This window comes from Neltuma alba, unplaced genomic scaffold, assembly GCF_004799145.2.
Source record: "Neltuma alba isolate B1F8T4 unplaced genomic scaffold, ASM479914v2 tig00010560_pilon, whole genome shotgun sequence".
Taxonomy (NCBI): Eukaryota; Viridiplantae; Streptophyta; class Magnoliopsida; order Fabales; family Fabaceae; genus Neltuma; species Neltuma alba.
In genome coordinates, this window is record NW_021635427.1 from 294,981 (window position 1) to 359,829 (window position 64,849).

Genomic DNA, 64,849 nt, shown 5'->3' on the forward strand with positions numbered 1-64,849 from the left:
AGAAATCAGAAGCTCCTTTCCCTCCCAAAGTTGGCACCAATAACCCAAGATTATACCATGAACGTTGCGGCCAAAAGCATTTTTCAAGAGCCATCAGGAGCGACGTCGTTTCGCAATAAGTGTGTCCCCATGATTTAAATGAAACGGTGCGCAGCGGGTGATGAGCTATTGGTGCTCATCACCCGCTGAGCATAGAAACTGCTCCCATGGGACACTTTAAAGGATATGTGAAATGCTAATCTTTCTTTTTAATTTTGCTCTTATTAATCACGTTATATTACTGTATTAATAATCTATCACACACCCATTTTTCCTGCTCATTCCCTCTTTCTCACTCACACCCTCTTTATAACTAGGTATATTTTTTAAAAAATAAAATATATTTTTATACACATGTATTACTTTTAATTAATTTTGATAAAATCTTTTTGCCTACATAATTTGATTTTTTTATATCTTATATATATATATATATATATATATATAAGGGGAAGAAATAAGATAAAAGGAAAACTTTTTTTGTTATCGAGTACTCGATAACAAAATATGTGAAATGTTGGCACAAAACTCTTAGATATTCAGTTGAACTCAATAAATAAATAAGCCGGAGTCTTATAACTCAACTAATATTAAGCACTTTTCTAAGACTTCAGTGTATAGTGAGTATGTAAGTTATGACGAAAATATTCCATAAATAAATATAATTAGCAATCACTTTATAAAAGAGCAAAGGATGAAGGTGTATCTAGTACTCTGAAACTTTTTTTTAGGTGCATCCAACACATTGGAGTATTTTGTGGTACATTTAATATCCTAGAATATTTTTTAGATGCATCTAGCATCTTTAAGTTTTTTTTTTTTGCCTTAATACTGGATGCACCAAAAATATTTTAAGGTGTCAAACGTACTTAAAAAAATACTTCAAAATACTAGATGTATTACAAAATATTTTAGAATACTTGATGGACTCTCGAGATACTAGGTACATCTTAACTCAAGAGCAAAAATACTCATAAATTTTTATCATAGTGCACTAGACATCATATGTTTTTTGGGGGTGCAAAAGCACATATGAACATTAAAAATAGAGATGTAAGTACTAAAATACCCCAACTCAAAGAAAAACATCACATGCACATACATGGTGAATGTATCTTATAAAAACTGTTTTTATGTATTTGCTAGGTACTCTAATCAAGTTTGAAGGTATAGTGCCCAGATTGAATTTTAATGAGCAGATTCACCTGAACCAAAATTAAGAATTCAAACCTTCGTTAGCGGATTGCTGGTTAAAAAAAAAAAAAAAACCTTTGTTAACGGATAAAATCACCTTGGAAAAACTACTACCAGTTAAATTCAGGGGTGCTCTATCTGCTAAGCATAACCTAACGATACTGAAAGTTTGGACCACGATTTGTAACATTAATAAAAGCTATTTAAATTTAATTTAAAAGGTCTAAATATAAAGTTTTAGTTTACGATTTTTTATATAATGATAATTAGAAAATTGTTTTTGTTTTAGATTTTATATCTATCAACTCAAAAATTATTTAAAAATATTAAAATATATAAACAGTAAGTTTAAGAGTAAAATACATTGGCTATCCTTCTATTTTACCTAAATTACAGAGATATCATCTTTATTTGAAAAATTTATATAAACCTCTCTTGAAATTAAAATGTATGTCACACAAACCTCATTATATATTTGAAATTCTATTTCTACCCGTCCAACTATTAATTGATCATTAAATTTAACTTTCAAACTTTTATTTTAACCAAAATATCCCTCTATCATAAACATTTATATTCATAAAAATAATTATAATACATGTATTTTTAAACTTTTTAATATGTTATAAATTTATTAATTTTGATTACATCATAGAATTATATAATTTTAAATCTTCATGACATATTGAAACTTATTTATTTTGGTTTCTTTTAAACGGTTGGAAGATATTTTAAATGCATATTTTTTCATCATATAAAATAAATTATGTGAGTTGGGGACATTATATAAATTATATAAATTTAAAATTTAAAATTTTTAAGTAAAAATTTTGTTGCAAACATTTATAACTTATTTGATCGATTATAAATTTATTTAAAAAATTAATCAAATCGTCGTTTAATTTCTTATATTTACATTAACTAAACTACTTATTTTTTTTGTCCTAATATGATAAAAACATTAAACAAATAACTATTTACAAAAATAAAGAATAAAATTAAGGTAAAGGACAAAATCTTAAATTCTTCAAACTATCTTTAGCCAATATTTATAAATTTAGCATTATGATAGTAAATTAGTAAATAAAAAAATATTTCAACATATTTTTAATTAAAAAAAAGTATTTTTTAGAATATTTATAATAGAGTTAACAATTTGGATTTAAATGTATGTTTTGAAAATAAAGAAAATATCTGTATAATTAGAAAAAAAATGTAAGAGATATTAAAATGTTTTACTCTAAATTTAAACCATACATTTTTTTGGGGTTAAAAAACCATACATATTTTTTAATAATCGAAAAAGTAAATTAGCAAATAAAAAAGTATTTCAACTTATTTTTAATTAAAAAACGTTTTTTAGAATATTTTTAAACAAAGTTAACAATTTGGATGTAAATATATGTTTTTAAAATTAAGAAAAAAGTATGTGTAATCAGGACGAAATGTAAGAGATGTTAGAATATTTTATTCTAAATTTAAACCATACAATTTTTTTGGTAAAAAAAACCATGCATATTTTTGGATACATTGGAAAAGTAAACCATATTGCCTTCGGTTCTTGATATAAGATCTCATTTCACTTTTATTTTGGTCATAAATATAATATCCCAATTTAGTTTATCTATCATATTTATTTATTTTTTTCTAAGATAGTCTTTCTAATAATAGTAGTTCTAGTCAATAAATTTGATTAGCAATGATATTTTAGGAAAAACAACACCTATTTATTACAAATAACTAACTTAATATATTTTCTTGATCTATTTAAATTAGTCAACTAATTTTTTTAAATATAAAATAAGAGGTAGTACATATTTAGTTTGAAACTCATTATAAGGCTCCATACACAACCTGACAAAGAAAAAGTGGTCCATAAGTAATGAGCTTATTTCTAGATTCTAGATTTCTCACGTCAAATAATAACTCTTACAAATTTTTTCTTGTTTTGGGTTACTCTTCCATTCTTAATTATTCAACTAGGCACCAACCTAGCAGTGTAGCATTAAAATGTTTTAAATGATTTTGAATTTTATGTATTGAAGTTGTAAGTACGGTGAGTAAACTTCATGATGATAAAGTGTACTTGATCTTTTAATGCGTACTTATCACATGAGAGCAATAAATTTTATTGAACATGAGGAAAAATTATTTTTTAAAACTTTATTTATTAACATTATGATTAGGATACCAGACTTAATGAGTGTAAAGTACCCATTAATTAGTATTAAAGCTCCAATACCCCAATTGAAGTGCAGAGTAGAATCTCTCCATCGAACCCTCTCTCCATTGTACCTCCATTTAGTAAAAATGGTGTCGTTCAGTCATGTTAAAAAATATTGGGCCACTTTTTATTTTTCCCTTTTCAAATCCAATTTAGCACTTCTACAATGGGGTTGAGCAAAGCTTATGCTTCTCCTTGACAAAGTTGCAAGAAGCAACCAAGAATTGGGACTCTAAAGCCATTAACAACATTGGTTGGTTTCAGTAATGTGCATGTAGGCATCATCAACGAAAGAACAAAAGTTGTTGTGAAAAGAGGAAACCCACAATCCAAACAAGGAAACAATGAGTTTCAAACAGAGATTCAAATGCTACTTGGTTTTTCTCATTATTGGATACTGCAATGAGAATGACAAGATTATCTTGATCTTTGAATACAAAGGCTCTATGCCAAAAATCGTCCTCTTCTCTCATGGAAACAAAGGCTCGAGATCTACACAAGTAATGTGAGATTGTAAAAAGGTTGAATTAAATTGAAAACTGAGAAGGCCAATATTTTTTTAATGTAAACAAATGAAGCCATTTTTACTAAATGGAGACACAATGGAGAGAAGGTTCAATGGAGAGATTCTGCTCCGATTGAAGTGACACAAGGGCACAACGCTAGCCAAGCTCTTGGATAATCTCACTTAGGTACCTATCAATTGGTATCAGAGTTCTAATAACCTATTAGGCATCCCATTCTACTCAATGTGGGACTTGGTATCCCTCCATGGGTAGCTCTATCTAAAACTGACAAGAGCTGGCTCTAATACTAATTGATGAATACCTAACTAAGATAAGGAACTCTATCTCAATAAATTTGATAATTGATTAAGATATGATGTTCTATGTGAATTTTTAAAAAGGCTAAACAGACCATACTTGTTTTTAAGGAGAAAAAATGGAGCTTCTAATTATCTATCCTTTTTTTTTTTTTATCATTCTCCTTGTCACTTGTATACATGATCATTTTCACATTTTTTTCTTCAAATGTCAATCAATCGTGAAACATATTGATATTGTTGAGAACAAATCGTAACTAATTTGGTGTACATTTTTATGAACAGATTGTTAGAAACAAAGATTTAACTAAACCACCTTCTCTTTTATTATCCAATATCTTATCATTTTTGTGTTTTTCGTATCTTTGTTTTTGACTATTACATGTGGTTGTCATTTTTAATATTAATATTATAACATGGTGTTATGGATGTTGAGGCACGATGCTTGAAGGGATAAAATCTTGCATCTAATAAAAAAGGGAACAAGAATATCCCAATATAACACCTACAAATCATAAAACAGTCTTGTGAATATTAAAAGTCAAAACAATCGAAGAATGTATTGTTGGTAGACTGTTTTACTTGTACAATTTCTTGTTATTTTGAACTCTTACTTTGGTTAGGTTGATGGTCATAGTTTTATTTCCTGTTTAACCCCAAAAAATAATCTCAGAACACAATTATTGTTAAAACATATGCCGGACACATTTTTGACATATAGATGGAAAGTACCAAAACCCCATGTCCATATCAAACCCAGCCATGGTAAAATAGAAATCAAAACAAAGTGGGTGAAGTGAAAGATAAAAGTTAATATAAGGGATTTTTTATGATGATTTTAATATCTTCTACAAAAAGAATAAACCACAGCTTATATTGATGCGCTTGAAAGCTGAAGCTCATCTTTCCCAAATTCTTTCCTATTCTACATATAAAGCCAATGCCTCTCCACTAATGTCAGAAGCCCCAGTATCCCCAAATATGTTAATGTTTCATTGTTTCCATTGCCCAGCATGCCTTCTCCCTTCATCAGGTCTGCTTTAGTCATTTAATGTGCTAAAGAGGATTTGCCCCCCACTATGTTATTAGACTTGGTGCAGTACCCTTCCCCATTCGCTTATCATCACACTCACTAGGGGATTTTGGAATAATTTCTCCATTGACAACTTTGGTTGGAATATAGTTGCCTTTTTCTTAATGACATCCCACGATCCCTTCTTAGAGGATTTAATAAAAATCTTCATTCTCATCTTTTAAGATGTGAAGTTTTCATCATCGAAATCGTGACTTGGTAATAGAATTTCTTACGCAACATGCTATCACCATATCCTATCATTTGATAGACTGTTGAGATGGTTAAGTCCTTGACCAAGAGAACTGATTTGATACTTAATGTTAGAATGGCAGTTTACCCAATAGGGAAGTGAATTGGGTGATAATTAAAAATTTAAAATTTGCTCAAAATAAACAAATTAAACAAATAAGGAGTTAGAGCAATATCATCAAAGGAGTAAGATATGGAGAGAACACAAGCAAGTTATGTTGGTTTAATTAATCACTTAACCTCCATTCAGTCCTAGAGCATCTCTAAGAATTTTCTATGGAGCCTAAAAACAGCTCTCTTTTCTTTTGTGTAGCAAATAAACAGCTTTAAATCCCCCAGTACAATAAAACATCAACATTTAAATTGAAAGCCATTGTGCTTTTCCCAAAACGTGAAAAATAAATGTTTGAATTTTTATGAAGAGATATATATATTTAGTACCTGACGGTATTTTAAATAAAATTATTTTTAATAAAAAATATCTGTGCATAGAAAAAAAAATCATAGCATTGATATCTAAAGTTGTAAATCAAATAGGTATTACAGGCCAAGTAACCAACAAGAAAAGTAAGGAAAGAGAATTGTTGAAAATAATCTAACTAATAAAAATCTAAAATAAAAAATAGAGTTTTAATAAAAGAAATTGAGATTCTGAAATTCTAAAACTTTTAAATTCAAATTAATATAATGAATTTAATTTAATTTCAAATTAAATAATAAATAATATCAAAACACGAAATATTCAATTTTAAATTGAAACTAATAATTATATTTATAAATGTATAATTAATAAGAATAATTAATTATAAATTTTTTAATTATAAGTTAATTATATTCTTTGTTAGTCTATTTCTTAGAGTTTTTTTTTAATTAGAATTCATTATTGTAATTAGAATTTTAGAATTCTAAAAATAAATAAAAAATAATAGTACTTTCAGTCCTAAATATAAATATTAGTAAATGAGTTTTTTTTAATTCTAAGTATAAAACCCCAACATGTTTTACTTTTTAAATTTATAATTATTTTTCAAACTCCAGTATAGTATTCATCAAAAAGTAGCTTTCAATACAAATAATTATAAAAGTGTCTTAAAAAAATCAACACAAAAGAAGTGTCAACAACTAATTAAACTATTTTGTAATATTTATAAAATAATTAATTAGCTCTCATATTTCAAAATGAAGGTAATACTGTTGAATTAGTTGCACACATGTTTGGAGAAACACCTCAAATTTTTTTCCCCAAAAAAAAAATCAACTAGATCAATTCTTATGATGTAACAAAAAGAAAACTACTTAAAAAAAAAAGAAGAGAATTTGACATCACTTCGTAGGAGGTTGGCAGGTTCATACAATCACTCAAAAAAAAATATTTTTATGTAAATAGAGATAAAATTTTCTTCATGAACTTACTTTATATATTATAAAATTATTTTTAAAAAATATAATTCAAAATTTTAATTATATAATGAATTGTGGTGCTCGTTCATAGAAAACAAGATTTTTCCTGTATAAGGCATATGTGGTAAAATTACTTTCAAAAAAATATAATTCAAAAATTTAATTATATAATAAATTGTGGTGCTCATTCATAGCAAACAAGATTTTTCCTATACAAGGCAAATGATAAATAATAGCTAAGTAAACTTTTTTTAAACAGAAAATTTATTAATTTGAATAATATCTTGCGGAAGAATTCATAAATAAAATGAAACTTACATTTGGGGACAATAAAATTACAAAATTTAGGAAAAATATTAATAATTTAAACTAGTCGAAATGTTTAATGATAATATTGTTATGAATAAAAAAAATATTCTTTTAACATAAATGTTGATTTTCTTACTATTTTGTCCCCGAACTCATATAAAATTTACATGCACAAATTACATAAGAAGCATTTAAAATTACCACTGCCATTTTCTGAGAGCTACAAGCATTTTTAGGATTATGACAATTACACTGTAAGAAAATAAAAATTGAAAAATATTTTATTACCATTAGTCATCCGTAATTTTTAATAATAACATTTTAAAGTTTTTTAGACTTTTTAATATTGAAACGGAATTACACACGTTATTTAGAATACACATACAAATTACAAAACTAATTTAAAAAGTTGTATTTTTCGTGTGCATATTAATATATTGATATACTAGTTTCTGTGCTTGGTATAAGAACTTGTTGAGGTTTAATTTGACTCTAAATATAAAATTTCAATTTACTTTATCATCAATATTTATTTATTTTGCTTCTAAATAATTCCTATGATAATTGCATAAGTTAAAGAGTTCAATTAAGGGGTAGTTTTAATATCCATGATTGATAATGCTATTTTAGATAAGAAAATATCTATTTGTTATAAATCTTTAATTTAATTAATTTTTTTAATATTTATAAATTATTTATCTAAATCTCATATCAAGCCTAGAGGCATTAATTTTGGTAATTCTTGTAATAGACTTGTGTCGCACGGTTCTTGTTCTGAAGATTAGGGAGGGTACGGGAATTTTCTTCTGTTCTCTCTCTCTCTCTCTCTCTCTCTCTCTCACACACACACACATCTCGCCCTCTTAGGCTCAGGGCCTTCTTGTTGAAACCACGCGGACTATTTGCCAGTCTTATCGCCTGAGAACACCAGAAAAAGAGACAGAGAAGAAAGCAGAAAGGAAGATAGAAGAAGAAGCTTAATGAAAATGGGATCAATAAGCACATTCAAACACCAATCTCTCTTCTCCTTCCCAAAGAAACTCTTCCCCTTCGCTCTCTACGCTCTTCTTCCCATTTCCCTCTTTAGTTTATACTTCTACCCTCTTTGTCTTCCTCCTTCTTCAGATTCTCATCTTCCTCAATCCACCGTCACCATCACACCTCAGTTCTCTTCCTTCTCTCCTCCTCCTCCTTCTTCTTCAGTATCGTCTTCAGCAGGTACGTGACAGATTGTTCATATGTTTTGTTTCAAATCTCATTCAGTAACTTGGGGTTGTGAGATTTTACCGATTTTCCAGACTTTACGTGTCATGTTTTTTACCGTGTTGGAGATATTAAATTTGGGTGTTAGTTTAGTTGTGCGAGATGGTTTAATCTTCTTCTAAAAAAGGAAGGTTTAACACATACTCTCTCCTCATGAGTCCCCACAAATTTGGAGATGCATGTCGTCCTTTTTTTTTGACCAGGGAATGCTTGTCGTCCTTTATGGAAGAAATTAAGGAAGAACTTTGGAGGATTTGGATAAAATTAAATTATTGAGATTTAATATTTAAATAAATTTAAACTGTAGCTCTGACTCTCCGAGTTGTTTACTGTTGTTGTTGACTTGTATAAAAATAATAATTTTGCAATATAATCTCAACTTATCAATTTTCAATTTAGTATAAGGAGTAGAAAAAAGAGAAAGGACGAGGAAAGGATTGCGTACTGACTAGTGATGCTTGCGCCGTAATCTCCGTCCTCACCTCTGGCCGCCGTCGCGGCTGTCCGCCGTCCATGTTGGGAGCAGCGACGATGTCTGCACAAGCACCTCATACCGTCGTACACGTCGTTGAAGCTTCGCTACAAGGTCGCCCTTCGCGCTCTCATCGGTGCAAGCTTCGCTACAGTGTTTCTTGATTAGGGGTGGGAATAGGCCAGACGGCCTGTCAGGGGCCTGCAGCCTGGCCTGTTTTGGGCTCAGGCTCAGGCTTTTTTAGAAGCCTATTTCATTTAACAGGCCAGGCTCAGGCTCCATGAGAAGCCTGTAAAGCTTGTCAGGCGGCCTGGGCCTGTTATGTTTTTTCAGATATTATTTGGGTTATGGAAAATGTAAGTCTCGAACCCAGGACCTGTGAGTGAGTAAGAAGTTACTTCACCACTGTACCATTACGTTTTGTTGATACTTCATTTACATGATATATAATTTTAAACCCTGTTAAGTAAATTGGCAAAAAAAATTATTTACTCCGTAATTCCCTTAGGTTTTTTGTTTTCCCCTCAATCTTCATTTCAATTTTGGACCGTCGCTCTCGCTCTCACTCTCACCCTCACAGTCCCAGAGTCATGGTCTCACCTTTCAGATCGACTCTCCATCTCTGGTCTCCTTCTCCTACCTCAGTCTCAGAGTCAAACAGACAGGCGCTCGACTCCACGGTTTGTGCTCGTGCTCACCGGCGTCGCTCAGTTGCTTAGCATCGGCGTGAAGGACGCTCAGTCACGTAGTCGCCTACCTCTCTTCAATCTTCATGGCTTCTGCTTTTCGGTCTCCATATCCTCGGCCGCGTCGACTCCCAAGCCCAAGCCACAACATCGAAGGTGTCGAGTCATCCTCCTCCTCAGTCCTCACAGTCACAAGCCACAACTCGGAGGTCGGAGCTTGAACCATCACCGACGTCAACAACTCTTCCTCGTCAATCCTCATAACTCATCTAGCCAGGTAAGCCAAGCTATTCGAAGAACCCTAGTTTGAATCTAACAACCTTCGACCTCCGTTCATCGTTCGCTATTCGACTTCCAATCTGCTGGTGCTGGTACTCAATGCTCGGTGCTTTGCTGGTTTTTTAGTTATCCACTGCTGTGTTTCTTTTAGGGATATTTTAATTGAAATATTCTCTGCTCTGTCATTCTGTGTTTGCCTGGAAGGATGGTTCTTGTTCTGATAGTAGATGTTACTATTTGAAACATAAATTGCTTTTTGACGATCGAAACTTAAATTGCTTTAGTTCTTCAAGTGTTGAAACTTAAATTGCTATGGTTCTTCAAGAGTTCAAGTGCTGACGGATGTAATTTATCTATTCGAGGATGCCATTTATTATTTTGGTTTGAACTGGATAGGTTGTCTAGGAGTGTTATTGAAGTGCAATCTGTTGAATGATGCCCATATATGATGATTTGCATATCTTTTAGTCTCAGGTCTATGAATGACGTTGTTAAGTCTAAGATGATTTGCCTTAATTCATTTGCTAGTTTCGTAAATTTTTTTCAAAAACTGATTAGAACGCATCAATGGATTATGTTATTATTGATTGATTTTTTTAGCTGACCATTATAGGTTGTTTCGTCTAGAATCTATGGCTTATTTGACTGCATCTTCTCCTCAAAAAACTAGTTTTAAAGTCAGCCTATTATTATAATTTGAATATTAGATATTTAGATTGAGTTATTATAATTTTGAATTAATTTATGTATGTTTGAAATTTTCAAAACTTTCAGGCTTTTTAACAGGCTCCAGGCCAGGCTAGGCTTTTATACAGATCAGGCTTAGGCTAAACACAAGGCCTATCACAGGCCACAGGCCAGGCTCAGGCTGGTAGGCTTCAACACAGGCCTAGCCTGTTAAGGGTGAAGCCTGGCCTGGCCTGGCCTGTTTCCACCACCCCTATTCTTGATTCACTCTAGATAACAGGTCTTCAAGATCTTTGCTCAATGCCTTTTTTTTTTTTTTTTATCTATACTTTTTCTGTCATTTATGGCAATCCTGCATTGAGGTACCCTCCGGTTTCTTTTACCCAATCAATCGGTGCCACTACGTCGTCCTTCACTGCGATTTTTCACTTTCTTGGTTAATTGCAAGAAAGTCTGCCGAGGCGTACTTGGCTTTATTGCCTTTTTTATTTTTGGGCGGGGGATTGTTGTGTCTAGCAATAGCGAGCCCTTGTTTCATTTGTTTGGATTCTTGGTTTGTGTTGGTTCTACTGCGGGGCGTGCCTTGAAATATGTGGTTCTGGGGATGTTGTTGACCCCTGAATCAGAGAATCTTCATTCCATGAATTTGCTTCTATTTATGGCTCCATTGGCAGCATTGATCTTGCTTCGTGTACTCTATAGCTTATTTGGGAAATGCCAAGGCATCTGTGGCTGCTGTAGTTTCGGTTTTGATATTCAAAAGCCCGTGACAGTTATGGGAATACCATCATGGCCGTGATGCTTTACAGTGAGGCAAAGAAAATATCCAAAGTTACAACTCATTGACTATAAGTCTCAACTTCCTCCCTTGTGTTGGATTAGTTTTTTCTTTTATTTTATGGGACTTAACTTTGATTTGGTCAGATCTCTGAAAAGGGAGAAACTGAATTGAACCAAAATACGACAGTTGTATTTTATAGGAAGAAAAGGGGGGAAGGGAAGAAATAATCAGCTTGGATGAGCACGCAAACTGAAGTCAAGTTGATGAAGATGAGTTCAAGTGAAAAAAAAAAAAATCTTGTCATTGTGATTGGTTTAATTCACTTCACTCCACCCTGTTATTAATATTGCAAGTTTACACCATGATTAGTCTATTTGTTGTCAAACTGACTACTAGAGTTTATTGGTTAGTTAAGATCTTAGCCTAGTAGTTGGTTTAGGGTTTATTGAAGGGTCCGATCAGAATGTGTTTAGTTGTGTGGGATGGTTTAATCCTCAGCTAGGGACTTTAACATAGGTCCTCTCCTCATGAGTTACCAAGGGTTTTAGGGTTGTTTGTCATCCTTCAAGGAAGGATTTGGATACCCTAAAGAGGGTTCATTTTGTATTTTTGTTGATTAGTGACATTTCATTATCTTTGTTCTTCTTGCTTAACAGTTACTGAATTGCAGAAGAGGAAAGACCCAATGAGACTCCATGTGACTACTTCAATGGGAAATGGGTCCGTGATGGAAGAGGCCCTTTATACAACGGTACGACCTGCGGAATAATCAAGGAAGGCCAGAACTGTATCAGCCATGGAAGACCTGACATAGGCTATCTCTATTGGAGATGGAAACCCACACACTGCAATCTCCCCAGGTTCGAACCCCAATCTTTTCTTCAACTTCTCGAGCACAAGCACTTAGCTTTTGTGGGTGATTCCCTGGCTAGAAACCAATTAGAGTCACTTCTCTGTATGGTAGCCACAGTTTCCACCCCCAATCTGGTCTATAGCAATGGGGAAGAAAACAAATTTCGCAGATGGCATTTTGCTTCTCACAACATTACTGTGTCAGTGTATTGGTCTCCATTTCTGGTAAAAGGGATTGAGAAATCAAGCGGAAGACCGAATAACGAACTTTTCTTAGATCTTGTTGATGAGAGATGGGCAAGGGATCTTAATCAAATGGACTTGATAGTGCTTTCAATAGGTCACTGGTTTTTGCTTCCTGCAGTTTACTATGAGGGTGGCTCAGTGTCAGGCTGTCATTACTGTCCTGGTTTGAATCACACTGAAATTGAATTCTATGATATGTTGAGAAAGGCTTTAAGGACTGCCCTTAAGAACATAATTGAAAGAAGAACTGTTAATAGTGGTGATGATAGAGATGGAATCAAAGTGGTAGTGACAACATTTCCTCCTGCACATTTTGAAGGTGACTGGGATAAGGCTGGCGCATGTCCAAAGACTGAGCCATTCAAAGAGGAAGAGAAGGAGCTTGAAGGGATGGATGCTGATATGAGGAAGGTTGCGGTTAAAGAAGTGGAAGCTGCCAAGGCTAATTATAATGAGAAATTTGAAAGGGGTTTGAGATTGGAGGCATTGGATGTGACCAAACTGGCTTTGATGAGGCCAGATGGGCATCCAGGTCCTTACATGTATCCTTTTCCATTTGCTAATGGGGCTAAAGACAGAGTTCAGAATGATTGTGTTCATTGGTGCTTGCCTGGTCCTATAGACACTTGGAATGAGATTTTTCTGCAGATCATCAACAAGTGGAATGAGAATTAGCCATTTGTCTCATGACAATGAGAGATTGGCACCTAGTTTCACTATTATTTATGCATTCAAATTCTTGATGTGTTTCGAGTTCTACAGAATAATGAGTGAGCCATTTGTCTCATGACAACGACAGATTACCACCTAGTTTCACTATTATTTATGCGTTCAAATTCTTGATGTGTTTCGGGTTCTACAGAATACTGGTTATCTTCACTTAGTCTGTATCTTTGCTATAACCTCATTCTTGTATGATTGTTCTAGGATTTATTTTTATAAAATATTTTGGTGTTAGTAAATGTGTAATTGAAGTTCAAACTGTTCAGTTAATATTTGTAATTATTAGATATGTGTTATTTGAGGCTTCATATGGCTTGGGATTGAGTCCCTAAGCCTCTTATGTGTTATCTAATGGGTCGAACTAATTACTCCTCCGGTCCTTAATATAGGACCCAATTCTTGAGTTGGTTTTTGTCCTAAATATAAGACCCATTTATTACATTTATCAATTTTCTCTAAATTACCCCCATGGATACTCCTTCAACCCTAATCAAGTAGAAGAGGAAGAGTGGACATTAAAAAAGATGATTATGGTATTTTAAGAAAAATGTGTCATTTTTCTTATAATTAACTAACTTACTTAATTTCTTTAATCTAATCAAATTAGTTAAATGGGTCTTATATTAAGGACCGGAGGAGTACATAGGTTGTTTTGGACATGTTGTTACACGTTTAAATATTAGAAACAATATTTACCTTGAATTTGATGTTATGTTTAGATATTGCATGGAATATAAGAATATTGTGGTTTGGTACGGTGCCAGATGAAATTGTGGTATGGTATAAATTTTACAGTACACACTTATTGTATTCAATAAATAGAATAAAAAATAAATATTATGAAAAATAAATGAAAACATAATTTCAAAAATAAGATTTAACATATCTTATTATAAAATAAAACTAACAAGGTAGCGGGATATTTGGAGAAGAGGTAATGAAATAGGAGTACTCGAGTCCTCTATACAAAATATAATTTGCGAAAGAAATGGTTTTATATATTACCCCTAGTCATTAATATCAGAAATTGTTGGAAATTAAATTTGATTTTAAATATAAGATCTCAATTTGTTTTGTTTTAATATTTTTTCATTTTATCTTCAAATAATCTCTATGATTCTATCCACCAATAACAATCTCCATGATGATTATGTTTATTAAAAAATTTTCATCAAGAGTTAGTTTGATTGCACATGATTAATAAGAACATTTTAGAAAAGATAATATAGATTTATTACAAATAACTTACTTAACTAATTTTTTTAATATTTTTAAATTAGTTATTTCGTTTTTATATTAAGGATCTGAGCACCTATACTTCCTTTCAATTTTTAATTAGGTATATGTGTGTGTTTTCCTTTTAATTAAATCATTTAACTTTGCTTTTTTTAGTAATATTAACTTGTAACTTTGTTCTATTGGCATTTTCAGTTTTAGCGCAAGATTAACAATCTTAATAAAGCAAAATTAAGATTTAATTAAGAAAAAAACACATAAGTATCAAATTGAAAATGGAAAAAAAAGTACTTCCAAAATGGTTTTTCCTAAAATATAAAATGCTCTTAAAGGTCTGCAATTTTGATCATTTTTTATTTTATTTCTGGCCTTGTCAATTGCATGTTATCTTATTCCATTGGTTGTTTCTTATACCCCTCATTCTCTATTTCTTATTCACTTTCTCCTTATAAATAAAGATATTTTTCAAAAATAAAATGTGCTTATTTACATATTTATTATTTTTAACTATCCAACACATAATTTGATTATTTATATCTTATATATAAGACCTTTAGCCCAAAAAAAAAAAATTCTTATATATAGGACCAAGAGAAGTAAGATAAGGAGATAACTTGTTGGGAAAAAAATGGTTAAAAAATACATGTTGAATTTTAAAATGATAAATAAGTGATTTTGAGAGATTTTGACATATTAAAACTATTACAAAAATAGTTAGCACAATCTATTTATCTTTTAAAAATTTAACAGATATTTTTTGTCATTTTTCCAACATTTTAATCATATTGGCTCAACACAAAACTCCTGATATTTTTAATTAGAATAAAAATATGTATATACATAATTCAACTCAATAAATAAATAAGTTGGAGCGTTATAATTCACTTCCACTTAAACTTTTTTCAAGCATGAGGTTGTGAAATTCAACTCTAGGCAAAATATACGATGGGCTAGTTAGTTATCACAACAAAAACTCAATAAATAAATAAAATCAGTGGTCACTTTAGAAAAAATTTGAGGAAAAGAATTTTGAAATTATTACTTTTCATTTCTAACACCTAACACTTCAAAATAACAGAGAATGAAGTAAACACAAATCGAAATTTTGAAATTCAAGAAAAATAACAAAAATGTCCTTTTATGAATAACAATTCATCTAAAAATAACAAGTCTGAATTTGATATTAACAACACGTTTTTTTCTTGATACATATCATATGAAATAACATATAAATCAATTAAAAAATAACAATTTATTGAGAAGTAATAGTCCCAATTATGAAATTACAAGTCTTGATTTGAAATTAATATGTTTTTTCCTGGTGAATAACATGTCAAATAATATGTGAATCAATTAAAAAAAGACAACAATTCATCTGAAAATTATAAATCCTGACTGTGAAATTATAAGTCTTGATTTAGGATTAACAACATATTTTTTTTAAAGGAATTAATAAAGGGACATTTTTATCATTTCTCTTAAATTTCAAAATTCTAATTTGGATTTTTTTGTCATTTTAAAGTGTTAGGTGCTTGAATTGAAAAATAATAATTTTATAGTTTTTTTTGGAATTTTCCCATCACTTTATCATAATCTAATTAATGTAATGATTTATTATATTTTATCACAATAAATTAATTGCAAAAAATAAAGTGTGATCCAAGGTTCAAAAATATTTTTTTCGTGAATATGATCATGCTGATTTAAATTTAAATTATTATCAAAATAAAGCATAAATCTTTACGATACTAAATTATTTCTCTAGGTCTAATTAAAATATATCATGTGAATAACGTTAAATCTAATAAAAGAAACATCGAAGGGACGAAAATTCTCACCGTTAAGATAAACTAATAGGGCCTCATAGCAGAGTAAAGCACGCCCTATTTTTCGTGAACACATGATTTCCAGGAAAAAGTCAAAGAAATTAGCTTCCAATTAATGAATGAGCAAAGATCGGTAAGCATTGTCAAGTGGGGCCCGTCTATGTGAGTTGTTAGCCCACTTCTTCTTTTTTTTTTTTTTTTGAGCTGAAGTTGTTAACCGACCTCAATTATTAATAAATTTGTGGTAAAAACATTATTAATAAATTTGATTGATCATGCAAAGTCTCAGCACGTTTATATTATTCCAGATTTACTAATGGTTAGTTAGATCTACTAAGAAAGACTCGAGCAAATCGTAAATTAGGGTTGCACATGGGCAGGGCTGGCCCCTTGCCCGATGCCCAGCCCGAAAGATGAGCGGGCTGCGTTTTGCAGCCCGTTGCCCGGCCCTGCCCAGTAGAAGCCCTAACCATTTTGGGCAGGGCAAGGGCGGGCTGGGCAGGGCGGGCTTTTCTGCCCAGCGTAATGACACAATGCCCTATGTCATATGTAAAAAAAAAAATCAATTATCATGTTTTGAGACAAATGAGAGGAAAAAAATTATCACGAATGAGTCTATCACTCATATATATATATAAGGCCTATGTAGTCTTATTCTTTAGCTTTTGATTTCTTATGGGAGGTAAAAAAAATATTTAATAATTAGAATATTTAATAATTAAGCTAAATCAGTATTTCAATTTCTTAGTTTATCCATATAATTGGTGGATTCTTATAATCATGTGAAAGCACAAAATTTGAAAGGTGGTTTTATTTTATTTTATTTTGTTTTAAAAAATTGGATGTAAGAGAAAAAGAAGAACATTTGACTTGGAGTAATTTAGCATATTGAATCTTATATTTTGATATTTAGCTCTTTTATATAATTATAATTTTTATGTTCCTTTCATTTTTTCTAATTTTACCTATTTTTTTTAGCTAAAATAAAAGAGATAATTGCTTGAAATAATATTATCTTATATATATAATTATATATTTTTTCGGGCAGGGCCCAAATGGGCAGGGCAGCATACCCTGCCCGCGGCCCTGCCCTGCCCGTGAATCAGCCCGGCCCGAAGATGCCCATTTTTTGCTTGGGCAGCTTTTTACTGGATTGGGCTGGGCATTTTTCTTGCGGGCTCGGGCGGGCTTATTGGGCATGCGGGCCTCATGCACACCCCTATCGTAAATAATGGGACCGCCTCTGCCCCATGAAAATACTAAAATACCCTCATGATTCAAGCACCTTGTCCAAACATTAAAAATAAAGATGAAAATACCAAAATATTTCACCTAAAAAAACACACACACACACACGGTGAATATATTTTATGAAAATTGTTTTCATGTATTTGCTAGGTGCTTTAGCCAAGTTTGGAGGTTGCATCTAATTCTGTTCTTTTTTGGCTTGGTAAAAAATTTAGCATTTAGCATAGTCTATTCGTAAATAAATAGATCATGCTAGCTAGAGCTAGTAATACGTGGGCCCAGCTTGCCAAAAAAAGCGGGCTCGGGTCGGCAATATGCCAGCTCGCTAAGGTGTGGGCTATTTCAGCCAGTACCGTTTTGAGCCCGCTTCGCCGCAGGCTAGTTGGTAGGTTGGCGGGCTGGCCTGCTTTTTTTTAAAAATTTTTTTTTTATATAATTTCTAATATAGTTAAAATATTTTGACCCTCAAATTCCACATGAACAATTAAACATTGCCTCTTTCATATCATTGCATAAGTAATTAAACACTTTATATTTTGTGATTCTGTGTATAGTTATACGAAGATCATCGTCCATATTTTATTTTTCATTTATTTGTTGTGTCTCTATAAAAGCCTTTATAAAATTAAATAAACATGTGATACTTATACATTTATACATAAAATATCTACTTAATTAATTTGGATAAGAAAACTAAATTACTTTGAATAAAAAAAACTAGTTAAATTAATTATTTATAAAAAATATATTAGTTTTTAAAAATATATTCTTAAATTATAAATTAATCTTCAGTTTATTTTATCATAACTCACTACTCAAATTCAAGATTCGAAGTCTAATTTTAACATTTCAAATTAAGCTCAACCTATATTAATAATAATAGTTTTTATTTTTAAAAAAAAGAATATGTAGCCGCCAGCCCGCCAACCTGCCTTGGCCAGCCCGCGGCCGGCACCTTAGCGGACTGGTCCGTATTCGCATGACCAACCCGCATTACCACCTCTAATGCTAGCTAAGGATCTCATTCATTGGTTTTACTGGTTTGATCAAATTGAATTTTAATACTATGATTCACCTTAACCAAATTTAAAAATTCAAACCTTTGTCAACGGAAAAAACCACCTTGGAAGAACTACTACCAATTAAGTTCAAGAGTGCTCAACTCAAGTATAACCTAATGATACTGACAGTTTGGACAACGATTAGTAATATTAAAGCTATTTAAATTTAATTTAAAAGGTTAGAAGATTATTTTTGTTTTGGTTTTTATATCTTAAAAATATTAAAATATAGAAATAATAAATTTAAACCTGTTGGATTTTGGGCTTGGATCTGCCCTTGATGGGCCGGATTGTTTGACTGGGTATAAAGAAAATATACCAGTCAAATATCCAGGCGATATTGTGATATGTTTGACTTGGTCAAACATCCTGAATCATATCCAATCGGTTAGGATATAAATCTAATTAATTTAATATTAAATTAATTAATTTATATTGTGTAGATTAAATATATATTAAGTATATATATTTAGAATTAATTGTGATTGATTCTGGATTTGAATTCAAATATCATGATATTATGAGATAAGGATATATTTATATATCCTATCTCAGATTTTTATCTGATGGGCTCAGTGGATATTTTGGCTACCCAAATTATCCCTGACAAAAGCTATAAATAGAGGCTTCCCCCATCAGTTCAGATCACTCCAGTAGTAGAGCTTTCCTATTATATCTCTCTCTCTTATTTTCTTTCTTGTAAAGAGGTGCTCTGCTGTGTACTTAAAAGCTTAGACTTTATAGTCTAGTTTAAGTGTGAGCTAAGAAGATCCGATAACTCGACCCGAGATCCGACTCAGTACGTTTTCGATCCATTGTCATATTATTAGAACAAAACCATACATATTTAGTGCGAAACTCATGTCCATGCACAACCGGACAAAGAATCCGCGGACCCATATCTGGCTCAGCGCTCCCATGAACCCAAATACCTAATAATCGGCTTGAAGTCCCTCCGTACGATAAAATATCATTCTTTTCTTTATTCAATATTATCTTCAATCCGCGCGTGATGCCCCGTAAAGTGGTGAAGGTTCAATCCACATTTACCTTCCGTCCACTTACGGGAAGCTTGGATCTAATGAAAAAAAATGATAAATTAATATTTAAATTCTTATTGATATTTCAAATACGACTGTTTTTAATAAGAAAATATTTGCATTTATAAAAAAAATATTACCTTTAATCCTAAATATAAAGATTAGTGATGAAACATGGGATAAGAAATAATTATGGGTTAATTATAATTTTAAGATATTTGGATTTATCATTATTTTAGAATTTATTTGATTTTATTAGTATTTTAATTTTATTATGAGGGTTAGTCGTTATTATTATTTTCATTATTATTATTATTATTATTATTTTATTATAAGTAGACCCAGGTTTTCATTCTACTCATATCAGACTTGGATATTGAATTTACAGTCAAGTTTCTCTCTTCTTTATTCTCCCTTCTCTTCGATCTCATACCTTCTTTTTCTTCTTCATTTCACACCAATTAGTAAATGAGTTTTTTTTATTCTAAATATAAAACATAAAATCATAATATAATTTGTTATTAATTTAGAAAAAATTGCAATTAGGTCCCACCTAATGGAATTAAATACAAAAGGTCCCTTGAAATTATGAAATTATTTTAAAGAAATTTTTGCAATAAATTTTATTTGTTTAATTACCAAATTACCTTTCTTTTTTTAAAGTTTGCATTGACAACTGAAAAAGTAGTGGTTGACAACTCAGGATGTAAGGATTGACAACTATCGCGACTGGTTTGACAACTTATGGTGTGATATGCTGAGAAAATGTGTTGTCAAACCAGCCGTGATAGTTGTCAATCCTTACACCTTGAGTTCTCAACTACTATTCTTTCAGTTGTCAATGCAAACTTAAAAAAAAAAAAGAAGGGTAATTTGGTAATTAAACAAATAAAATTTATTGCAAAATTTTTTTTGGAACTTTAAAATAATTTCATGATTTCAAGAGACCTTTTTGTATTTAATTCCCTTAAGTGAGACCTAATTACAATTCTCTCTTAAATTTAATTACCTTAAAAGCCCAATAACAAGTGAACTGCATGAACTAGTTGTTATTTCTTATAATAAAACTTGCCATTGCATGTTTTTTTGGTTGTTAACAGATTTTAGGATAATTAAATACCTTATTTAAAATTTAATTGCAATTCCCCTGCATAATAAAAGATGTTGATCAGAAGGTAGTTTTCAATACAAATACTAAAAACATCTTAAGAAAATCAACACACATTTTTTATCTGCAACTAACTTAATTAATTTTTCTAATATTTATAAATTAGTTAACTAGTTTTTAAATTTAAAAACAGAGGTCATACACCAAGATTAGACATAGGGGGTGTTTGGCAAATGGGCCAAAAGTGATTCTGGGCTCCAAACCTTGGTTTAGAAAATAAGATTGCCAAACACCCCTGATTTTTTTAAAACCTTGGTTTCTGCCAAAACCTTGGTTTTGGCCAGCAAAACCAAGGTTTTCGATGAAGCAAAAAATTGTAGCTTCTCATGCGAACTGATCGGTGGAGCTAATAATTGGAGCTAATAATTGGAGCAGTCAGAAGCTCCAACGACGACCTTGACCACTCTGCCTCTTCTCCCATTTCACCGAAATACTCTGCCCCTTCTCCCATTCCACCCGTCGCCGACCGACCGACCGAAATACTCTGCCTCTTCTCCTATTCCACCCGTCGTCTTCGACCGAACTTCTGGCCCCAGGTGAGATCGTGTTGAGCTCGTGATTTTCGGCCCTGGTGAGGTGTTTATCGGCTTCGCAACACAAGATCCCGTGCTGAGTTCCCCGATCGATTCGTCCATTCTGATAGCTGCGTTTTTCAGTTCGTCCAGCCGGCGTGTTTTCCATGAGCGAGGCATCCTTACCGGTAAGAAAAATATATTTTACCCCAAGAAAAAAGCATATCTATCGGATCCCATTCGTTTGCCGTCGATGTGTCTGAAATTTCGACCGAACTTCTGGCCACAGGTGAGATGGTTGTGAGCTCGTGAATTTCGGCCTTGGTGAGGTGTTTAGCGGTTTGGCAACAGAAGATCTCGTGCTGGGTTGGCTGATCCATTCTTCCATTTCTGATAGTTGCAGTGTGCGTTTCGTCCAGTCAGGTAATTTCTCCCCTTCATTTGTGATCTGATGCAATGAAGTATCAATTTTGGCTTCATAAAATAAAAGTGTGTCCAAGCGAGTCCGGTCCCCTTTTTCTTGTTCGTGTTTTCCATGAGGAGGCATCTTCTTCACGCCTTTGAGCTGGACACCGGAAAAAATAAAACAGGGGAGACAGTTGGACTCCACCGAGGAATGGATAATCGGACACCGGCGGTAATGGGTAATCGGACTCCACCGAGGAATGGATCAGATAAATGAACGAGCCGTCTCCTTCATGCATTTGCGTTGGTGTTGGGGGCGGCTTATTAGTATTATAAATATGTTTAGGATTTTCCTGATTATTTGAGATTTTGATCTCTATTTCGTTACTTAGCAGGACTTTTTATTTTCACTGATTCTGAAATAAAAGCTGGTACTACAAGAAATGAAAAATCTAGGATAGTTATCCTATGGCAGTGTTTGGTTTTCAGCTGTGTTTATTTCTTGATGATGTTAAATGACCCACAATGTCTCAAAAAGCAAACATGCTAAATGAAGTCATATTTTCGGTCTTGCTTTCATTGTAGCATATGGATTCCTGCTTCTATGGATTTTCCTGCTTCTATGGTTTACATAACAGTATACACACTTTTGGTTGAGTAAGATCCTTTGGTTGAAGTCAAACGGGCCTTGATGATGCCCCTCATACTCAAACTTGTTAAATACTATACTTGTTATATCATATCTCTTGGACTGAATGGCATGCTTTTTGGGTTGAACTTGTGATGACTAAAGTGTTGTAATTGGTCTATAGTATAATGAGTAAACAAACTGGCAAAGCTTCATGGGATATAAGAACCACAAAGGTTTTTATTGACCTGTGCATTGAAGAAGTTGGAAAAGGGGGAAGAAAAGGAACTAGCTTGACAAAACCTGCTTGGACAAGTCTTGTGGACAGCTTCACTGCAAAGACTGGGAGAGTCTATACGAGAATCCAATTGAAAAACAAATATGATACCCTGCGAAAGGAGTGGCAGTTATGGGATAGGCTGCTCCGTGAGACCGGTTTAGGATGGGATGCCGAAAGGAATACTGTTAGTGCCCCTGATGAATGGTGGGAGAAGAAAATAGTGGTAATGGTTTAACTTTATTTGAGTTTATATTTTCTCACATGTTAACATTTTTTGTATAATGTATTACATTTTTGGTGTTGAATGCGCAGGAAGTTCCTGGCTACGAGAAATTTAGAGAAAGAGGGCTTCAGTTTCAGGCTGAATTGACTCAACTCTTTGGGTCTGTAGCTGCAACTGGACCACAGTCATGGGCACCTTCTTCCATGACACTTCCAAGCGAAGGAGTTCCTGAAGATGATATGGAAGAAGGGTCTGGAGATAGTGATGAACTTTTAGGAGCACCAACTGGCATAAGCGGGGAGTTTAATTCGGTCACATTCAATGACAATAGTGGAGGAAGTGGAGGCAACACTGGGATGAGACAGGAAACCATTCGTGGGGGTAGAAGCACAGGTGGCAGTCGACCTAGTAGCTCATTAGGGGTTAGAAGAAAAGGTGAATCCATGAAGAAGAAACCCACTACCACTATGAAAATAGCAGATGCACTAAGCAGGATAGCTCAAGCAAATGAAAATGACTCTCAGCGTGAACATGAAGAGATTTCAGAAGCACGTGCTAGGAAGGCAGAAGAAGAAGCACGTGCTTATGAGACGTCAATTGCCGGAGTCATGGAGCACCTTAATGAAGTTGATGAAGTTACTGATGATCCTGATCTGTTTTCCCGGTGCACAACACTCCTCATGGACAAGCCAGCTGCAAGGGAGATGTATGTGGCTCTGAAGAACAGGAGGGAAAAACTCCTGCTCTTCTTGAAGCATGCAACCAAGGATTGAGACTTCATTTGTGTTGCTTATCATAGTATTTGACTACTTTTTATGTTGCTTAGAAGATGACTGTGATAATTTGTGTATATTTTTAGGAATTATGTAACCAGCACTATTGTATTATGTGACTTTCAAATTCTGTAGGAATTAAAGAACTTATTTTCTTGTTAAATGTTTAGTAGTTTCATATCAAGGTTTCTAAATTTTATGTCTATGTGCACAGGACAAGACAAAAAATGGCTGATGAAATTAAAATTGCGGAAAAGTATCGTAAACGACGGAACAAACGGGTTAATCAAGTTGCAGTAGCGGTTGGTGGATACGCTTCTCTTCATTTGTGTAAAGAGCCCCAGCATACAAGTATTTATACAGGCAAGGCATGGGTAAGGGATGTTTTACAAGGCCATTCCACCCGTTGTTATACTATGTTTAGGATGGAAAGGGAAGTGTTTTTCAATCTTTGCACCGAATTGCAACAACACGGTCTAAGGGAAACTAGAAATGTTGGGATACATGAAATGGTTGCAATGTTTTTAAATACTGTTGGCCATGCGCTTAGTAGTAGGATGCAGCAAGAGAGATTCCAACATTCAGGGGAGACAATTAGTAGACATTTTCATAATGTCTTATTGGCATGCTGTAGACTTGCTATGTCCAATATCAAACCAAAAGATCCAACATTTCAGCATTTGCATACAAAAATACGACCCGGTGGTCGATACTGGCCCTTTTTCAAACATGCTATTGGAGCAATTGATGGAACACATATTTCATGCATTGTTGATGTAACTGAGCAAACAAAATTTATTAACCGAAAAGGAAGAGTGACGCAAAATGTAATGGCGGTTTGTGATTGGGACATGTGCTTCACTTTTGTATTGGCCGGATGGGAAGGTAGTGCACATGATGCTCGTATATTTGACCACGCCCTCACAACTCCTTCCATGAACTTTCCCCATCCGCCTCAAGGTATATTTTAATTTGCTACAATTTAATTTATTTATGCTTAACTATTAGAAAACAAAGTTTATTAACACCAATCATATATTTCATGTAGGCAAATATTATTTGGTCGATGCTGGCTATCCGACACCCATGGGATATCTTGGCCCTACAGACGTGAACGCTACCATCTCCCTGATTTTCGAAGGTCATCTGCATTTGAAAATGACAATGAGGCGTTCAATTATTTGCACTCAAGTCTACGGAGCACTATTGAAAGAACTTTTGGAGTTTGGAAGAGTAAGTTTGCAATTTTAGAAAACATGCCAAGCTATGACTTTCCAACACAGGTTCAAATTGTTTGTGCAACGATGGCCATACATAACTTCATTAGATCAACATCCATTTCTGATCCTGGTTTCACTCAATTTGAACAAGAAGGTTCTTATGCAGAAGAAAATAATGATGATGATGGAGTTGGATCTTCACATATACCTTCATCAATAGAATCTTCATCTCACATGGCTCGACTTCGTGACTCAATTAGAGATCAAATTGTTCACTATATACGAGAATAGTCATGTCCTTTTTATTTCCTTTTTTCTTTTCAGATAATATAATGTGTTGTTAGAAAAAAAAAGTACTTGGACAAATATATTTCGTTGCAACCTCTATTATGAAGACAATTGATATGAAATTTTTGTGTGTGGTTCTTTAATTCTGTCAAAAAAAATTATGGGATTTCTTCATCTTTAAAATCTTTAAGAAATAATCATATTTTTTTGTTGGCAAAATAAATTTTTTACGAAAAACATATTTAATTATTTTATTAATATATATACGTTTTAATTTTAATTATTTTATTAATATATATTATTTATTAATATATATATACGTTTTTAATTATTTTCTTAAATTATTTTGCAAAAAAATATTTATTTATTTTATTAATATATATACGTATTAATTTTTTGATTAATATTTTGTATTTATTTCAAATTAACATATATTATGCAATATATCTTATATGTAATTATCATTTAAGCTTATGTCCTTTTTAGTAATTTTTACATATAAAAAAGCACTTCTGACAATAACTATCCAAACACTCTTACTTTATCAGAATCACTTTTTCAGAAAAGCTATTCTTTCAAAATCTATTCTCTCCAGAATCTATTTCCAGAAGCTATTCTCCAAACCATGGTTTGAGGTTATCCAAACACCCCATAATAGACATAAGATGGTGAATTGATGTTTAAATTTTGTGATAAATTAATATTCGAATTCTGTTGTTGAAAAGATGTCCATATTTAGTCTCTTAGATACAGGATTACCAAGTACTCTTGTACTAAGCACGGTAGTGTGTTGATATATTAATTTCGGTAATTCTTGTAATAAGCTTGTGGCGTGCTGTTGTTCTTCTTCTTTGTTCTGGAACTGCTCTTAGTCAATCGTCGCTGAAGACTGCCTGGCTAGCAAATTACTGGATTAGGTAGACTATGAAGAATTTTTTTTTTTTTTCTGCTCTCTCTCTCTCTCTCTCTCATATCTCACCCTCTTAGGCTCATAACCTTCTTCTGAAAAAATCACAGAGACTATTTGCCAGTCTTGTCGCCTGAGAACACCAGAAAGAAGACACAGAGAAAGCAAAGCAGAAAGGAAAATAATAGAAGAAGCTTGTGAAAATGGAATCAACAAACCCGTTCAAAGACCAATCTTTCTTCTCCTTCCCAAAGAAAATCTTCCCTGTCGCTCTCTATGCTTTTCTTCCCATTTCCCTCCTTAGTTTATACTTTTACCCTCTTCGTCTTCCTCCTCCTTCAGATTCTCGTCTTCCTCAATCCACCATCACCATCACACCTCAGTACTCCTCCTCCTCTGCTCCTCCTCCTCCTTCTTCAGTATCTTCTTCAGCAGGTACGTGACAGATTGTTCATGTGTTTTGTTTCAAATCGCATTCAGTAACTTGGGGTTGTGAGATTTTACCAATTTACCAGACTTTACATGTAGTTTTTGTTACTGTTGGAGATATTAAAGTGTCGGTAGTTTGTTAAGATTTTTGCTTAGTTAAAGATCACAAATAAGGGTCTTAATTGGAGTTGGTTTAATCTTTCATCTAAACATGAAGGTTAACATATATCCTCTCCTCATGAGTCCCCACAAACTTAATTGGAGTTGATCATCATCCTTTGGGGAAGAATTTTGAAGGATTTATAATTTAGTTTAACTAAAGCAGATTCATTTTATTTTATTTTTGATGATGAATTAACGTTCATTATCTTTGTTCTTCTTGCTTTGCATGGTATTAGAATCAAGTTGTTTCTAGGTTAAAAGATACTGAAGCCCAATTTATGACGGAGGTTCTTGTTTCACCAGAGTTCAATCTCTTTCTTGATTTGACTGCAAACTTCGTGTTCTAAGGTTTTTGATCCTTCGAATGTGCGTCTCTCTCTGTTTTTTTGTTTTTGTTTTTCATTTTCTTCTCACACTATCTTTACTTTTAATATTTGAATAAATTAAATTAAACTGTAGATCAGAGTTGTTTACTTCCCATTGTTGTTGCAATGTTGCCGATATAAAAATAATAATTTAATAAAATAATCCCAACTTATCAATTTTCAATTTAGGACAAGGAGTAAAAAAAAACGAAAAAGAGAAGGATGAGGAAAAGAGTGTGCGTTGACCAATGACCGGTGATGCTTGCGGCCGTAATGGCCGCCGTTGCGGGTGTCCGCCGTTCGGTGGGAGCAGCGATGAAGTCTGCACAAGCACCTCACATCGTCGTACTCGCCGTCGAAGCTCCGCTGCAAGATCGCCCTTCGCGCTCTCGTTGCTGCAACCTCGCCTTTAATGCTCTTCGTACTGGCGCCATCTTCAAATCTGGTCCGTCCGTCCGTCCGTCGAGATCGCCTACCTCTCAGAATTGTGGGTACCCCAATGAATTGCTGCTGCAGTCGGAATTGGATCTCACCTCTCGCCAATCCTAATGACGTCGCCGATCATTGTTTCTTGATTTACTCTAGAAAACAGTTCTTCAGGATCTTTGCTCAATACTTTTTTTTTTTTTTGTGGCTTTTCTGTCATTTGTGGCAATACTTCACTGAGGTACCCTCTGGTTTCTTTTACCCAAGCAATTGGTGGCACCACAGCGTTCTACACTGTGAGTTTTTGCTTTCTTGGTTAATTACAAGAAAGAGTCTGCCGAGTTGTGCTTGGCTTTATTGCATCTGCATTTTTTTTTTCTTTGGGATTGCTGTGTCTAGCAATAGGGAGCCGTTGTTTCACTTGTTTGGGTTCTTGGTTTGTGTTGGTTCTCCTACTGGGGTGTGTGGAAATCTGTGGGCCGGGGGGTATTATTGACCTCTGAGTCAGAGAAGCTCTTGAAATCCATGAATTTGCATCTATATAGGACTCCAACGGCAGCATTGATCTTGCTTCCTGTACTCAGTACAGTGAGGGAAATGTGTCGGCTATTAGGGTTGAGAGAGCCAAAGGAGATCTGTTTATCTTATTTTTGTTAGTTGGTAATGCACTGTAGCTTATTTGGTGACTCTGACAAATTTTCTGGTGGTTAAACACACTATAATTTCGGTTTTGAAGTTCAAAATCCTGTGACAGTTATGGGAATGATGGGATTCGCCGTTACCGTCATGGGTGTGGTGCTTTAAACTGAGGCAAGGAAAAGATCCAAAGTTACAACTCATTGACGATAAGTCGCAACTTCCTCCTTTGTGATGGATTACTTTTTTCCTTCATTGTTATAGCACTTTGATTGTTCAGATCTCTGTGAAAAGGGAGAAACTAAATTGGATCAAAATACGACGATTGTATTGTATGGGAAGAAAATGGGGAAGGGAGGAGAAAAGCAGACCCTGATGAGACTTCATGCAAAGGACAAACGGGCACTATGTGTACCTCAATTTGAATTATATTCATCTTCACTCGGCTCCTCATCACTTGTCGTGGTTTGCATTTCCGTACCCAGCTGAGAAAAGAAACAAGGGGAAGGAAAGCGCATAAAGTGAAGTCAAGTTGATGAAGATGAGTACAATTAGAAAAATCTTTTGTCATTGTCATTGGCATAGTTCACTTCAGCTCATCCTATTATTTATATTGCAAGTTGACACTTTGATTAGTCTATATGGTGTTAGCTTGAGGGGCATGTTGGAGATATTAAAGCATCATTGGTTGGTTAAGATCTTAGCTTAGTTATGATCACAAATTAGTTTCGGGTCTATAAAAGGGTCCAATTGTAATGTGTTTAGTTGTGTGGGATGGTTCCTCACTTAGGGAGGCTGACATAGGTCTTATCCTCGTGAGTTCCAAGGATTTTAAGGTTGTTTGTCATCCTTCAAGGAAGGATTTGGATACCCTAATGAGGGTTCATTGTGTATTTTTGTTGGTTATTGACATTTCATTATCTTTGTTCTTCTTGCTTAACAGTTGCTGAATTGCAGAAGAGGAAAGACCCAATGGGACTCCATGTGATTACTTCAATGGCAAATGGGTCCGTGACAGAAGAGGCCCTTTATACAACGGTACGACCTGTGGAACAATCAAGGAAGGCCAGAATTGTATTAGCCACGGAAGACCTGACACAGGCTATCTCTATTGGAGATGGAAACCCACACGCTGCAATCTCCCAAGGTTTGAACCCCAATCTTTTCTTCAACTTGTCAAGCACAAGCACTTAGCTTTTGTAGGTGATTCCGTCGCTAGAAACCAATTAGAGTCACTTCTCTGTATGGTAGCCACAGTTTCCACCCCAAAGCTGGTCTATAGAAATGGGGAAGAAAACAAATTTTCGCAGATGGTATTTTGCTTCTCACAACATTACTGTGTCTCTGTATTGGTCTCCATTTCTGGTAAAAGGGATTGAGAAATCAAGCGGAAGACCGAATAACGAACTTTTCTTAGATCTTGTCGATGAGAGATGGGCAAGGGATTTGAATCAAATGGATTTGATAGTGCTTTCAATAGGTCACTGGTTTCTGCTTCCTGCAGTTTACTATGAGGGTGGCTCAGTGTTAGGCTGCCATTACTGTCCTGGTTTGAATCACACAGAAATTGGATTCTATGATATGTTGAGAAAGGCTTTAAGGACTAGCCTGAAGAGCATAATTGAAAGAAGAAGTGTTAATAGTAGTGATAGTAAAGATGGAATCAAAGTGACAGTGACAACATTTCCTCCTGCACATTTTGAAGGTGAGTGGGATAAGGCTGGGGCATGTCCGAAGACTGAGCCATTTGGAGAGGAAGAGAAGGAACCTGAAGGGATGGATGCTGATATGAGGAAGGTTGCGGTTAAAGAAGTGGAAGCTGCCAAGGCTAATTATAATGAGAAATTTGAAAGGGGTTTGAGATTGGAGGCATTGGATGTGACCAAACTGGCTTTGATGAGGCCAGATGGGCATCCAGGTCCTTACATGCATCCTTTTCCATTTGCTAATGGGGTTAGAGAGAGAGTTCAGAATGATTGTGTTCATTGGTGCCTGCCTGGTCCTATAGACACTTGGAATGAGATTTTTCTGCAGATGATCAACAAGTGGAGTAAGAATGAGCCATTTTTCTCTTGACCAAAGCCAAACCAATGACAGATTAACACCTAGTCTCACTAGTATTTATACATTCAAATTCTTGATGTCTTGTGTTCTACAGAGTACTAGTTATCTTCTATTAATCTGTATCTTGCTGTAACTTTATTCTTGTATGCTTGTTTGACTGTGTTAAATAACACTGGGATTTACTATTTTTATTAAATATTTTGGTCTTCGTAAATGTGTAATTGAAGTTAAAACTTTGAGAGAATTATAATGAGGTTTCAAGAAAGAAAAATAATTGTAGAACAAGTATAAAAAATTATCCGTTTTTTATTTTGAAACTTGTCATTAAGCTGTTTATGTTGTTATTAAAACTTTTTAATATTATTTTTTTCTTTGGAACTTCATTATAATTCTTCCTAAAAAATTTTTATTAATATTTGTAATTATTACATATGTATTTTTTGGGAATTTCATATGACTTAGGATTGAGTCCCTAAGCCTCTTATGTGTCATCTAATGGGTTGAGCTAATCGCACTTTTAAATAGTAGAATCAATATTTACCTCGAATTAGATGTTATATTTGGTTTGGTGTAAATTTTATAATACATGTTAATTATATTCCATGAATAGAACAAAAAATAAATATTATAAACAAATAAAGGAAAACATAATTTTAAAAATAAGAAGGGTTAAGGTTCAGACTTCACATAGAGATTTTCATTAAAGAGCTCTAGGCATTTTCGAATATTTTTAATTCAATATTGTTTCCGAAGTTTAAAATTGTAGCAATTTATTTTCTACTGTTAAAAATATTAATGATCAATATCATTATTTTAACTATTAACTTTGGTTTTTTAATGGGAGGAAGTAAAATTACAATTTTAAAGTTCTTGGGCAATATTGAATCAAAAAAATGTTTTGCGTGGCTAAGGCTTTGGAGTTAAAATTTTGGGAAAATGACAATAAAATACCACTTCAATTCCAAAAGGACAAATAAGGGACCTGAATAAGCAAAATGACAAGGAGGTCACTGGGAACCAATCTGGAATTAATATTTTCGGCGAAAAGACCGAAATGCCCTTAAGATGTTTGAAACTTGAGGAGATGGAGAAAAGGCGGAAACCGACTCCTCGGCGAAAACAACACCCCACTCGACGAAAGAGGAACTGCTTCCACTCAGCGAAAGCAACCCCCACTAAGTGAAACAGGAACTAGAACTACCTCACCCAGTCGACGAAAGCAACCCGCCGACCCGACGAGAGCAACCCACCGAAACAGAAAGTGCCCCCACTCGGCGAAACCAAATCGAAGGTCCTCTAGTAACGAAAAAGCGGTCGCCGAAATCACATTGTCGCCGTCGCTTTCGAAATTAAACAGGTAGGGAACTTGAATATTGTTGTTCATTCGATGGGTCCCCGAAGCTTAAAATGTAATTATGCAGTGATGCTCTTTGTGGTTCCGTCTTTGTTGTTCCCATAGAAGTTGCTCTAGGACGAAAAAAGTTGTTTCCATGTTATTGCTGATGTGTTTGGTTGTGTACATATTTGGAAATGATTGTGATTGATAGTGTTTAATCCATTTTGGGTGGCCTTTAATTGGAACAGGGGATTGCTTTTGTTGTGGGGATTGGTTTATTTTGATTTGAAGGAAAAGAACAAAATGGAAAGGATAGTTTTGTCGGTGTTATTTGACTTTTCTAAAAAGAGTATAGCTTTCTATGTGGAGAGGGTGGGATTTTAAGGAAGTAGAATTCCACTAATTTGGTCTGCATGCGCGGCAATGACAAAGTTACTTTCATTTTCATTGAATGGTTTAGGGTGAAAAGTTTGTCCTTGCGTGGGTAAAATTTGCAAAGGTTATCCTGTTGTAGTAATTTAGCAAGCAGTAATTCTATTAGCCGAGTAGTAAATTTGATGAGGTAAGTAGTAAATAGTACTAGCGGGTTTGGTTTTGAAATAACAACTGTTGGTCTGAGAAGGACTAAATTTGTGTTGGCAATGATTACATTTGTTAAGTGATATGTTAATGAAATTTACAACATTAATTAGAGTAATTGACTACATTCGGCAATGGAAAATAATAGATTTGGTAAGGGAATGACAACATGCTTGTGATGCAAATTCAATTGAGTGGACAATGATATTGAGGTGATATATTACTGAAATTTACTACATCAGTCAATGAAAGTAACCAGATTTGTTACGGGAATAACAACATTGTGGTGATGCAAATTCATTTAACTGTGCAATGGTTTTGTAGGTCATGTTAATGAGATTTACTACATTTATTAGTGGAATTTACTACATTTATTAGTGGAATTTACTACATTAGTCAATGAAAGTGACCAGTTTTGCTAGGGGAATAACAACGTCGTGATGCGAATTCATTTGACTATGCAATGGTTTTGTAGGTCATGTTAAAGAGATTTACTACATTTATTAGTGTAATTTACTACATTAGTCAATGAAAGTGAGCAGATGCAAATTCGTTTGACTGTGCAATGGTTTTGTAGGTCACGTTAATGAGATTTACTAGATTTATTAGTGGAATTTACTACATCAGTCAATGAAAGTGACTAGATGCAAATTCATTTGACTGTGCAATGGTTTTGCAAGTCAGGTTAATGAGATTTACTAGATTTATTAGTGGAATTTACTACATTAGTCAATGAAAGTGAGCAGATGCAAATACAATTGACTGTGCAACGGTTTTGTAGGTCAGGTTAATGAGATTTACTACACTTATTAGTGGAATTTACTACATTAGTCAATGAAAGTGAGCAGATGCAAATTCGTTTGACTGTGCAATGGTTTTGTAGGTCAGGTTAATGAGATTTACTACATTTATTAGTGGAATTTACTACATCAGTCAATGAAAGTGAGCAGATGCAAATTCGTTTGACTGTGCAATGGTTTTGTAGGTCACATTAATGAGATTTACTACATTTATTAGTGGAATTTACTACATCAGTCAATGAAAGTGAGCAGATGCAAATTCGTTTGACTGTGCAATGGTTTGTAGGTCACGTTAATGAGATTTACTACATTTATTAGTGGAATTTACTACATCATTCAATGAAAGTGACCTGATTTGTTATGGGAATGACAACATCGCCGTGATGCAAATTCATTTGACTCTGCAATAGTTTTGTAGGTGATATGTTAATGATATTTACAACATTTATTAGTGGAATTTACTACATTAGTCAATGAAAGTGACCAGATTTGTTACAGGAATAACAACATCGTCGTGATGCAAAGTCATTTGACTGTGCAATGGTTTTGTAGGTGATATGTTAATGATATTTACTACATTTGTTAGTGGACTTGACTACACTTGTTAATTGAGTGGACAATGGTATTTTGATGATATGTTAATAAAATTTACTATATTTGTTAGTGTAATTGACCACATTTGTTGATGGAATTGACGACATTGTTGTGAAAGAAATATAGTACTATGAATGACTAACAAGTGGTGTCATTGCAGCAGGGAAAATGGAGTTACAAGTACAAGTAGAAGGACAAGGAGAGGGAAGTGGACAAGTGAAGAGTGGGTACATGCTGTTTCTGCATGAATTTAAGGCGGGCAAAGAGTTTAGGAATAGGAGAGAAGAAGTTAGGGAGGGAGCAAAGGCATGGAGGGAGCTGCCACCAGAGGAGAGGAAGAAGTATAATGATAAAGTGAACAAACCAAAGAAGCAAGGGACGAAGAAGAAGCGGATGAAAAAAGTTGCTTTTAGCACTCGTTGCTCAGTCCGGCAGTACAAGTCATTGGTGGAATTTATAAATAGCAATGACAGATTGAAAGCCAAGGTACAAAGTTTGGGATTTGCAAGTTTGCTTGACATGGGATGTGAGAGACTCCCTCGTGACCTCATAGTACGCATTCTTCGAGCATATGATCCGCCTACTCATCAATTTACAATAAGGGGGAAGATCAAGGAAATTGATGCACAAGATGTTGCGGAGTTGTTGGAGGTACCCCACACAGGGGAAAAGGTAAGAACGGATGTGGATGATGATGATGAAACATACAAGAGGTTGAAGAATGAATATGGTAAAGTCTCTTTTACCAAGATACTCAAAGACATTAAATCTGGGGAGAATGAGGAGAATTTCGAGTTCTTGTTCATGCTGTACACACTTGGGAGTTTTCTAGCTCCTACCTCACAAACAACAGTCAGTGACAAGCTAGTGAGGGTGATGTGTTGTACTATGCATGAATTTCACCAATTTGATTGGGCCACATACATTGTGAACAACTTGTGGAAAGAGATGGAAGATTATGTTGAAGTGTATAGAAACGTAGGGGAAGACAATGATGAAGGGAGTTGCAACGTCGGAGGATGCATCTACCTCTTATTGGTATGTATTTACTACCATTGTTTTTTGTTCTATGTTTGAATGGAGTGATGATAAAATTAATAATTTGATGTTGCAGTTATATCTTGCTGAGCGCTTCCCATTATCTAAATCTGTTAGAGATGGGTCAATAAGTGCTATTCAATTCTGGACTGATGAGAGGATAAAGGAGATGACAAAGAAGGAAAGGCAGAGCAACAGAGGCCTATTGTATAAGCAGAAGGGCTCGAAAGTTAGGGTTGGAGATGAGGAGAGAAGAAGGAGAAGTGTCGCTGACTTACACCCGGTGTGTTTATTTGCTTCGTAATTTCAATGTGCATTAAAAAGATAAAGTGTTTGACCTTTTTTTAATGATGTGATGCAGGAGTTGCAAAGCTTACATCGAAAGTTGATGGCTGTAATTGATTTAAGCTACAAGAGACTTGTTAGTGCAGTAGAGGATGAGCTACATAAGGTGCACATAACGATGGAGGAAAATCGTACTGTGGGAGATGAGGGCCCTAGTGAAGTTGGAGCTGAATATAAGGGAGAAGATGAAGCTGATGATGGTGATGATGAAAATGAGGGAGATGATGATGATGGACAGGACTCAGGACACATACCTCATCATGGAGATGACTCGGACGAGGCTGACATGGTTGATGTTGAGGAAGAAGGAATACAAGCAGGAGATATGGATTCCCCTGATGTTTCCCCCATGGACAAGAATGCACAGCCCAGGAGATCACAGAGGGAGGTGAAGTCGGCCATAAATTCTCCATGGATTTTGACAATGCCTGTGAAGAGGAAGAAGAGGAATATGGAGGAAAAGGAAAAGTTTTTTAACATGATATCCCGCATGTGTTCAAGGCAGGATGGTGACGTGTAAGTTACTATTCGCATGACTGTGAATGATATTACTTATCGGTTGTTTACTAATTAACTACACACATAATGATACTGGGAACACATTTTTAGGACTTTAGTTCAAATATCTGATGAGGATATCACTCGAGATCAGCTAAGGACACTTGGAGGAATTGAGAGAATAGGTAACCGGGTAAGTTAGTATTGTGATCTTCGGCTGAGTACTATAAATTTATATTTGATGCTCATGTATACCTGTGCAAAAAACTAAAATTTACTTGCAAACAGCTTATGTCAGTTGTGTGCAAGACTTTACTGGCTGATATGAAGAGTGAAGGAGAAGTCAAGCGACACATATTTGATGCTGACTTTATGGTAAGGTTACTAAGATTAATACAAAATAATTACTGCTACATGACTAATCATTTGATGCTGCAGGCAATACTAGCTGCGAACCCATCTCGGTGGGATGCTAGAAAACGAGAAAAGCAGTTGCTGCCTGAATATGTCGGTTACAACATAGGAGACTGTGACTTGATATTTGGACCTACACTTGTTGGTGCTCACTGGTTTTGTCTTGTGCTTGAGCCTAAGACAATGAATTTCTATGTGCTGGACTCAATGAAGCCAAGTTTCCCTGCTAAGAAGAGTAAGAAGAAAGGTGCAGCTGATGATGATATGATGACTGTGGTGACCGGATGTGTAAGACTATTGTTACTGTTCTTGTGTAGCATGCTCTTTGTTTACCAAATTATTTACAAATGCAAGTATGTGTTGTGCAGAGGGATCGATTTTATGACATGATTGAGATAGTAAAGCCCAATACCATTGGAAAGAAGCAGATGAGTGACATTATTTGGGCCCCTGTTCCTCAACAGAACAATCTGTGAGTGGTATTAGTTGTTGATGTAATAATGTATGAATGCTACTTCGTGTTTCACTCATGGACATTGTTGCCATGTGCAGGCGAGACTGTGGCGTTCATGTTTTAATATGGTTGAGCAAATGGGAGCCCGGTGTGACGCTTGACTATGGTCAAGAACATGTTGCTGATTTCCGACGAAACCTAATGTGGTGGCTTGTTAATCATGAGCTCAATTCAAGACGTGAAGAAGCACTAAACTTGCTGTCATCCCCAGAACCCACACCGAGGAAAAAGCAGCGTGCATCACGGCAGTAAATGACGCTGTCTAAGTTTAGTGATGTGTTAGTTAATGTCATGTATGTAAGGGAATTTGCAAACTGTTTTCAGGGATTGTAAAGGCAACTCATTTTCAAGTAATGTTAAACCATTTTCCCAATTTGTTACAACACATGTGACGAGATTACAACTGCAGAAGCGAATTTACTGGGCTGTGCTACTTCGTCCTAAAACGGTAAAAGTCGGAGGTGAATTTTGCAAAACACACGGAGGGATTTACAACTCTCCAACTGAGATTTACAACTTTTACAGTGGGTTTTGCATCCCAAAAAAATTGGCCTGCGCAACTTTGGTCTCAAAACGGTTAAGGTCGGAGGTGAATTTTGCAAAACACACGGAGGGATTTACAACTCTCCAACTGAGATTTACTACTTTTACAGTGGGTTTTGCATCCTTAAAAAATTGGCCTGCGCAACTTTGGTGTCAAAACGGTAAAGGTCGGAGGTCAATTTTGCAAAACACACGGAGGGATTTACAACTCTCAACTGAGATTTACTACTTTTACAGTGGGTTTAGCATCCCAAAAAAATTGGCCTGCGCAACTTTGGTCTCAAAAGGGTTAAGGTCGGACGTGAATTTTGCAAAACACACGGAGGGATTTACAACTCTCCAACTGAGATTTACAACTTTTACAGTGGGTTTTGCATCCCAAAAAAATTGGCCTGCGCAACTTTGGTCTCAAAACGGTCAAGGTCGGAGGTCAATTTTGCAAAACACACGGAGGGATTTACAACTCTCCAACTGAGATTTACTACTTTTACAGTGGGTTTTGCATCCTTAAAAAAATTGGCCTGCGCAACTTTGGTGTCAAAACGGTAAAGGTCGGAGGTCAATTTTGCAAAACACACGGAGGGATTTACAACTCTCCAACTGAGATTTACTACTTTTACAGTGGGTTTAGCATCCCAAAAAAATTGGCCTGCGCAACTTTGGTCTCAAAAGGGTAAGGTCGGACGTGAATTTTGCAAAACACACGGAGGGATTTACAACTCTTCAACTGAGATTTACAACTTTTACAGTGGGTTTTGCATCCCAAAAAAATTGGCCTGCGCAACTTTGGTCTCAAAACGGTCAAGGTCGGAGGTCAATTTTGCAAAACACACGGAGGGATTTACAACTCTCCAACTGAGATTTACTACTTTTACAGTGGGTTTTGCATCCTTAAAAAAATTGGCCTGCGCAACTTTGGTGTCAAAACGGTAAAGGTCGGAGGTCAATTTTGCAAAACACACGGAGGGATTTACAACTCTCCAACTGAGATTTACTACTTTTACAGTGGGTTTAGCATCCCAAAAAAATTGGCCTGCGCAACTTTGGTCTCAAAAGGGTTAAGGTCGGACGTGAATTTTGCAAAACACACGGAGGGATTTACAACTCTTCAACTGAGATTTACAACTTTTACAGTGGGTTTTGCATCCCAAAAAAATTGGCCTGCGCAACTTTGGTCTCAAAACGGTAAAGGTCGGAGGTCAATTTTGCAAAACATACGGAGGGATTTACAACTCTTTCAATGGTATTTACTACTTTTATACTGGGTTTTGCACCTTCTTGCCGGGCTGGGCAGATTTTCTGCCATGAACAATACAATGCAGCAATATGACAGCAGATACGTTACATATATTCAAATCACTGCACCTCAAGTACATCACGATAAACATGAACCGTTTACTTTCATAGTAGCTACACTAACTACACGTGCAATGGGATTTACCATTCACGCAACAGTATTTACCAAAAACCAGTAGCAATATGACAGCAGATGCATTGCATATATTCAAATGACTGCACCTCAAGTACAGCACGGTAAACATTGAACCATAACTTTCATACTAACTACACTACACGTGCAATGGGATTTACCATTCACGCAACACTATTTATCAAAAAACAGTAGCAATATGACAGCTGATACAGTATTTATGACATGATTGAACCATTAACTTTCATACTAACTACACGTGCAATGGGATTTACCATTCACCCAACAGTATTTACCAAAAACCAGCAGCAATATGACAGCAGATGCATTACATATATTCAAATGTCTGCACCTCAAGTACAGCACGGTAAACATTGAACCATAACTTTCATACTAACTACACTACACGTGCAATGGGATTTACCATTCACGCAACACTATTTACACCAAAAAATCACCATATCTATTGACATCTAAGTTCAACTTGGGTTTGGATTCTTGCACGTTCTTCTTGTGTGCCCAACTTGTTTGCATGTGCTACAATGGTAGATCTTCCTATTCTGGAACTGTGACTCTCGTCTTTTTACTTTAGGCCTTCCTGGCGGTCGATTAGTCAAAGGCGGTGCCAAGAACACTTGACTTCCTATATTTTCCACCCAGTAATTGTTAGGATTTGGCATGTCTACTGTCGCCACTGGAATCATACTCCTGCCATAAATCTTTTGCTGTGATGTAATCTTGTAGCATTCATCAACAAAATCATAGACATTGCAATTCACAGCCTTAATCGCTGCACAGGCATGGGGACATGGAATGCCTGACATTTGCCAAGCTGCACAGGTGCATTCGCCTAGACCAAGATCAACATGTACAGCTCCTTTTGCTGTATGGACACACACCCTACCTCCTCCATAAGGTACACTCAGCATGCATGCTGATCTAGCAACATTGTCCACCAACTTTGCATCTATGTTTGGGCCTACACTATTTTTCCAATTACTCATTGCTATGCTTGCTGCATACATCTTCTTTGCCACTTTCTCACGATGCTCATGTATAAGTTGGGCAACATTATATCGTCTCTCTTTCAACATCCAAGCATTGAATGACTCAGCAAGGTTTGTTGTGATGTTATCCCACCGTTTAAATGGGAATTTACTTAAGGCCCACCTTTCAACATCACCATGATTAAGAAGCCACTCAAATAATTGTGGATTGAACTTTCTCATGTTATCCATTGCACCATCAAACTCGGTGTCAAGCCTTGCATATGCAATGGCATCCAGGTATTGCAGTCCCTCCTCCCTTGCTTTCCCACTAGTCTTCCTCTTTCCTCTATTTAATTTAATCATTTGTGCACTGAAGTTTTCCTTAACATGTCTGTAACAGTATGCATGCCTCTCACCACCAAATATTGCTTGCACGGCGCCTATTATTGCATTGTGTCGATCTGACACAATTGTCAATTCCATCGAGCCAACTATCTCCTTAATCATATATAAGAACCATGTCCAATCCTCAAGTGTCTCTCCCTTTACAACAGCAATCGCAAAAGGTAACAATTCGTTGTCAGCATCATAAGCAGACGCCGACAGTAACGTCCCCTTATACGGTCCACTTAAATGACATCCATCAATGTACAGTACATGTCTAGCACCAGCTATAAAGCCTTCTATACAACACCCATATGCTATGAATGCACGCTCAAATGTGTTATTAGTATTAGCCACCCATTTGGCCACGGTTTTGTTATCTGTTTCCTTCAACCGTTCACATATCCACGGAATAAGCATATAAGACTGGTCAGGCCTGCCATGTATGTCCTCTAAAGCTTTTTGCTTTGCCCTGTATGCTTGTTTATATGTCAACTTCATACCATAATCTCTTTCTAAAGTCTTCCTTATATCATTTGGACGCCTGTCTATGTGATCATTTACCTCATCTCTGATGATTGATGCTGTCAAGCTAGCTGAACCACAATGTTCCACACAAAGATTGTCTTGTGCATTATGGACATGCTCATTTATGAATGTTGCCACACGTAAAAAGGGAGTACTCTTTCTCCCCACTCTTGCACTTATCCTCCACGGACAACCTTCAACACTACATTTCACATACATTTTTCCCCTACAATTTTTCACATACTTGTACTCAAACTTGTTTGCAATACTGAACTTATGTACTTTCTTCTTGAAATCTTCTGCATTTGCAAAAGTTTGGTTCCGTCCTAACAACAATTCCTTCCATTTCAAAGAATTCATCTCCGGCAAAGGTGTAGGTGCACTCACTACTCCGTATGGTAGGCTTACATTAGGTCTTTCACTGCCTCCAGAACTTGTACTTTCCAAAGCATTTCCCTCCAACGTAGGCTCATCACTCTGTTCTGACAGTCCTTCCATTCTTGAGATCCTGCATTTATAATTACCACTGTTGTTAAGAGATTTACTACAACATTACAACAATTATCAACTTTCATAACCACCAAAAAAAAATTTCTCACTTACATTTCTGGATAACCCATTCCTTCCTCCACATTGTCATTACCTTTATGTGCTATATAAATATGTGCATTACGGTCATTATATTCAAATAGATTATCAACTTCACCATCATCTATAAGATCTACCAATACCCTCTCGTCAAAACTCAAAGTGTATTTAATATCACAGCCATGACAATCCATGCTGAACCATTCGCCTATCATTGCCCTCAAATCTTCAAGTTTTGTACCCTCATTTATTACTCTTACTCTGACAGTCCCACCACAGTATTTAACTTCGCCATTGTCCTTTTCCACAAACTTCCCATCTACGTGAAAATAACAAGCAAGTCTTTTTGAAGATGTTGATACAATGTTACAAGACATCACCACTTGCTAACCTGCAGCAAACAACATTAAATATAAAAAAATTAACTTCTCCGCCAATTAGTTTCCATCAACGTACGTGACACCCAAAACACACACAAAGAGAGAAACTTTTCTTCTATTCGCAACTTTATTATAGGGTTTCACAACTCCATTATTGATTTTAACAACGTTCACCACTTCAACGCAAACTTCACGCCTACGTAATTGCTTGCCACCTTTCTTGATTTCCGCTACGTCATTCGAAATAGTCAATATAAAGTATAAAACCTCATCTCCAGCACACCCGTCCCCACCATTGCGCCATAAAGCAGACACAAAAAGGAACTACCCAAACCCCACCATCAGTTAATGCGACATGTTTACTCTCTCTCTTGCTACAAAACCTCTCGCCCATAACCAAAATCTATTAAATCAGCAATCCCAAAAAAATTATGATGCGGAGGAGTAAGATTATACCATTTCCAAAGACTACCGACTTAAACTCACCTCTTTTCAGCTCTGATGTGTTCTTCCAGCGTTTCTCTTTCCTTCTTTATTAAATCAGCTCAACCGGTGCTCTGCTCCATCTTTATTTTCATTTCAGTTTCACTTCATTTTACCTCACTGATAAGGGCATTTCAGTCTTTTCGCCGAAAATATGAATTCCAAATTGATACCCAGTGCCCTATTTGTCATTTTGCTTATTCAGGTCCCTTATTTGTCCTTTTGGAATTGAAGTGGTATTTTATTGTCATTTTCCCTAAAATTTTCGGAACAAGTTTGCATCTTATCCCAAATAAAAATTAACATATCTTATTATAAAAATAAAACTAATAAGGAGACTTGAGATATTTGGAGGAGAGATAATGAAATACTGAGCCCTATATATAAAATGCAACACTTGAACGATGTCCGCAATCCAATTTTAATGAAATTTTCTTTTTCATTTTTGTTCTTATTGCATGTTATATTATTCCATTAATTATCTTTTATACACCTATTTTTCCTACTCATTCTCTATTTCTCATTCCTTTTCTCTTTATAAATAAAGACATTTTTAAAAAATAAAAATATTTTTTTTACAGATTTAATTTTTTTAACTAATCAATTTTTTATGAGAGTTCCACCAAAAAAAAAAGTTTAAAATGGCTAAATCCCAAATAAGAAATTTATATAAAAAAGGTATTGTTATTTGTAAACCAATATTGTCAAAACCTATTAAAGTGTTAAGATCAAACCTGATTTGATATTTAATGCATCCATTTGAATTGACAGTGAAAAAAGCAGTTTATTTTCAATTTAACTTTTAGAAAAGTAAGATTAGGTAAAAGTTAAATTGGATAAACTAAATTGTATTTGGATGGGAGTTTAGAAAAATTAGTTTATCAAATTGAGATAGGTAAAATGTTGTTTGGATTATGATTGAGTAAAAGTAAATTTAGTTGTAAAATAACTAAAATGGATATAAGTTTTAATAAATAATGAAACATGATTAAAAAATAATTTTACATAATACAATGAATTTAAAATAATTTAATATGAAGAAGTGCAATTTAAAGAGTGAATTAAATTTTAAAACTTCAGAGAAATCATAAAAAATATTTTAAATATAAAATGAAACATGAAAAAATAAATAAATTAACATAATACAATAAAAAGGTGAAATTTAATGAATGAAGTAAATTTGAAAATTTTAGAGAAATCATAAGAAATATTTTAAATATAAAGTGAAACATGATAAAAAAATGAATTGACATAATACAATGAAGTAAATTAATTTAATATGAAGAAGTGAAATTTAATGAGTGAATTAAATTTAAAAACATCAAAGAAATAAAAAAAAATTGTAAATATAAAGCGAAACATAATTTGAATGGATAAAAGTATTTTAAACTCTAATTCATTGTATTGTAACAAGGTGAAATGAAATAAAATTACATAATTAATTAATTGATAAGTTATGGCTAATTTGGTCTCTAATTGCATCACAGACGCGATTCATATGTAATGAAGACTATGATGTAACATTTGAAGACGATGGTTGACTAGCTTCAGCTTGATCATATTCGCCAACTATATTACCATTTTTAACTTGTACAAAAAAAGTGTTGAAGCTTGATGTCTCCTTATAAGGTTATGAATGGCCATTGTTGCACAAACCATGTACGCTTGTTTTTGGAAGTCATAACTATGCATATTTTATAAGATTTGAAATCTATTCTTCCAAACACCGAATGTTCTTTCTATTGTGCACCTTAAATTGGAATGATAATAATTAAAGGCTTTATTAATATTTCATAATCTCGTCGGAAGTCTGGAAGGTGGTAGCGCTCAAATCTGTATAGACCTAGATATCCATTTGGTGTTAGATATCCCACATCAACCAAGTAATATTTCCCTAATGATTCATGAAACAATTTGTGACATTGTAAAAATGAATAAAAATATAAAATAATTAAAAATGAGCATGATTGAAACTTATCAATATATATATGGAGGTGGATGAGGGAAATTTAGAGATGAATTTGTAATAGCATTGTCAAATACATGACCATCATGTGTGGATCCCTCCCATCCTGCTAAGACAAAAGCGAAACATATATCCTAATCACATACAACCATGACATTTTGTGATGGATTTCCCTTTCTGCCAATAAATTTTTCTCATTTTGCAGCAGGGACAACACACGGAATATAAGTGCCATCAATTGCTCTGATTGCGTTTTTAAAAAATAGATAATAATGTGAATCATCCTCAATTTTTTGATGAGTTTCATGAAATATATGATTTATGGGTCGAATAAGTTCACTTGATAGGTTAAGGTAAGCTTGCAGTACATTATGAATCTGCCTACTTATAGTTTCTCCTAAATGTTGAAATTGTTCTTGGATCATTCTATTGCATTGTCCATTTACAACCATGTTTAAAAACATCGCTACCATTTCTTCAATTTCTATGTACTTAGACTTGCGTAAAGCATGTTCCTCCAATTTAGTACATAAGAAGTGAAAAACATGTTTATCTACTCTACACATTTAATGACATCAATCATCATGACCTGCCAAAATGCTTTGTACCCATAAATTTCCTGTCTGTTCACTAGTTTTGCAGGGCTGTTTAAACATGTACATTTCACAATAATGACCAACTAATGCATCTACTGCTTCATATTGTGTCAATTCATTATTAATCATGGATAACCATGTTGAATGGTCATCTACATTCCCTTCATTCCACCATGAATTGTTATTCCAATTCCCTAAAGTATCTTCATTCCATGGTGAATCATCATTCCAATTGACTATTTCTTGAATTAACCCTGTAACTGTGATAAAAAGAAAGTGCAGGCATTATAAGGGCGAAAAAAATAATTTCATACTGCAAACAAAAAAACCAAACACATATATGACAAATAGAAATTAGCGTAAATCTATTACATAGTCATTACTAAAATTTCTATAATGGACCACATTAGTTCAGGTTAACACAGCAATCAATTCAACATGTACAATAATAACAGTGAAAGAAGTGAGTCCTAAACTGCAGTTCCCTTCCATGTGTTTGGGTCTTGTGTTGTTAGTATCAACCATCTCAACAACTTGTGTTTATCATGCATAAAACCCAAATAAGCTCGCCTAGCCCACCTCAACCGTGTAAGCATTTTAGCACATACATAATATAGTTAATCGTCAGTATTAAGCTCTTCAAGACTAGCCAGGTGTGCCAAAACTTTGTCAATTACTTCAGGGTCTTTGTTTAATGTTCTTGCTCGCTGCTCAGAAGCAGTTGCTATAACACTAAGGCTATCAGCAATTTTAGTAGAGGCAACAACTTTTTTCTTCATCTTTGCATCAGACGTCTCACCCTCTTTTTTTTCCCCTTTCCATAGCATCTTAAACCACTTGGTCCAGTACTCGCAGGGTTGTTTAAGTTGAAACCAGCCAAGTCATCTATGACTCCTGCATTGGTTGTTGGTTGAACACCAAAATTTTCATCCTTACTATCCCCCAACCCTTCCTGTTGGTCCAGCCTGACTCTATAAACATCCTCCTCCTCTTCTGTGTCAGCATGTGGAGCAAGTACTGGCTAAAGCTGTGAGGCTGATGGTGTGTACATATAGTCTCTCGAAACCACAACATCTTTGAATATTTTCATCAAATCTGATGCAAATATCAACCCCTGATGTCTAAATTTCCTGACATTGGGGTCTACCTATATTAACATAATTAGGCATAATTAAGCGATATCTAAACTGATATTCAAAATGAAAACTCAACTAACACAAATAGTTACTAGTAATTTTTATTGCCACTACTCATCGGAGGCTAACACTCTATTTGTAGTTGCAGTATAACTAATGTTAGTCTCTCCAGACATTAGTTTTTCCCACAACTTCCAATCTTTTCTCAATATATCAAATCTATTTAGTTTTTCCCACAACTTCCAATCTTTTCTCAATATATCAAATCTATTCTTCAGTTGTTTCCTATCATAATATTTCCCGCTCCTTTCATGAAAATTATTTTCAATTTTGCCCCAACCGGACCTTGTAAACGATGTTCCTTATCGTTCCTTTTGCACTATTTGCTCAGCACAAACATGATTAGAATTTTAGTCCTGTGAGGATCCTATGTCACGTTTCCTTTATCATTATTCATTTCTCTATGCCCTTTGATCGAGATAAGACTAACGGAATTAAGTAAAACCCTAAAAATGTAATCATAAAAGCTATATTATGTAACACATACGTTGTAGCCAAACAAAAATATATATTATTTTCTTAATATTATTGTACATGTTTTTGTTATCAAAATTCCAAATATTATTATGAAGTCATAAAATATTAATTAAGACATTTTGATTACATAAGCTTTTTAGTTTTCTTATTTAAAATTTTTTGAAATTATAAATATATGATCACAATGTCAATGTCCACTGTTCTCCAGTGGTAATTGATTGTGAAAATTTTTTCAAAATTGAATTTATCGATTATTTTTCTTATTGTTTGAAAAACAGTTGTTTATCTTTGAATTGGAGATGCCATATTTTAATAGAGAAGATGTCAATATATTTTCTATGAGAAACTTAATTAGGGAAGACAATTTAATAGTTAATTGCGTTATCAAAACCTTAATTAAAGGGACAAAAAATAGTTTTGAAATTAGTTTTTCCAATCCCTACAAGCTTTTCACATAAAATCACTGAAGTCATAAAAATTCAAATATTTGGAACAACAAGTGTGTACAGTTTTCTTTCAAAATTCCACCCGAATAGCAACCGAATGATCAATATACACAATCTCATATACACACATACACAATCACATCTCCAGAATGATCATCACAGTATGACACCCATATATGCTCAATTAACGTGTCATGGCAATGAACTAAATCCAAAATATCTCAACACAATGGAATCATTACTATATTCATAATATTCAATCTAGCATCTAAACATATATTGAAATACCACTGTAAACGAATTGACAGAAACATAAGAAACAAGATACAGAGAAAGGGGACGGAGACGAGAGCCACAGAGATAGTCCCAAGAATGGGACCAAATAGAAAACCACATAATTCATCCACACCCCTTTCAATAACCCAGGATACAAAATTCAATTTGAAATCTGTAGCTCTGAATGTCAACTATCTAGCCAGATCCATTCCTTCAACAGACAGCATTAATCCCTCCCATTAATCCATCTCAACAGTTCAGACAAGGTGACCAAAACAAAAGGAAAAAAAATACCACGGAAGAAGAAACCGAGCACCACAAAAAACAGAAGGAAAAAAAAAGACCACTAGTGAGCAACACAAAGGAGAACTCTTGACCCAGAAATGGGTTTAATTTTCAAGCTTCCACCAGCAAGCAAGGACGTCAACAAATTCAGACAAGCACAAGGAATCAAACTGAAAAAGCAAGACAAAAAATTAAACCGACCAACCTATAACAGATCCAACTAACCAAAGGCTGCTAGAGGTAGATCCAACGGTGTATTGCACTGGGATGCTAAGATCTCCACGCACAACTCACATGCACCAGTAGACAGTGATGACCTCGGTTGCAGATTGTGAGAGCAACTTAGACAAGGCAAGAGCAGCTCGGACTTGCAATAAAGGAGCAACATCCAGCAGGCCACACACACCTCACACCCAACACGATGACCTCACACTGTTGACGGGAAGGAGCTCACAGTGACCAGCGACGAAGCTTCTGGGAGGAGGTGACGGAGCAAGTGGGATTGGCAGAGGACTCATATATAACAACGGTTATCTCCAACCTATTATTAACTCTTTTTAAACTCAAAATTTAATAATACTAACCATGGTAGAAAAGAATCTTAGTATAATCTTTGAAAAGGCTACCATGGTTATTAAAAGAATTTTTGATTCGTAAAAAATGGTAACCATGATAGAAAGGACTTGAACTAATTATTCAAAATGTCTATCATGATTATAAAAGTTTTACTAAACAATTGTATGAAAATCGTAATTAATAATACTTCACAATAACTGGGCCTTGGGCTTCGCAAAGCCTAGAACGTCATATTCAACTCTAAACCCATAACGTGATATTTTCTAAATAAAATTCTTCCAAACCAACAATAATCAACTACTTTAAAAGTTATTGTGGATCCACAACTCACAAACACAAGCAACACAACAACAAAAATAACTAAGACCATCAGTCTTAGATAAATCAGAGTATGCAAAAAGAGTTATATGTGGCAATATACAATACTCATTACATGGTAAAAGGAGGCTATACAAGATAAACTTAATAGCCAAGCCTCTGCTGCCTTTCTTGATGAACTAGCCCTTAAGTTATTACTTGAAAATGTTAAACCACGGGGTGAGACAAAAGCTTCAATAACCAATAATCCTACTCATCAGGCATACAAGTAAGTGCTTGTGAGTTGTCGAGTGGAACAATTACAAAAATCATAACATTCACAATTGTCACATGGTTATATATATATGTATGTATATCAAAATACAATATCTCACTCTCAATTCCACCTTATTTCCTCACACTTTATATCTTTTAACTGAACTCATAGGCTAGTATTGACCCATGTGACTGGTAGCTCAACATAATAAGCTCACTGATTAAGTGATGTGAACAAACCAAAATTCACATGGCACAAGATCGGACCATGGGTTTTCCCTCTAGTTCACTAGCGAGGTGTCATATGCCTTACAACACAGGAAAGGGCCAAAGGATCAACCAGTATATATCTGGCGTTCTCCTACCTTATTAGCTCTATAATATGTACAAAATTCATCCCCTTATTCTCCCTATAATATGTCTCCCACCAATCAATGTTCAACATCACCTCTCATATTTATACTCATGAGATTTATAAAATAATCATTCACATATAACATAATAACTTTCACATTTACCGAAATCAAGATTTCTAAATATCAATAATCAACATTAATCCTCAAAACTATTTCTCAATAAATTCATGTCCCACATGACAAGTTTATAAATTTATAATTTCATAACTATTTTTCAATAACATGAAGTATCTCAAGGCAATTTCAACAATAATGCCTTTCATTGCTCAAATTATAGCCCAATGACATTTTAAGAATCTAAGGTAATTCAAAATCACTCACAAATATCATACAAGCAAACATAACAAATGGAAAGTGGTTACCTTTCACCAAAGTTATAAAAAGAATTACCACCAAGTCAACCCCGTACTCAAACCAATAATCTCATAATTAATCTACACAATTAATATAACCACAAATTAATATAAGCTAATTATTTAAGCTTATACATATAGTTAAGTTTCTAATTTAATTTAATTTTTGTTCTAATTTTTATTTTAAATTCTCACAACTCTCACAACCCAAAATTAAGTATTTTAGGACTAACTTATAATTGCTTAACAAGCCAAAATATTTATTTACATTCTCCGGATTATGTACTTTAATAAAAAGAATTTTTCAAAATTCTCAAATATGAAATTATTATATTTTAAATTCTAAAAATCCCATTTCAAGTTTATACCCCAAAACCAAATCATCTAAAATTCTATAATACCTCAAACATTGATAAATAAATAATCTACTCAAAATTCTAATAGTATAGCTATCAGATTTCTTTTTCTTCACAAATAATAGAATTTTAGTTAAAATAATTATTTTAAAAACCTCCAGTCACCCAATAAATAAAATTAAACTAATTAAAATCTTAATAATATGTTAAGCAACTTAAATAAATTATTTAACATAATTTTGATTAGTACAAATATGATATATCTCATAAATAACAGATTTTTTAACTAAATAAATTAATTTAAATACTAAAAACCAACAAATAGACAAATCTAAATTGATAGAAATGATCTACTATAATAGATCTACAATGCTGTATTTAATACTCATTAAAACTCAAAACTTATCTCATATATAAGTTTTAAAATTTTCTGTAATTATTATAGGAATACTGTCATTAGAAAACTTAAAATATATAGGAAATATTTATTAAAAAAATTTGATAAAAGAAAGTAATTTTGTGTATCTAAATTATTTTCAGAGCTTATCCTCCTCTCCACAATGTTGCACTCTTTTCTTGCTCTCTGCCTCGCTATCTTTCTCTTAGGCGCTTGAGGGAAGTCAATTTTTTTTTTTAACAAATAAAATATTATTTTATTATAATAATAAAATATTATTATTTTATTATTGTATTATTTTTATTATTTTCTTACTTTTTTTATAAATATTAAAATAAAATTTAGGATATTACATCATGGGTGAGAGGTCTAAGTTAAAAAAAAAAAGAAGAAGTGAATTCACGAGGGAATAATAGCAGAAGGGAGAGAAAAATAAAGAGGAAATAAGTTCCCTGACACCTTTATAGAACGGTTGAAATAAGCTTTTCATATTGGAAAATAAGCTTCCTCCTCCAAGTTTATGCTAACCGCATAGTGAGAGGGCTTAAAATCCAATAAGCCCAATACATCATAAACACTTCCAAACGTCACTAAAATTTTCAATCAGACTTAACTTGAAATTAAGCCACTTTGGGCTAGCAAATGCTGACCCAAATAGGCACAATAACTTCAACATTCTTTTGTGAGATTCTCCCATTTTTCATTTGCATAATTTGATTTATATCTTCTATATCGGAACTTCGTCATACATCCAATCAAAAGACTCTAAAAACTCTCTTTTGGGCAAGCTCTTCTCTCTCCTTCTCCAGAAACTTCTTGAACAGTGCGCCCTTCCTCCGTTTTGGGCAATTGGCCATTGCATTGACCCTTTCCTTGATGCTTTTCATCAAGGGGATGTCTATCTCTCGTTTGTTTTTCTATGTTGGGCTTTTACTATTAGTAGTAGTGGTATGCTTTGTTTCTTCAGCTGTTATCAGATTTATGGTTTTTACTTGTGGCGCCTTCTATTTTAATGATTGTGTGAAAGGTGATAGATACTGGCTTGGACTTGAGGGCTTGGATTTGCATTTTTGCGGAAGGTCTCGCTCGACAACCAACTCTACTTTAGTGGCCAAATGCTTTATGATGGTTGTTGGTGTTGTTTGGTGGTGGCGCATTAAAGACGCTAATGAAGGGTATAAGCTTCATCAAGAAGTGCTGCTCAGTGGGTAGTGACGGGCAAATTCTCTTCCTTCTTTGTTGCCGTTCGTTTTGTTGTTTTTCGGTGTTTTAGCTTCTCTAAGTTTCTCATGTTTGCTTCTCAACCATTTTTGGTTGTCGTTGTCCTTTGGGATGGGTTTTTCAAACCATCATGATTTCCTGATTGTAGATTCTGATAACAAGATGGTACGGCTTTCCAGTGAACTTGACAGTGGCTTATCCCTTTATTTTGTTGTTAGGGTTAGGATTTGTGTTGTTTCTAGGTTTTTATTTTGTTGGCTTCTCGGTGAACCTCTTGTTGAGCCTGTATCTTCCTGTTTTTATGTTTAATATAATTTTTGATACTTTAAATTTGTACTCGTTTTGATTTTGATCCATTAAGTTTTTATTATAGATTTTGATAGGGTTAAAATGGTCAAATTATTTTATTAAATTATAAAAACCAATGTTTTAAATGAAAAACACTTAAGGATCAAAATTATAATTTAAAAATTGAGAGACTAAAAATCAAAATAAGAGTAAATTTGAGAGAAGAAAAATTTTGTTAACCCTTTAATGAAAATATATTTTTTCTGGTAACAAAATATAGGATTTTTGGCTACAAAATATCTTATACATAGGACAAAAAAAAAGTAAGATGAGGACACAACTTTTTATCTTATTGGCTCACAACATAAGTTAAACGTGGAATGCAAAACTCTTGATATTTTTAATTGCAATAACATATGTATATGCATAAGTCAATCAATGAATAAACAAGCTGGAGCCACTTAATTAACAATAAGCACCTCCATTGGAACTTTTTAAGCGAGAGGCTGTGAAGTTCAAAATCTGGATAATAATAGGTACATGAATTATCATTAAAAAGGCTTAATAAATAAATAAATTCAGCAGTCACTTTATCATAATCTAATTAATGTACTAATTTATTATATTTTATCACAATAAATTAATTACAAAAAAAATAAAGTGTGATGCAATGTTAAAAAATGTCTTTCATGAATATGATAATGCTCATTTAAGTTTAAATTATTATCAAAATCAAGAATAAATCGTTACAATACTAGTTTATTTCTCAAAGTTTAATTAAAATTAGAAATTTCTCTCCCGTGCGATGCACGGATTATAATATTTGATTAGATTTTAAATTCTAATCAATGTTCACTTCTTATAGGAGTATAATTTTTTTTATTCATTTAAATGATATTTGAATTAGATATGAGGAATTTAAGAAAAACATATGAAAATTTAAAATTATTTATTTATGTATCCACTATTTAATTATACTATTTAATTATACTACTTTCTATTTAATTCAATATATTCAAATATCAATTAAGATATTATTTAAATTCAAAATTAATTATTAGTTTCTTCATTTGAGCCTCCAATTGAAATTCCCTTTAATAATAATGTTCCTCATTTAATTCAATATATCTAAATTCTAATCAAAGTATTATTCAAATCTCATTAATTAAATATATTAAGATCTTATAATATTATATCTAACCCGTTTTTAAAAAATCGGGTATTACAAGTTTTCAAAAATATAGTTGATGATAGTTGATTGATGATATACACGTTGACAACACGCGCGCACACACTCTTGTGCGACTAACATTAAATCTGATAATGGCAAAAAAAAACATTAAATCTAATAAAACTAATCAGCCAAGGGACGAAAATTTTCACTAAGATAAAACAAATAAGGCCTCATATACGGCATAGTTAAGCGCCCCCTGTTTTCCTCAAACACATGATTTGAACAAAAAAAGTCAAAGTAATTAGCTTCCCATTAATCCTGGTAAAAAAAAAAAAAAAGAAAAGCTTTCCATTAATTAATGACCAAAGATTAGCGAGCGTTGTTAGGTGGGCCCCATCTCTGATTTAATAATTGCCATTGTCGTGACTGGCTAACCACTTCAATTATTTGCAATGTCCACCTTTAATTGTATAATTCTCCTCTTTTATAATAAAAACATTATCTAGAAATGCAATGTCTCAGCATGTTTATATTATTGAAATTTACTTGTAGTTGATTGGATCTAGTAAGAAAGACATGAGCTAACCATAATGAGAAAACTAATACCAATTAGATCCAAGAATGCTTTTCTTAATTAATGATATTAGAGTCATCTAACTTTGATTTAAAAGATTGAGATTTAAATTTTTAGGTAAAATATTTAAAAATCAGACTAGTCATTAAATCAATCAAATCAATAATTTTAGGAGTCAGTAATCCTTTTTTTTTTTTTTTTGCTAACATGGGTCATCTAATCATATTATGAGTGAGTCGGAGTCAACCTAAACAAAATTAAAATAGTATAATTTTAATTAAAATATATAAAAATATTGAGACATACATATGTGTGACCCTAGAAAAACAAATGTTTAAATAAAAATACGACGAATGAGATTGGGTAGAAATTGCCTAATTCCTCACAACATAAAAAACTAATGTTGGAACTCGTGTATATCAAAAAATAATACATTAAATTCCTGAATAAATGAAACGTTCAAGTATAAACCATACATAATTCAACAAATTAAAGTTATTAAAGTACACATATAACATTATTAAAATTCTTGATCAAATCTGCTAAAGTATTGACCAACTAATCGAAGTTGATTTTTAATACCATAGTTCTAGCTTATAATTATGAAATGGTAAATTTTTTTAATCATAACAACTAAAAGACTATTTTAATTTTAGATGTTATATCTATTAACAAACTTTTTTTTAAAAAATCAAATAAAGAAATAGTAAATTTCAACCACATATAGGAGTGAAAACAGGCCAGACGGCTTGTTAGAGGCCTATGGCCTAAGGTTTTGATAATAACAAATTAAGTAATTTTTGGTTCAGTAAGTTGATCGATTACCTGATTGATCAAAGGTTAATCGATAATGTGTCAGATAAAATGTTTCAGTATAATAGTAACTTAGCAGTAAGGATTGATCGATAACTTGCTAGATAATCCAAAATTTATGAGTTGATCGATCAATTTATCGATCATCGTTAACGTTGTTTAGTGTACAAGTTTGCAGAAGATTATCGATCAATTAATCGATAATTTAATGTTTGATCAACTGATAAAAAAAGATACACAATTTTGGTAAGCATCTATCGATTACCTGATCAATCAATGAGTTATTGATGAGAACACAGATAAATGATAAAGTTTTCGTACTTACTTTATAGTCTGTTTAATTTCCTTTTTATCAATCACTCCATTAATCAATCTTTAATTGATAACTTGTTCTAACATTACTTGTGAACTTACTAGTTTATTGATAATATGTCCTGTTTAAGTTGCCTAACAGGATCCTTAATCGATCAATTAATCGATCAGTTCTTTATCGATCAAATGATCGATCATCATCACCTTCACTGCACTTACTTGTTTTAAACCATTTTTCAAATCATCTTATCAATCATTGATTTATCGATTAAATGATAGATCATCCAATCCTCTGAATCTTCCGTTTTTCACATTTTGTAATCGATCAATGTTTTTCTTGGGATTTCTGAAATAAGCTTTCAACAGTAATTTTTTGATCACTTAATTGATTAAGTCTTAATCGATCATTTACTTTATCATCATATATTCTGTGACTTCTCTGTGAAAATCCATTTTAAACCTTTATCGATCAGATCTCCTATCATCCATTTATCGATAAAGCATTCGATCAACGCTCTGTGAAAATCTATTTATCTCATACTTACTCTTATCAGTAATATGATCGATCAAATAGTTTTCAATCATTTGTTCGATCATTGAATTAGTTCATTTCATAACAGCTATTCACAGTGATATTCAAAATCTTTTGAATCTTTATCTTTAAGTTTTTCTCAGCCTTCCTATTAGTCTTAGCTCTCTATTGAAGGGATTCAAAGGCATAGATGAATTTAAAGTTTTATTCTTGCATAATCTCTTCAGTCAAAAGTCACTATATTCATTTCTCATCTTTTATCGATCACTTGTTCGATCATCTGTTGATCCATAAACTTATCGATAAACATATGTGTGTGTGTGTGACTCAAGTTTTTCTCTGTAATTAATTGATAACTTGATCGATCAACCAGCCATCGATCAAGACATCGATCAGGTTGTTACAGATTACGAAGCAAGCTCAACGATTATTTAGTAACCTTTAACCTGCTATGTCAGAAGCATTAATGGTGAACTGTTGTAGTAATTTCTGAACACACGTAACTGATCTTCTAACAGCTAGAAGTTTTTCAGTCTAACGGTTAATTAATCTTCTCCAACTATAAAAGGCGCAAAGGGCATTAAATGAAGTATTGAATAAGCGAGCTACTTTCTATTGAAATATTCACTATTGCATTCAGTATTCTGTTTTTCACTGAGCTTCAGTGTTTAATATTCTTCCACTTTGTAAGAGAGTTTGATCCATTTTTTTACTCATTTACTAAGAGTAACTCAAGAGTGTTGACTCTTGAGGGGATTGTAACCTTACGAGTAGTAAGGTTGTAAGGGGGAGTGATTGAGAAAGTCAATTACTGTACTGAGGTGCCAAGAGTCCGTTTAATCTTGGGATCATAGTGAAAATCTCAGAGATGTTTTGAGGACTGGACGTAGGTCAAGTGGTTAAGACCGAACCAGTATAAATCTTGTGTCCTCGCTCTGCGGCGAAATTTTTCTAACTCATCTTTTTGTTTTATTTACCTCACTATTCCATTATGTTAAACTTTTATAACTTACCCAATTCACCCCCTCTTGGGTGAAGCTGCCACTAGTAGTCTATTTTTTAACAGAAACAAGTTCAGGCCTATTTAAAGACCTGTTTAACTTAACAAGTCAGACTTAGGCTTTTTGAAAAGCCTATTAAGCTTGTTACGCTAGCCTAGGCCTATTGTTAATTTATAATTATAATATATGAGAAAATTAATTAATGTTACTATTGTTAATGCGCTCCTTCAATTTATTTTTTAATTTTAATACATAGTTAATGGCCTAATGCTTTCTTGGATTTTGAAGTTTAGTTGAGAAGTAAGATAAAAATATAATTTAAAATAATAATATTAATAAATAGTGTGATCTTTAAATTTTAAAAATATAAATAAAATAGGAAAGAAAAATTTTGTTCCAATAATGATAAATTAATTAACTTATGTATTATGTTAATTAAATTATGATACCCTTTTTATTCGTTGTAAAATTAATAGTTTTTTCTCTTTATTTATTTGTCTTGATTTTAATTTTCATTTTGTAGTTAAACCTAGTCTTGTTCCGAATTTGAACATACAATTACAACTAGTTTTCAATAAGATCCTTGTAAATTGTAATTAAGATTTAAAATATTACTTATGATACTAAAATTTAAATAAAAGAAAAGACTAAAAAATTAATTATTATGTATGTTTTTTTAATCTTAGCTTTTTTTTTAAATATTACTATGTAATTTGAATTTTTTTAAAATACAGAATTTTTAACAGGTTTCAAGCCAAATTCAAGCTTAAGAATAAGCCTGTAATAGGGCACAGGTCAGGCTCAGACCGATAGATTATAAAACAGGTATGGCTTATTAAGGGTGAAACCAAGCCTGGCCTAGTATGTTCTCACATTTAACCCAATGTTTTAAAAGTTGGACCGGAAGTCGAATTGGAAAGATCAACGAGTCATGGTTCAATTGGTCGGACCGAAAGGAACATCTGGTCGGGCCAGTGATGCAATAATTAATTTAAAACAATATTATGTACATATAATTAATATATATGAAAATATCAAATTACTAAATAATTTAGAAATACATTTAAATCATCTAAAATTATGGTGAAATAATTGAAAATAGACTAAAACCTTATATATTTAAATTTATGTATGTTTAAAATATTTAATACTATTAAAAATTATTAATTCATTCAAATCAAAATGTTATTTTAAAAGCTAGACCTGACATCAAAACAAAAAAGCTAGCGACTCATAGTTTTAACACCACAATATGTGAAATTTTCAATGAAATAATACTATATGGTTATAAATAGTCTAAAAATATATTAGAATATTTGAGGGGGTCAATTTATTTTTATTTTCCTTCTATTTTTTTTAATTTTTTAGTATCTTTTCAGTCAGGCTAAAAAACCATTCAGTTTTCTAAAAACCGTTCCGGTTCCTAGTCCAACTCTAGGTTTTGGTTTAATGATGGCTCAACTTCGGTCCAATTCAACTCAACCATATGAACAGTTTTTTGGTCCAAACTAAGCTGTTGATGAGTCGGTTGACAATTCAACCGATCAAACTGTCCGATCCAATCCAGTCCGGTTCTTTAATCATTGTTTTAACCACACATGTGGTCCACGCACAATCTGACAAAGAAAACTGGGTCCATACTTTTAAAAAAAAAAAAAACTTACGATTCTGCCAGAATCACTTGCATTCCAGCTCAATGTTCCCCTCTATTTTAATACTTGACTAATAAACTATCATTGTTTTCTTTGTATAATAGTGCTATTTAATTGCTGGAAAAAAAGTACTATTTAGTTAATTACAGATATGTTTGGAGAAACAGCTTCATATTCCCCCCCCCCCAAATTTATTTTATTCAATAACGAATATTAACTTGATCTGGGATTCAAAATCTTATGATTTAGCGGGGGAAAAGAAAAGCCCTTGGAAAAGAATTTGACATCACTTATAATTAGTTCAATTAACTGATGAGTAGTTTTGCTCATGCACAACCAACCAGAATTTTTAATCCAGTAAAATATTTTTAAAAAGAAAATATATTAATTTGAATAATTTTTCGGTGGGAAATTCATAAATATAAAGAAATTTACATTTGACGATCACAACTTTTTAAAATTTAGGAAAAAATTTTACGAATTTAAAATATTCAAAACGTTTAAGGATAATTTTGTAATGAATAAATGAAACTATTCTTAAGTGCTTTATTTTTAAATTATCGCTTTAATTTTTCTGGAGGTAACTAAAATTTTGAGTTTCTAATGTTTCTGTCCCCGAACTCATAAAACTTACATGTGCAAATTACATAAAAAGAAAAAAAAATCTTCCTAAAATTACCAGTTACACTTTTTAGAGCTACATGTATCATGTATGTTTAGGATTATTACCATTACACAATTAGAAGATCAAAATTGACATTTTTAAAATTTTAAAATATTTTATCATCAACATTATCTTCGATTTTTAAGTATCCATTATAATAGTGTCTTCTATCACTGTAAAAATAAGGATAAATGTATAATTTTAGTTCCAGTATTATTTCTCAGCTACATCTAATATCTTGATCTTTTTAGTAGTATAATTTTACTCATGATTCTTTTTAGAGACAAAATTGCAACTTTGATTTTCATATTTTTTTAGAGTAATTTAAATTTTCCAACATTGTTACCAAATTACATTCATTATTAAAATACATACACCTCACTATTTAAAACTCGTGGTTTCCTTTTCCGCGTTTGCGCGTTCATCATGTCGGTGAGTCTTGTAAGCTTGTGTTGTATAGTTATTCTTGTTCCTGGGTCAACGGTGATGTCTTGTTGCTAATAAGCAATAACCCTGGATTAGGTCAAGCACGGAATAACATTACATTAAGACTCAGTTTGGATTAGTATTTCAAATTACTTACAAACATATTATATGTAAGTAAGGATAAAATTTTTTTTTATATACTTACTTCGTATTTTGTAAATTATAATTAGAAAATTATTTATAAGTTATTCTAAGAATTGAGTTTAAGCATATTATTAACAATCACATTGTAAACAAAATTCCAATAAACAAATATTCTGAAAAATGGTCAGCAAATTACTGAATTAGGCAACTTATGAGAACTGCATCTGTTCTCTCTCTCTCATCTAGCCTTTTTGCGGAGAATCACACGCTTCTTAGTTCTTAGCCTTCTTGTGAATAATCACAGACTAGTTTCCTGTCTCGTCGCCTGAGAACACCAGAAAGAGACACACAGAAGAAAGCAGAAAGGAAAATAGAAGCAGCATATGAAAATGGGATCAACAAACCCATTCAAAGACCAATCTTTCTCCTTCCCCAAGAAACTCTTCCCCTTCGCTCTCTATGCTCTTCTTGCCATTGCTCTCCTTCGTTTATACTTTTACCCTCTTCGTCTTCCTCCTTCTCCAGATTCTTCTCATCTTCCTCAATCTACCGTCCCCATCTCATCTCACTCTTCCTTCTCTCCTCCTGCTGCTTCTTCTTCAGTATCTTCTTCAGCAGGTATATGACAGATTGTTCATGGATTTTGTTTCAAATCTCATTTGGCAACTTGGGGTTGTGAGATTTTACAGACTTTCCAGACTTTACATGTTGTTTGTTACTGAATTGCAGAAGAAGCTAGACCCAATGAGACTCCATGTGACTACTTCAATGGCAAATGGGTCCGTGACAACAGAGGCCCTTTATACAACGGTACGACCTGTGGAACAATCAAGGAAGGTCAGAACTGTATTAGCCATGGAAGACCTGACACAGGCTATCTCTATTGGAGATGGAAACCCACACACTGCGACCTCGCCAGGTTCGAACCCCAATCTTTTCTTCAACTTGTCAGGCACAAGCACTTAGCTTTTGTGGGTGATTCCATGGCTAGAAACCAATTAGAGTCACTTCTCTGTATGTTAGCCACTGTTTCCACCCCAAATCTGGTCTATAGAAATGGGGAAGACAACAAATTTCGCAGATGGCGTTTTGCTTCTCACAATGTCACTATATCTGTGTATTGGTCTCCATTTCTGGTAAAAGGGGTTGAGAAATCAAGCACAGGACCAAATCATAATGAACTCTACTTAGATCTTGTTGATGAGAGATGGGCAAAGGATCTAAATCAAATAGACTTGATAGTGCTTTCAATAGGTCACTGGTTTCTGCATCCTGCAGTATACTATGAGGGTGACTCAGTATTAGGCTGCCATTACTGTCCTGGTTTGAATCACACAGAAATTGGATTCTATGATGTGTTGAGAAAGGCTTTGAGGACTACCCTTAAGAGCATAATTGAAAGAACAAGTGTTTATAATAATAGAGACGGAATCAAAGTAACAGTGACAACATTTTCTCCTGCACATTTTGAAGGTGAGTGGGATAAGGCTGGGGCATGTCCTAAGACTGAGCCATTCAGAGAGGAAGAGAAGGAACTTGAAGGGATGGATTCTGATATGAGGAAGATTGAGGTTGAAGAAGTGGAAGGTGCTAAGGCTAATTATAATGAGAAATTTGGAAGGGGTCTCAGATTGGAGGCAATGGATGTGACTAAACTGGCTTTGATGAGGCCGGATGGGCATCCAGGTCCTTACATGTATCCTTTTCCATTTGCTGATGGAGCCAAAGAGAGAGTTCAGAATGATTGTGTTCATTGGTGCTTGCCTGGTCCTATAGATACTTGGAATGAGATTTTTCTGCAGATGATCAACAAGTGGAATAATAATGATCAGCCCACCAGTTCTTGGGTGAATTGATTGTAGCTAACGAACCCAATGACAGATGAACATTCAGTCTCACTATGATTTATGTATTCAGGTTCTCTCCTTTGATATCTTTTTAGCTATCAAAGGAGAGGAGTCGAACTTCTTAGTTATCGTCAGTTAGTCTGTATCTTGCTTTTGTTTTTAGTCTTGTCAAGTGTCTGGTCCATTTGGATGATGGACATTGCGTTAGAACAGAGATTTTTTGGTTTCTTTGAAAAATAAATTTGGGGTTCTAGGTACAGATTGGTTTAGTTTTAATTCAGATTGGGCTGTGCTGTCTCACAATGGAAATGCAGAGACAAATACGGCAAAACCAGATATTAATGTAAATTAGTCATTTAGAACTTAAATTACTTTTGGGGGTGGATTCTTCTATTGCTAGATGTTTACCTTATGCAGTGTAATATTTGACTCAATAAAAAAAATATTTTTGTTCTGGTATTCTTGTGTCGGCTGGGTTAATTGAATTGTGAAATTAAAATATTCAAGTGGGATTATTTGAAATAAGCGTAATTTTGGTTCATTGCTTTGGAAAGCAAGTCCCAAATTACGTTTCCAAATGGTATTCTGTCAGTCCTAAATATAAAACTCTTTTTTATAGTGTAAATTAGACTACAAAAAAATTTTATATTTAGAATTGGAGGAATTCTTTGTTTTGGTTTTTGCCTCCTCCCAGAATGGGTTATCTTGGTGGGTCCATCCCTATATTTTCTTTGATTTTAGTTGGATTCGATTATTATTGTTTTGGACCAATAGATTCAATTAATATATTATCCTGTCTTTCATATAAGACTGTGGACCAATTTGGAAAAATAAAAAAACTAAATAAATTATTGAGTAAAGTATACTTTTAATCTTTTAATATTATATACGGTTTTATTTAGTCTCTTTAAAAAGTAGAGTATGTTTTCAATCCTTTAATCCTAAAACTCTTAACCAAAAGAAAATGATGATATAGACATTTTAAATGTTAATAAAACATTTTTAAATGCTAATTTATTAAGTTTAATTTTTGAAACAATTATGATTATTTTTAAAAAAGTATTATTTAAGACTAATAATTTTGGAGTTAAATGGCTAAAAATATACTTTTCAAAGTTAAGAAATCAAAATGAAACCTTGTGTAAAATTAAAAAACCAAATGAATATTTTAGTCTAAATTATCTAAAAGTGTTTATATCTATCTTTTTTTCTCCAAATTAGTTTATCCTAAACTGATATATAATCTAATCATATGTATAAGTATTTTTAAGAAATCACGAAATATATGTTATAATTAAGTAATTTATTTATTTTTATTAATTTTTTAAATTAGTCTCATATTAAAAGTCAAAATTATAAATAAATATAAAAAAAAGGTGACTAAATATGATGTGCGCGCGTGTGCGCATGTATTTGTATTGGCGCAAGCTGTCAAACACGATGCACCGACGCTTGTGAGCAGCTCAGATAGAAATAAGTAACGGAGAATACTTGAGCTCAAGTTTTTTTTTTGTTCAGTATACTCTTTTAGCTTTAAATATAAAATTTATTTTGTAATATAATTTTTAAAATATTATAAATTCATATAAAAAAATAATAAATATAAGAAACTTGATATGTGTATTTTTCATAAATGAACCCCTTCCCGGTAAGTAAATTTTTTTTTTGTTAATTGTGATTTTTGCCTTTTCTTTAACATCCCCAGTATGTTAAACTGATTTATTTTTATAAAAAATTATTCAAATGTAAATTGATTTTTGTCCCAACATAGTCAGTCAAAATAAAAGTCATGTAAATGGGAATTCAAATAATTACGGTGTCTTCGACTGGGGCTTTTCTCATCGGTGTTTCAGTTAAGAGATAGAGTATCAAATGCCAAGCATCAGATTACCATCCGGTGATTCCAAGGGAAGGGTCCCAAATTTATTATTTAAAAAATAAATAAAGCTTTTTATCTCAATATTATTAGATCATAATCAAACGGTTGATATTCTTTCAATTTTTAAATCAAACTACAACGAACCTGAGGCAGTGTTCCCCCGCCCGAATCCAGAGGCTAGTGGTTGAGCGTCGGAAATTGGTGCTAGTTACCGTGCTGCATGCCCATGTTACTCCCTCCATCCCTTGCTATAAAATCCTTTTAATTAAATTATGTGGTTTAAAAAAACAATTAAAATCAGTTAAAATCAATTAATATGTAGTAAATACAATTTTTTTTAAATATATCCTTATATATAAATGGGTAAATGTGAGAGAGTAATAGTGAGATAAATGAAGAAAGAGAATGTATTAAATATATTAAATTATGGATAAAATAGGTAATAATATATTAAATGCTCAGACAAACTCAAAAAAGATCTTATAAAAAGAGATAGATCCATTCAAAAAATTGGATTTTATAACAAGAGACAGAGTAGTACTTAAGAATCATTTTGGGCCGTTGAAATAACATAATTTTTTATTAACAATTTTTTTTATTAAAAACGGGTAAATAAGATAGGGAAAAAGACAAGATTTATTTTTTTAATTAAAAACAGGTAAATAAAATAGGGAAAAAGACAAGAAAATACCTTTAAATGTCCAAAATCCCATATTAGTGCCAGTGAAAACTAAAAGCTCAAGTCAAAACAAGGATACTGATTTGGCCTTTCTAAATATTGGCAAAAGACAAGCTTGTTAGTGTAGTTTGATGATATAAAGGTATTGTCAATCGATATGAAAGAGTTATCAACGCACCTAATAAGGGGGTAATTAACATGTATTTGCCTAAGTTTCATGATTAGTTTGTCCAATAATAAATTTTGCTAACTACTTGTTGTTTATAAAAAAAATTGTTGTCAATCTATTTGAAAGAGTTGTAACAATCCTAATCAGTTGACAGCATATGATTGGCCTAATTTGCTAATTAGTTTACCTTGTAATGAATTTTCTTGATTATTTGTTGTTACTATAGATAAAAGCATTGTTAATTTATTTAAAAGAATTGTCAACACGTCTAACAAAGTTGAAATCAATTTTCATGATTACATGTTATCAATATATTTAAAAGTGTTGTTAGTCTATTCTGAAAAGTTGTCAATGTGCCTAACAAAGTTATTAATCTATTTATGTGATGGCAATTGGTGTGCCTATTATGAATTTTCCACGTCACTTGTAATGAGTATATATAAATTTGTTGTTAACCAATAAATATCACACAATTCAAGTGGTATCTTTCAAATACAAATAGTCACCAGATACCACGTAGTTGTCAAAAATGTTTGATAAAATAGTAAACACCTAATTTATAAATTGTCATTACATAAATCCAACTAGAAAGAACCCTGCTCATTATTTGGATAAGTGCTAAAACTTTATTGTCTGTTTTTCTTGTTCAAGCAACTTGAAAGCTTCAATTTTTTTTGGTTAACAATTTTCATCATAGTTAACTAGTAACCACGGGAGGTCAGGTCTAAATGCATTCACTTGTTCATTTGTGTATTCCAATGCCACATTTGGGTCCTATTTACTTAATCATATCAACATATGCTCACTACAGTCTCTCTTGAACAGAAAAATCAAGTAATTAATTCCAAGTTCATCAAAAAGGTTATGCATGCTTTTCAAACTCTTTGCTATGAATTTGGGAACATTTATTTAGAAGAAGAATAATCAACTATCTAAACACCAAATTAATAGCATTACATGAAACATTTTCAGAAAGCAAACTACATATACAAGACAACATCAACCTACTAGAGCAAAATATACCAACTAGTCAACAAACAACACCAAGTTTTCTGGTAGTGCTTTAACCCTTGCTATACTTGATTTGACTCACTAGCTAGTAACTATAACTTCACAGCAAATAATCATACCAAATAAGCCTTTACTCACTTTTAACAAATAATTACAAGTTCGATTTTTTTTTGTATTATTGGTGAATTTCTGAAATAAATACATAATTAACTACAATGTAATAATAGATGACAAAAAAATCAACGAGTCAATGACAAATAAATGTTTCAAGATTTCCATTAATAGCATTACTCACTATGGCTCCTCAATCCACGAAGTTCATCAAATTACTAATACAATATCATTAAAAAGGCATCTAACTATATTTTTACCATGCTCCGATTATAATTATGATGTGACACAATTTCATTATAGATTTACCGGTAAAGTCCTACATTTATAAGAATGAGGGATATGCAATCCAGTTCAAATTAGATGTTAACAAGTGCCTATTATAAATAACAACTCATTAGGTATTACAAAGTTCATATTAAATATTGATCAATAACCAAACAAGCTCATGGCAATGCACAGTATTGGAGTAAAACCTTTCACCATATCAAATGGTAACTAAACAACAAGTTCTCGCAACCACTTTATGCTTTCAATATATTACATTTTGATTCACCATATATGACTTACACTATGAATAAGGCACAACCATTCCCCTTCTCTAATATAAAAAATAGTTGAACCAGTAACCATAGAAGATATGAGTGACAGAACAAAATAGAAGAATGAAAGATGGCCTAATTTAAATCAAGCCACATTGTTTTTCAGCTGATAGTCATTAAATTTGTTGTTGAACTCAAAATCATTAAACTCTAATAGTATCAATAAGAACATATTATTTTAGCCATTTCACTAAT

At 33.3% G+C, this 64,849-nt stretch overlaps 5 protein-coding genes and 1 pseudogene across 5 annotated transcripts; 5 read left to right on the top strand and 1 right to left on the bottom strand.

Annotated features, from left to right (window-relative positions):
• Positions 1-12,145: 12,145 nt before the first annotated feature.
• LOC114757061 (protein ALTERED XYLOGLUCAN 4-like) lies at positions 12,146-13,609 on the top strand (the record flags this gene model as incomplete). Its single annotated transcript, XM_028946057.1, has 1 exon — positions 12,146-13,609. A coding segment is annotated over one exon (1,110 nt), but the record flags the coding sequence as incomplete, so codon positions are not given.
• A 9,006-nt stretch (positions 13,610-22,615) lies between these two features.
• On the top strand, positions 22,616-23,703 carry LOC114757062 (uncharacterized). The gene is made up of 2 exons (XM_028946058.1): positions 22,616-22,930; positions 23,020-23,703. Exons 1-2 carry the CDS (start codon positions 22,616-22,618, stop codon positions 23,701-23,703), a joined length of 999 nt encoding a protein of 332 aa, XP_028801891.1.
• Positions 23,704-26,160: 2,457 nt separating this feature from the next.
• On the top strand, positions 26,161-30,414 carry LOC114757100 (protein ALTERED XYLOGLUCAN 4-like; annotated as a pseudogene).
• Positions 30,415-33,677: 3,263 nt separating this feature from the next.
• LOC114757063 (uncharacterized) lies at positions 33,678-36,570 on the top strand. Its single transcript, XM_028946059.1, has 8 exons — positions 33,678-34,547; positions 34,624-34,830; positions 34,909-35,408; positions 35,502-35,583; positions 35,679-35,765; positions 35,829-36,092; positions 36,173-36,276; positions 36,357-36,570. Exons 1-8 carry the CDS (start codon positions 33,678-33,680, stop codon positions 36,568-36,570), a joined length of 2,328 nt encoding a protein of 775 aa, XP_028801892.1.
• Positions 36,571-38,769: 2,199 nt separating this feature from the next.
• Positions 38,770-41,156, bottom strand: LOC114757065 (uncharacterized). The gene is made up of 2 exons (XM_028946060.1): positions 40,795-41,156; positions 38,770-40,699 (listed from the first exon to the last, which is right to left on the bottom strand). The coding sequence occupies exons 1-2, from the start codon at positions 41,154-41,156 to the stop codon at positions 38,770-38,772; spliced, it is 2,292 nt and encodes a 763-aa protein (XP_028801893.1).
• A 17,451-nt stretch (positions 41,157-58,607) lies between these two features.
• LOC114757111 (protein ALTERED XYLOGLUCAN 4-like) lies at positions 58,608-60,654 on the top strand. Its single transcript, XM_028946099.1, has 2 exons — positions 58,608-58,974; positions 59,086-60,654. Exons 1-2 carry the CDS (start codon positions 58,740-58,742, stop codon positions 60,210-60,212), a joined length of 1,362 nt encoding a protein of 453 aa, XP_028801932.1. The 5' UTR covers positions 58,608-58,739; the 3' UTR covers positions 60,213-60,654.
• The last annotated feature ends 4,195 nt before the right edge of the window (positions 60,655-64,849 follow it).

Bases quoted from the DNA above. Each gene is read 5' to 3' on its own strand.
- LOC114757062 (XM_028946058.1), top strand. From the start codon at position 22,616: ATGAGTAAACAAACTGGCAAAGCTTCATGGGATATAAGAACCACAAAG. The intron at 22,931-23,019 runs GTAATGGTTTAA...TTGAATGCGCAG, and splicing joins GGTGGGAGAAGAAAATAGTG to GAAGTTCCTGGCTACGAGAA.
- LOC114757063 (XM_028946059.1), top strand. From the start codon at position 33,678: ATGGAGTTACAAGTACAAGTAGAAGGACAAGGAGAGGGAAGTGGACAA. The intron at 34,548-34,623 runs GTATGTATTTAC...TTGATGTTGCAG, and splicing joins GATGCATCTACCTCTTATTG to TTATATCTTGCTGAGCGCTT. The intron at 35,409-35,501 runs GTAAGTTACTAT...ACACATTTTTAG, and splicing joins TCAAGGCAGGATGGTGACGT to GACTTTAGTTCAAATATCTG.
- LOC114757065 (XM_028946060.1), bottom strand. From the start codon at position 41,156: ATGTCTTGTAACATTGTATCAACATCTTCAAAAAGACTTGCTTGTTAT. The intron at 40,700-40,794 runs GTAAGTGAGAAA...TTATAAATGCAG, and splicing joins GGAATGGGTTATCCAGAAAT to GATCTCAAGAATGGAAGGAC.
- LOC114757111 (XM_028946099.1), top strand. From the start codon at position 58,740: ATGAAAATGGGATCAACAAACCCATTCAAAGACCAATCTTTCTCCTTC. The intron at 58,975-59,085 runs GTATATGACAGA...ACTGAATTGCAG, and splicing joins TTCAGTATCTTCTTCAGCAG to AAGAAGCTAGACCCAATGAG.